The 72,089-nt window shown below is 38.7% G+C and overlaps 3 protein-coding genes and 1 pseudogene across 6 annotated transcripts; 2 read left to right on the top strand and 2 right to left on the bottom strand.

Annotated features, from left to right (window-relative positions):
• The first annotated feature begins 32,349 nt into the window (after positions 1–32,349).
• Positions 32,350–37,497, top strand: LOC143632818 (uncharacterized). Of its 2 annotated transcripts, none has more exons than XM_077101238.1 (17): positions 32,350–32,497; positions 34,117–34,326; positions 34,531–34,597; positions 34,661–34,844; positions 34,930–34,982; positions 35,056–35,144; positions 35,252–35,488; positions 35,554–35,618; positions 35,719–35,779; positions 35,862–35,979; positions 36,072–36,153; positions 36,237–36,309; positions 36,405–36,466; positions 36,553–36,648; positions 36,722–36,876; positions 36,960–37,134; positions 37,213–37,497. In XM_077101238.1, the coding sequence occupies exons 1-17, from the start codon at positions 32,491–32,493 to the stop codon at positions 37,318–37,320; spliced, it is 1,842 nt and encodes a 613-aa protein (XP_076957353.1). In that variant the 5' UTR covers positions 32,350–32,490; the 3' UTR covers positions 37,321–37,497. The 2 variants fall into 2 exon arrangements, with proteins under 2 accessions (XP_076957353.1, XP_076957354.1); XM_077101239.1 differs by having other exon boundaries at positions 32,439–32,501.
• Positions 37,498–37,780: 283 nt separating this feature from the next.
• LOC143632746 (GCN5-related N-acetyltransferase 4, chloroplastic-like) lies at positions 37,781–39,788 on the bottom strand. 2 transcript variants are annotated; one of them, XM_077101176.1, is made up of 3 exons: positions 39,484–39,788; positions 38,281–38,680; positions 37,781–38,203 (listed from the first exon to the last, which is right to left on the bottom strand). In XM_077101176.1, the coding sequence occupies exons 1-3, from the start codon at positions 39,596–39,598 to the stop codon at positions 37,912–37,914; spliced, it is 807 nt and encodes a 268-aa protein (XP_076957291.1). In that variant the 5' UTR covers positions 39,599–39,788; the 3' UTR covers positions 37,781–37,911. The 2 variants fall into 2 exon arrangements, with proteins under 2 accessions (XP_076957291.1, XP_076957290.1); XM_077101175.1 differs by having other exon boundaries at positions 38,281–38,689; positions 39,484–39,787.
• An 899-nt stretch (positions 39,789–40,687) lies between these two features.
• Positions 40,688–43,628, bottom strand: LOC143632817 (double-stranded RNA-binding protein 6-like). Its single transcript, XM_077101237.1, has 3 exons — positions 43,221–43,628; positions 41,736–41,955; positions 40,688–41,654 (listed from the first exon to the last, which is right to left on the bottom strand). Exons 1-3 carry the CDS (start codon positions 43,464–43,466, stop codon positions 40,915–40,917), a joined length of 1,206 nt encoding a protein of 401 aa, XP_076957352.1. The 5' UTR covers positions 43,467–43,628; the 3' UTR covers positions 40,688–40,914.
• A 10,921-nt stretch (positions 43,629–54,549) lies between these two features.
• On the top strand, positions 54,550–57,338 carry LOC143632745 (putative aquaporin PIP2-5; annotated as a pseudogene). Its single transcript, XR_013153569.1, has 5 exons — positions 54,550–54,856; positions 55,118–55,412; positions 55,498–55,533; positions 56,564–56,668; positions 57,154–57,338. The product of XR_013153569.1 is annotated as a putative aquaporin PIP2-5 (transcript).
• The last annotated feature ends 14,751 nt before the right edge of the window (positions 57,339–72,089 follow it).

The following is a 72,089-nucleotide window of genomic DNA, read 5'->3' as shown; positions in this document are numbered from 1 at the left end:
ATATCATATCCTTAAGCTTCTGAAGTTCCTTAGCCGTAGCCAGGTTGATACATGTATCCTGTATAGAGCCAAGGTTAGTGTCTAAGGATATATGATTATACATGTTACCTCTCGGTTGATTGAACGTTGGCATCCCAGAAGTGTAGCCAAGGTAAGAAGCATCTGCCATGGTAGCTGGTCCACCAGAGGCAATGGTTTGCATGGGGATAATGTCTCCTTCATGGACCTCCAAAGACCTCTGATGTTGAAGTCCTGAGGATCCTTGATTCTGGAAGAAGGATCCTTGAAGTTGGGAGTTGAAGGATCCTTGGTGATAAATCCCAGAGGATCCTGGCTAAAGGAACGCGGATCCTTGAGTTTGTTGACACATGGATCCTTGTTGAATGATAGATGTTCCTTGTTGAGGTAACGAGGATCCTTGATTTTTCTTACCCATGGACCCCTGTTAAAGGATAGATGATCCTTGCTGGAAGATGGAGGATCCTTGAGTCTGTTGAGCCACAAATCCTGGAGTAGTGAAATCCAGAATCTTTGGCATTAAAGGATTCTAATCCTCCAGTGGCCTCTTATTCTTCTTAAGATCTTCAATTTCACGTAGGATCTTTTGGTTGGTTTTGTTCTGCTGTTCCATGTATGCCTTAACCTGTGAAAACATAGCAGAAACATCATTGTTAGAGTTAACCACCGAAGTGGCAGCAGTGGTCTTTGAGCTCTGGAAGACTGGAATTTGTGTCTTGTTTCCAGCAGCGGCAGCCCGTGGTGCTCCCGTGATTGGAGGAGGCATCGTCGGCAAAGTCCTTGATGAGAGAGGAACCGAAGTTGGCATGGTTGATGAAGCAGAGGTTGATTGAAAGGCCATTGACGGTGATATGGGTATGAAATGTGACAACTGCCCTATCCGACCCGATCCAGGTACCCGTTTTCGAATCCGATTCTTTTTACGATTTAAAATTTGATTATTAATCTTTGTAAATTTAACATTAAATAAATCATATATATACATATATGTATATTTTTATATTACTTACTAATAATAAAAATTTCTTTCCGCCGACCCGTCCCTTTCTTCCTCCTCTCCGCCGTCCCGCCCCTTTTCCTCTCTTGTCGCCGTTCCGCCTCCCTTTTCTCTCTTGTCGCCGTCCCGCCCCTTTGCTTAACCCTTAAGCCTTGAAACCCCTTTTTCTCTTAACTCTTTGCTTGTCCTTTGGTTCTTCCCGCCTAAGGATGTCTGCGCAGCTCCACGCGCCAGACTCCTTACAAGGAAGCCTGCGTGAAGACCAGTTGTTCCTGCGATACGCGAGGCGAACTGTTCTCGCAGCGCGTTAAGAATTGTAGTTCTTCTCGCGGCGCGCTAAGAATGGTAGTTCTTCCCGCGGCGCGCTAAGGATTGTAATTCTTCCCGCGGCGCGCTAAGAATTATAATTCTTCCCGCGGCGCGCTAAGAATTATAATTCTTCTCGCGACGCGCTAAGGATTGTAGTTCTTCTCGCGACGCGCTAAGGATTGTTCTCTGTCTGCCTTCGACCTCGCGCGCAGCTTTCTCGCGCTAGACTTGTATCTTTTTCTGTTTTAGCCAGCCCATTTACTTTTGTGATATCTTATCTTCTGTCTGAATAGTCACTTTCGGCGCAGCATGCGCACCAACCCCATTGGTTGGCAGAAAAAGTGACTGACATAATCTTTTGAAATCTGCTTTTCCCATGCCTTGACCAGTACCTTTATCTGACTCCTCCCATGCTTTATTCTGTAACCTGTCAGCCCTTTTTCCTGTTCCCCTGCTGCCATATCTTTTGGTATCTTTTGCTTTTGAAATCTTTTGCCTTTTGATATCTTTTGCTTGATTTGATAAGATCTTTTCCTCTTTTTAAGGGATTGTGTTCCCTAGGGTTTCCCTATATATAATACTATTTTCTTGTTATTTAACACTACACACACAAACACTTAAACTCCCCTCTGCTCTCTTCTCCTTGCTCTCTGCCGTTGTTCCTCAGCCGCCTCCTCTCTCTGCCTTCGTCTTTTCCCTTGTCCTGCCCAGATTTCCGGTAATATATAATATATAATAATTTGTTAAAGATACTTATTACTATGCTAACATATATTCAAGGCATAAAACAAATCATTAAACCAATAATCTCTATTTATAGGTTAACTTGTGCTTGTTTAAAAGTTTGGTTCTTGCGTTACCTTTCAACGCACCGTTTACATGTGAGTAATCTCGTACCTAATCCCTTTTTATTTTTAATGTTTTGGGATGTTCATGTGTTCGTACAAACTTGAGTCTTAAGCTTGTTTATAAACTTTTGTCGCGCAAAACCCCATGTGTTATGGACGTAGACTTGGCTGTTTATTTGTATGTGTGGATCATTAACCGTCTTGTCGGCCTATTCCGCAATTTTCATGGATCCATTAGATGAACACGGGAGAACTATCGTTTATGATTTCTCTTTTGTTTACACTTGCACAGTTTTTTTGTTTTTGTGCTCAATTGGGAGCACGGATTGAACTATGAGCTATGATCTAAGGCTTGATCACAATCTGATTACACCCTTGTTGAACACCAGTTATACACATGATGCGCGCAGATATTGTTATCTATTTATATGTATTAAACTTGATTTCTCACCGACACGCAAGTGTTGACGTTTTATTTTAACACATGTTCAGGTTTGCTGTAGCTGTTTCTGGAAGCTTGAGGACACATAGGATGTTTTCTTTTCTTTTTGGACCTAGTTTAAAATGTAACAAGACAAGTTTATGTTATTTGAATATTTTGATTTATGTTATGATTTATGTTACTATACAAATTGTGTTGCGCGTGCGCGGTAAATGTATTTATTAAATATTGACACCCAAATAGTGTCACGAGTAATGAAACAATACGTGGCGCCCCGATGTATAATCCGCCATCGGTCGGGGTGTTACAGATTGGTATCAGAGCTCCGTGACTTTAGGATAGGTGGTTAGACGTAACGACCTAGAATACCTAAGAGTCCCTTCTCGCGCATGAGAAATATCTCATGTTTGCGCGCTAATTGTTATTTACTCGATATTTATAAAATATGCTGGCGCATACGCAGCACTTGATTTCATGTTTTATTCGCGATCTTTCGATTTTTATTAAATTTCAATTTATTTCTCTAATTACATATTCGTTTGTTGTGGGGATTTAAAATCCGAGAAGTCATGGTGGTACATGAATAGTTGATTTTCAATTACCATTAACTTTATGTTTTAAATTGAAGATTTGAAAAGTCATAGTGATACATGAATTGTCAATCTCCAATATTCGTTTACTCGATAATTTAAATTGAAGATTTGAAAAGTCATGGTGATACATGAATTGTCAAATATCCAACATTCATTTACTCGATATTTTAAATTGGGAATTTGGAAAGTCATGGTGATACATGAATTGTCGATTTTCAATTCGAATTCATTACCTGTATTAAGTTTGCATTTTACTTCAAATTTGATAGCGTTTAACTTCGCGAAACAAGCTTTACGACGATGTACTTTGCGATAAAACGATTTCCTATACCAAGATATTAACAAAAACTAAAACTTTTATAGAATGCCTCCGCTATCTCGCCGTCATCAGAGGAGAGAAGCCTCGCGCAGACGTAGGCAGCAACGTTCCCAGGAAATGGCCGCCGCAATAGCCCAAGCCTTAAATCAAACTAATACCAACCCCTCCGGATACAATATTAAATCCTTTAATGCGGGTAACCCTCCGAAATTCACCGGACTTGAAGGAGCCACCGTAATGCTCCAGTGGCTCGAGAAAATTGAAAACACTTTCCTCCATACCCAATGCCCTCCAGACAAACGAACCTTATATGCCTCTAGTGTCCTGGAATCAAGGGTGCTTACTTGGTGGAACGGAGTAGCTCATGCGCGTGGCGCAGAGGCTGCTTCTAGCATGCTCTGGGAAGAATTCAAGGAAATCTTGACGCGAGAATTCTGCCCTCCCAACGAAGTAAAGCGCCTGGAGGAAGAGTTTTGGAACCTGAAACAGTACAGTGGCGAAGCGCGCGAGTACGCGACGCGCTTCCATGAATTAAGCTTGCTTGTCCCGCACCTAGTTACCCCTTCCCGCCGAGCCATCGAGAAGTTTCTTGGGGGTCTCCCCATGGAAATTCAAGATTCTGTATGGGCTAGGAACCCAGCAAACCTCTCTGACGCCATCGAGTTGGCCGCTGTGCTCAGCGACAACCATGTCAGGGCAGGAACCCTGTTCCTGCGGGGAGCCGAAAAGACCAAACTCACCAAGCCTGTCCCAGAACCAACAGAAACCAAGTCAGAACCCTCAAACCGCAACAACCTCAAGCGTAGGCGCAGACCCAATCATCAAGCCTATGCGCTTGCCAACCCGCTCGTTGTCCAGCAACCCGCCTACCAACCTCCAGTATACGCTCCTAACCCACTGTTAACCTACCCCACACCCCCTGTAGCCCATAACTATGCCCTAACCAATCCCGCACTCCCTGCCCCGTCAACTAAGAAACCTTACACAGGAAATCAACCCCTTTGCCCAACCTGTAGACTTCACCACCCACCTCAAGTCCCGTGTCGACTTTGTCACCGATGTGGCCGCGCTGGTCACAATACGGAAAACTGTAGAGTCCTTCCCTCCAACCCAATTGCGCAAACACCACCAACCTACCTGCAGAACCCACAACCAACATACCCTAATCCACGACCCAGGTCGTGCTACAACTGCGGTGATCCCAGTCATTTCCGGAACGCGTGCCCGAGACTGCAAGTTCAGATTACGCAAGCGAACCCAGTTAACCAAATTTCGAACCAAGTGACGCGCGGACGAGCTTTTAATATAACCGCGCACCAAGCGCAAGCGAATAATGACGTGGTTAATGGTACATTTTTACTTAACGGACAATATGCATCCATACTTTTTGATACTGGCGCCGATAGAAGTTTTATTTCTCGCGCATTTGAGCAGAAACTTGCGCGACCGCGCATAAACTTAAGCGAAAACTTTTCAGTTGAATTGGCTAATGGTGAAACTATTTTAATAAACTCCGTGATCAAAGATTGCACGCTTAACCTTAACGAAAAACGATTTTCTAATCGACCTCATTCCTATGCCGCTTGGAAGCTTTGATGTTGTTATCGGTATGGACTGGCTCTCGCAAAATCGCGCCGAAGTTATTTGCGCCAAAAAGATGATTCGCATTCCTCGAGAAAATGGTGATCTGCATATCTACGGCGAGAAACCATCTAACGGTCTTAAACTTATGTCATGCTCTGAAGCCCGAAGACTTTTGCGGAAGAAATGTGTCGCATTCTTAGCTCATGTGGTCAAACCCGATGAAGGAGAGAAGAAACTTCGCGAAATCCCCATCGTGCCTGACTTCCCTGAAGTCTTTCCCGATGATCTTTCTGGTTTACCTCCTGCTCGGGAAGTCGAGTTTCGTGTTGATCTGGTCCCTGGTGCTTCCCCCGTAGCCAAATCTCCTTATCGTCTTGCACCCGCTGAGATGCAAGAATTGGCAAGTCAACTTCAAGAGTTGACCGCTAAAGGATTCATTCGCCCTAGCTCTTCGCCCTGGGGTGCTCCGGTGTTGTTCGTTAAAAAGAAAGACGGTTCGTTTCGCATGTGTATCGATTACCGCGAGCTGAACAAGCTCACCATTAAGAACCGGTATCCCTTACCGCGTATTGACGACCTCTTTGATCAACTCCAAGGTGCCTCTTGTTTCTCCAAGATCGATCTCCGTTCTGGCTATCACCAGTTGCGTATCCGCGAAGAAGATATTCCCAAGACTGCTTTTCGAACCCGCTACGGTCATTTTGAATTCTTGGTCATGCCCTTCGGTTTAACCAACGCACCCACTGTCTTCATGGATCTAATGAATCGGGTGTGTAGGCCTTTCTTGGATAAATTCGTGATCGTGTTCATCGATGATGTTCTGGTGTATTCTAAAACCAAGGCCGAGCATGAGCAACATCTTCGGTTGGTGTTGCAAAAGCTTCGAACCGAGCTACTCTTTGCCAAACTCTCCAAGTGTGAATTTTGGTCGGATGAAGTACAGTTTCTTGGTCATGTTGTAAACAAGATGGGTATTCATGTCGACCCATCCAAGATTGAAGCAATCAAGAACTGGATTACGCCATCCACTCCTACCGAAATTCGTTCCTTTTTGGGCTTAGCTGGTTACTACCGGCGATTTATTTCGAACTTCTCAAAGATCGCCTTGCCTTTAACAGCTTTAACGCACAAAGGCAAACCGTATATTTGGGGCTCGAAGCAAGAAGAAGCCTTTCAGACGCTCAAGCGACTGTTGTGCGAAGCTCATGTTCTAGCGTTACCTGAGGGTACTGATGATTTTGTCGTGTATTGTGATGCCTCCAACCAAGGTCAAGGTTGTGTACTTATGCAACGAGGCAAGGTTATCGCTTACGCGTCAAGGCAACTCAAGATTCACGAAAAGAATTATACGACTCACGATCTCGAACTTGGTGCAGTTGTATTTGCCTTGAAAATCTGGAGACACTACCTCTATGGTACTAAGTGTATCCTTTACACCGACCATAAAAGCCTTCAGTACATTTTTGATCAAAAGGAACTTAACATGAGACAACGCCGATGGAACGAACTCATCAGCGATTACGATTGTGAGATCCGATATCACCCTGGTAAGGCTAATGTGGTAGCTGATGCGCTCAGCCGAAAACCCTGTCAGCTTAACTGTATCTTGCCGCGCACGCAGCTTCACTTCGCGCCGGTTCAAAGCAATCTTGAATCATGCATTCGTGACGCGCAGCGCGCATCCATCAGCAATGGTAACCTTCGCGCCGAGTTTGCGTGTGGCGCGGAAGCGCATTTTGTCCCTAATCTGAGTGGAATTCTCTGCTACCTCAATCGCATCTGGATTCCCAATGATGAGAATCTTCGCTCTGTCATACTGAGTGAAGCGCACAAAACCCGGTATTCTGTTCATCCTGGTGCTGACAAAATGTACAAAGATTTGCGCCTTTCTTTTTGGTGGCCTGGTATGAAAAAGGATATTGCTGTGTTCGTAGCTAAATGCCTAACTTGTTCTAAGGTAAAAGCTGAACATCAACGCCCATCTGGTTTGCTCGAACAACCTGAAATTCCTACGTGGAAATGGGAAAGTATAGCAATGGACTTTATCACCAAGTTACCCTTGACCGCAAGCAAACATGATAGCATTTGGGTAATAGTGGATCGATTGACCAAGTCTGCCCACTTTCTGCCCATTCGTGAAACCTACCGTGTTGAACGACTTGCGCATCTTTATGTCAAAGAAATTGTCTGCCGTCAGGTACTCCTTTGAGCATCATATCCGATCGCGATGGCCGTTTTATATCTCGCTTTTGGAAATCTCTCCAAACTGCGTTAGGAACTCGTTTGGACATGAGTACTGCATATCATCCTCAGACTGACGGACAGTCTGAGCGAACCATCCAAACCCTTGAGGATATGCTTCGATCTTGTGTTCTTGATTTTGGAGATAATTGGGATTCACACCTACCTCTGATCGAGTTCTCTTATAATAACAGCTATCATTCCAGCATCGGTATGGCCCCTTTTGAAGCACTTTACGGTCGAAAGTGCCGCTCGCCGATTTGTTGGAGCGAAGTGGGTGAAGTTCAAATCACAGGACCCGAACTAGTTCAAGAGACAACCGATAAAATCGCCAAGATCCGTGATCATCTGCTGACTGCCAGAAGCCGACAGAAGAGTTACGCAGATCGCAGGCGAAAGCCTATCGAATTTCTAGTTGGTGATCTTGTTCTCCTCAAAGTGTCGCCCTGGAAGGGTGTTGTCCGCTTTGGGAAGAAAGGTAAGCTTGCGCCTCGTTATGTTGTTCCATTCAAGATTCTCGAGCGTGTGGGAAAAGTTGCCTACAAACTGGACCTGCCGCCCGCGCTCAGCAATGTGCATCCAACGTTCCATGTATCCAATCTCAAGAAATGTTTAGCTGACGAGAACCTTCACATACCACTTGATGAAGTTCAAGTTGATGAATCCATGCATTTCGTTGAGAAGCCTGTTGAGATTATGGATCGCGAGGTAAAGCAAACCAAGCGCAGTCGCATCCCTATTGTCAAAGTTCGTTGGCAGTCCAAGCGCGGAGTCGAGTTCACTTGGGAAAGGGAAGATCAGATGAAGATCAAGTACCCGCACCTTTTCTCTGCGCAACCTACTTCGAGATAAATTTCGGGACGAAATTTCTTAAAGTAGGGGAGACTGTGACAACTGCCCTATCCGACCCGATCCAGGTACCCGTTTTCGAATCCGATTCTTTTTATGATTTAAAATTTGATTATTAATCTTTGTAAATTTAACATTAAATAAATCATATATATACATATATGTATATTTTTATATTACTTACTAATAATAAAAATTTCTTTCCGCCGACCCGTCCCTTTCTTCCTCCTCTCCGCCGTCCCGCCCCTTTTCCTCTCTTGTCGCCGTTCCGCCTCCCTTTTCTCTCTTGTCGCCGTCCCGCCCCTTTGCTTAACCCTTAAGCCTTGAAACCCCTTTTTCTCTTAACTCTTTGCTTGTCCTTTGGTTCTTCCCGCCTAAGGATGTCTGCGCAGCTCCACGCGCCAGACTCCTTACAAGGAAGCCTGCGTGAAGACCAGTTGTTCCTGCGATACGCGAGGCGAACTGTTCTCGCAGCGCGCTAAGAATTGTAGTTCTTCTCGCAGCGCGCTAAGAATGGTAGTTCTTCCCGCGGCGCGCTAAGGATTGTAATTCTTCCCGCGGCGCGCTAAGAATTATAATTCTTCCCGCGACGCGCTAAGGATTGTAGTTCTTCTCGCGACGCGCTAAGGATTGTTCTCTGTCTGCCTTCGCCCTCGCGCGCAGCTTTCTCGCGCTAGACTTGTATCTTTTTCTGTTTTAGCCAGCCCATTTACTTTTGTGATATCTTATCTTCTGTCTGAATAGTCACTTTCGGCGCAGCATGCGCACCAACCCCATTGGTTGGCAGAAAAAGTGACTGACATAATCTTTTGAAATCTGCTTTTCCCATGCCTTGACCAGTACCTTTATCTGACTCCTCCCATGCTTTATTCTGTAACCTGTCAGCCCTTTTTCCTGTTCCCCTGCTGCCATATCTTTGGTATCTTTTGCTTTTGAAATCTTTTGCCTTTTGATATCTTTTGCTTGATTTGATAAGATCTTTTCCTCTTTTTAAGGGATTGTGTTCCCTAGGGTTTCCCTATATATAATACTATTTTCTTGTTATTTAACACTACACACACAAACACTTAAACTCCCCTCTGCTCTCTTCTCCTTGCTCTCTGCCGTTGTTCCTCAGCCGCCTCCTCTCTCTGCCTTCGTCTTTTCCCTTGTCCTGCCCAAATTTCCGGTAATATATAATATATAATAATTTGTTAAAGATACTTATTACTATGCTAACATATATTCAAGGCATAAAACAAATCATTAAACCAATAATCTCTATTTATAGGTTAACTTGTGCTTGTTTAAAAGTTTGGTTCTTGCGTTACCTTTCAACGCACCGTTTACATGTGAGTAATCTCGTACCTAATCCCTTTTTATTTTTAATGTTTTGGGATGTTCATGTGTTCGTACAAACTTGAGTCTTAAGCTTGTTTATAAACTTTTGTCGCGCAAAACCCCATGTGTTATGGACGTAGACTTGGCTGTTTATTTGTATGTGTGGATCATTAACCGTCTTGTCGGCCTATTCCGCAATTTTCATGGATCCATTAGATGAACACGGGAGAACTATCGTTTATGATTTCTCTTTTGTTTACACTTGCACAGTTTTCTTGTTTTTGTGCTCAATTGGGAGCACGGATTGAACTATGAGCTATGATCTAAGGCTTGATCACAATCTGATTACACCCTTGTTGAACACCAGTTATACACATGATGCGCGCAGATATTGTTATCTATTTATATGTATTAAACTTGATTTCTCACCGACACGCAAGTGTTGACGTTTTATTTTAACACATGTTCAGGTTTGCTGTAGCTGTTTCTGGAAGCTTGAGGACACATAGGATGTTTTCTTTTCTTTTTGGACCTAGTTTAAAATGTAACAAGACAAGTTTATGTTATTTGAATATTTTGATTTATGTTATGATTTATGTTACTTTACAAATTGTGTTGCGCGTGCGCGGTAAATGTATTTATTAAATATTGACACCCAAATAGTGTCACGAGTAATGAAACAATACGTGGCGCCCCGATGTATAATCCGCCATCGGTCGGGGTGTTACATGAAAGGTTGAATGTTGATAAGGTATTTTCTGGATTATAGCACCAATTGCCCCACGGTGGGCGCCAAATTGTTTTGGACAAAAATCACTCAAGGATAATGTATCCAAATTCGTAATTGTGTGGTCTAGTGCTATGATGATAATATTGAATGTGTAATCGAAATCTTGGTGAACACAATGATTTGATCACGAGGGAAAAAACCTTTAACCAAAATAGTCTTACTTCGGTCAAAACTTATCAAGGTAATCTTTAGTAAAATAACTTCGATCAAGGATTAATAAGATAATCTTTGGTCGAATTACTTTAGTCAATGATCAACAAGGTAACCTTTGGTCGATAAGTATATGATTATCGTGGTCTCCGGCACAAAAAACCCCCGGATGGTGAAAACTATCACCGTCGATTATATTGATAAAAAAAGGTGGTTACAAGTGTTGTGGAGTATATGATCGAGATTACAAAGTAAGCTAGTGTGTAGAGAGAATGTTTGCTTCTGCTCTAGTGTGTGTGTTCGTACATGTGTTTAACCTAGCTGATCATATCTTCATTATATACAAGAAAAGAATAACAAATATCCCTAATTTAAGCCGCCAATCAAGCCATCCCTTAATTGTGATTGTTTTCTTCATTATCCACGCGGTATATTAATTAGATTGCGAGATTATAGCTTTGACTTGGTCATTAGCCGTTATACATGCCAAAAATATCAACATAACAAAGAAAAATCGTTAATAAGCAATAAGTACTGAGGATCACTGACCCTGACGTAGCTCTGGAACTCTTCAGAAGGATAATTGATCCAGACACGTCAATATCTTCATGACTGCAAGTTAGTGGATAGACTGAGTCTTCTAACCGTTATACCTGCTAAATATAAGACTTCACATGAGAACAACCGTTAATAAATAATAAGTACTGTGGATCCTTGATCCTGACGGGATCTGGAACACACGCTAAGGATAACTGATCCAAAACATATGCCAGGATAACATATCCACAGTGTCAAATTTCTGTACACTAACAATAACAAGATTAAGAAATTAGTTATTCGCTGGAAGAAATAAAACCTTAGTAATTATAGAGAGTATAATTGTAACAAATAATATGCACTCTTGTAAACTATAATAAGATGAATAAAAGATATGTTTTGAATTCTTCGAATATTGGACTTATCTTTTAAAATTTTATTGCAGTATGTCAAGAGAAGAAAGTGCAAACTCTCACAACAGTCCTCCCAAGAAAACTGAAAATGAAAAAAACATTAATAATAAAGATAAAGATAATGAAATTCCTATCCAATATAAAGAAGAAATTCAAAAGATGATTAAGGAAGCTATCAAGGACATATCTACGAGTCAAAGTCAACCAAAATCTAACAAGAAAAATCAAAGTAAATCTGTTCCTTCGAGAAAGGAAGAAGCTTATGATATCTCTACGGCTGATAATCATTCAAAGAATAAGAAACGAAAGAAACGAAAAATCAGTGGATGTTCGTTCAAAGACTTCAAGTATTATGGACCAAAGGAGTTTCACGGAAATAAAGGAGCCATCACAACCGTGAGGTGGCTTGAGGAGATGGAAACAATAGTGATAACAAGTAAGTGTACTTATGAAGAGAAGATTCAGTATTCCGCCTTAATGTTTAAAGGAGAGGCGCATGAGTGGTGGAATGCTCTGTTGGTGAGCAAAGAGAGAGAAGTGATGTATAACTTAAATTGGGAAACATTTAAAGGTCTAATATTGAAGAAATTTTGCCCAACTCATGAAATTGATAGAATTCAAACTGAGTTATGGAATCACAAGGTTGTTGGCACAAATCTTAGGGAATATAACATTAAATTCCTAGAATACTGCCGACTGGTTCCACATTTAGTAATTCCGGAATATAATAAAGTAACTCGTTACATATATGGACTACCAAGAGAAATAAGAGACATGGTACGATCCAATATGCCAGAAACAGTTGATTCGGCTATGGAATTGGCCGGATACTTAATCAACAGTATGATAAGAAATTAAGAAGAAGAAAAGATGAAAGATAAAGAGATTAAGAAACCAAAAGATTCCGAGAAGTTAGGAAAGGAAGAAAGTACTTCCAAGTCAGCATGTAAGTCTTGTGGAAGAAAACATACTGGAAAGTGTTGACTAGAAAATATAAACAATTGTGCATACTGCAAGAGAGTAGGACACACAATAGAAGAATTTCGTAAGAGCTATGAGTATGTTTTGCATGTGGAGAAACGGGTCACTTTAAGACTGAATGCCCAAAAAGAAAAGCTAGTCAAGATTAATGACAAGATCACATCAAGGAAATTGTTTCGGATAAAAATCACTCAAGGATAATGTATACAAATTCGTTTAGTGAGGATTAGTGATATGGTGATGAAAACAAGTATGTATCGATTTCAAACACAAACACACGGATTTGTTACGGGGAAAAGCCCTTGATCTGGTTCGGATTGCCGACACAAAAACCCCGGGTGATGACAAATCGTCTATCACCACTTTATTAATCAAAAAAGGGTGTTACAATTGTGGAGATTATGATTAGTGGTACAATAATTCGAAGTGTGTGAGTTGTGATAGAGAGAATACTCAGGTGTGTGTGTATACAATGTGTCCTATAACTGATCATAATCTCAATTATATATAATAGATAATAACTCAATGGAGTTATTAATAATAAATGTTATTAACTAATTTTCCTAAAAATCCGCCTTTATCTTCAATGTAAACGTAACAGCCACTTTGACCACGTGCTCCATCACTCAGGCTGCGAAATAGGGGGTAGACCAGGTCTTGGAGCCGTTTACACTTGATAAATATCAGCCTTCATATAAGAAATAACCGTTAATAGCACCAAATACCGAGGATCCATGATCCTGACATAGCTCTGGAACTCTTCAGAAGGATAATTGATCCAGATACGTAAATATCTTCTTGACTACAAGTTAGTAGATAGACTGAGTCTTCTAATCGTTATACCTGTTAAATATTAGATTACACATGAGAACAACCGTTAGTAAATAATAAGTACTGTGGATCCTTAATCCTGACGGGATCTGGAACATACGCTAAGGATAACTGATCCAAAACATATGCCAGGATAACATATCCATAGTGTCAAATTTCTGTGCACTAACAGAAATGTTAAAGATAGATTAGCTAACTTTTGTATATTAATTGTAACTCGTTCTTAAACGAGAAGTTTTGTAATTAAATATGGGTATTTAAATCCCTAAGTGATAAATGAAATTAGCATATAGATCGTGTTAATACACAAGAATGCTTATAAATAATTACCTCTAAAGAACAAACAAGAGGTTCAAATGTTGAAAATTCACCAAATAAAACGTTAGAAAATATTATCATTAAGGAGGATGATATACCAAACGTTAGAAAATATTATCAAAAGGAATTCATTCAAGAAATACAAGGACAGGATATCATCGAAAAGAATTCGTTCAACCACCGATGGAATAATACCTAGTAAGGTTGATCAAAAAGTCAAAGAAAAAGAACTCGAAGATATTCAAGAAAATACAATCGCTAAGTATAGCAAATATGATTAAAGTCAAAGTACAGGAGTACTGTGAGAATATTAAGAACATCATTAAGATTAAGGATAGAATAGATTCAATAGATTGAATATAAACACGGTGGGCGCCAAATTTTTTTGGACAAAAATCACTCAAGGATAATGTATCCAAATTCGTAATTGTGAGGTCTAGTGCTATGATGATAATATTGAATGTGTAATCGAAATCTTGGTGAACACAATGATTTGATCACGAGGGAAAAAGCCCTTAACCAAAATAGTCTTACTTCGGTCAAAACTTATCAAGGTAATCTTTGGTAAAATAACTTCGGTCAAGGATTAATAAGATAATATTTGGTCGAATTACTTTAGTCAATGATCAACAAGGTAACCTTTGGTCGATAAGTATATGATTATCGTGGTCTCCGGCACAAAAAACCCCCGGACGGTAAAAACTATCATCGTCGATTATATTGATAATAAAAGGTGGTTACAAGTGTTGTGGAGTATATGATCGAGATTATAAAGTAAGCTATGTGTAGAGAGAATGCTTGCTTCTGCTTTAGTGTGTGTGTTCGTACATGTGTTTAACCTAGCTGATCATATCTTCATTATATACAAGAAAAGAATAACAAATATCCCTAATTTAAGCCGCCAATCAAGCCATCCCTTATTTGTGATTGTTTCCTTCATTATCCACGCGGTATATTAATTAGATTGCGAGATTATAGCTTTGACTTGGTCATTAGCCGTTATACCTGCCAAAAATATCAACATAACAAAGGAAAATCGTTAATAAGTAATAAGTACTGAGGATCACTGACCCTGACGTAGATCTGGAACTCTTCAGAAGGATAATTGATCCAGACACGTCAATATCTTCTTGACTGCAAGTTAGTGGATAGACTGAGTCTTTTAACCGTTATACCTGTTAAATATAAGACTTCATATGAGAACAACCGTTAATAAATAATAAGTACTATGGATCCTTGATCCTGACGGGATCTGGAACACACGCTAAGGATAACTGATCCAAACATATGCCAGGATAACATATCCACAGTGTCAAATTTTTGTGCACTAACAATTGCCCCCAAAATGACAGTTGTGATAAGATCACAGCTGTCATTTTGCCTTTGAATTCAAACTTCCTGCAAAAATATATGAGATTTGACAAGTTGGATATAATTGTCATATATCAATGGAGTTTCCATGGGAACTTCCCTTCCGGCTGTATATCCTTCTCCGTGCAAATCATGAACAACTAGTAACACCTGTTTAACCCGGATGGAGGTCCATCTTTAAATGGTGAAATCTGGGTTAAAGATTTTTGGTAATTGCAAGTAAATAGTATGTTTTAACTATTTGTTGATTGTCTGTTATTTTGAAAGTATGTCTGATATAGCTTAAGTCTCATTGAAAGTTTTAAGAAATAATATTCTTTAGTAAAAAGTTTTTAGGATAAAATATCATTGCAAAAATAAACCAGGATCTTAAATCCTTATAAAAATAGATTGAGAATAATGAATCCTTATATCTATGAAGATATAAACTGAAAATAAGTGTAAACCGAAAACAGAAATCATACCGTAAGGTCTGGCTAGACCTAAGTTACCATAAGTATTGATCCTTTTGCAATCCTTATAAAACTGAATTTTAGGATTTTGAATCCATAAGTATTGATCTTTCGGTGATCCTCAGAATCTAATTTATGATACCTGATGCAAATAACTTATGATATTATCTGGGATTAGACCCAATAAACTGGGGACAAGCCCAAAAAATAAACTGGGGACAAGCCCGTGTAATCTGGGGACAAGACCAAAAACTGGGGACAAGCCCAAATACGGATGTTAACTGGGGACTCGCCCAAACCGGGATTTAGCCCAAACGTAAGATAACGTGAAAACGTTATAAACCTTAGCTAACATGAAAATGTTAGAAACCTTTGTCTTGAGATAACGTGAAAACGTTATAAACCGGTGGTATGGTACGTCTACCATAAATCGTAGGATCCTGCATATAGCCGAAAGCAACAAAATTGTCAGCCACTAAGCGTATACTGGTCCCGCTGCCCCGGACTATACGTTGGATAGCGTGCGCTCTAGGCGAGAGTGTAGAAACTCTAATTTATAAGAAAGGTGAAAACCTTTAAACCTTGGAGGATATGACCATCGGGGGTCATATCCAATCGTGGGATAGGCCAAGGAAAATAGCAATGTACCTTAAGCGTGAGGGAGAGGTGGCCAACCTCTTAGACATTGAACCTCTTATTGAAATCTGCATTGTTACTTAAAAACTTGGAAAAGATACATGTTAAGAATACATTATTCTTAAATTATTAACAAGAATATGAAATAAATAAGTGATCAGATAGATATTACCAATTTTAGGATCCTTGATCCTAGATGGATGCTTGATTTTTGAAGGATACTAGATCCTGACTAGAAAAAATACTTCTTAAGATGGATAGCATTCCTTGCTCTCGGTAATCTGTTGCCTTCCATGGTGAGCAAATGATATGCCTCATTCCCTGCTTCTGACTCGATCAGATAAGGACCTTCCCACTTGGGTGCTAGTTTCCCATCTGCCGGATTGGTTGTGTTTTGGAAGGCTTTCCTCAAGACTAGATCTCCTTCCTGAAATCTTCTTATCCTTATATTTTTGTTGTATGCCCCAGCTACCCTTTGTTGATATGCTGTCATTCTGATCTTGGCTAGGTCTCTGAGTTCTTCAACGGTATCTAGGTCTTGGAGAAGGATTTCGTTATTGGCCTCAGGATCACGGATGCTTGTTCTAGCAGTAGGAACCACCATTTCTATAGGGATTACAGCTTCTGATTCAAACACCAATGAGAAGGGTGTTTGACCTGTTTCATTCTTAGGTGTTGTTCTATCAGCCCAAAGAACATAAGGAAGTTCTTCAGCCCATTTTCCCTTCTTGGATCCTAGTTTCTTCTTTAAATTGTTGATGATGATTTTGTTTTTAGACTCCGCTTGATCATTGGCTTGAGGATGAACTGGTGTAGAAGTGATCATCTTGATGCCCCAACTGTCACAAAAGTTAGTGGTTCTTTTCCCGATAAACTGGGAACCATTGTCACAAACGATTTCATAAGGGATACCAAATCTAGTTATAATATTTCGTTTAATAAAGGATATAACTTCCCTTTCTCGGACTTGCACGACTGCTTCGGCTTCAATCCATTTAGAGAATTAGTCTGTCATAGCAAGCATAAAGACCTTTCCACCTGGTGCCTTTGGTAGCTTGCCTACAATATCCATTCCCCATTTCATGAAAGGCCATGAAGAAGATATAGGATACATAGGTTCTGCTAGCTGGTGAAGAATGTTTCCATGCCTTTGGCAAGCATCACACTTCTTTGAGTATTCCATAGCATCCTTCTTCATTGTTGGCCAGAAGTATCCAGTCCTAAGTATCCTGGAGAATAATTCTCTTCCCCTTGTGTGGTTGCCGCAATTGCCTTCGTGGAAGTGTTGAAGTACCTCTTGTATTTCAGGATACTCAATGCATCTCAGATAGGGACCTGCAAGAGATTTTCTATACACAATATCTTGTAAAATAATGAATTGTGATACCTTTAATCTGAAAGCTTTAGAATTTTCCCCTGCAGGGATCTCTCCATCTTGAAGGAATTTTTTGATTGGAAGGATCCAAGATCCTAATTTTGAAGAGGATGGAGGATCCGTATGTTCTCCTGTGCAATCCATTGTTATCTTCACGGATTCTTGTTCTCCAATTGCCGGAGATAATATATGAATGATGGGTATCTTTACATCATCCGGGATCTTCAACGATGATGTTAAGTTTGCTAAGGCATTTGCCCCAGCATTCTTCCCTTGGTACCTATATTATACTAAACAATTCGAAGGATTTCGCCAATTCCTTCACAATTTCTAAATATTTGACCATATTCTCACCTTTCATAGTATAAGAACCGTTAAAGTGGTTAGTTATAAGTAAAGAGTCTATAGAAACTTGAAGATACCTGGTCCTCATCTGTTTAGCTAAGAGTAAACCTGCGATAAGTGCTTCGTATTCTGCCTCATTGTTGGTGGCTTGGAATGCACATGCAATGGACTGGGGTATTATGTCCCCCTGTGGTGATTTTAGTAGTATGCCCAAACCTGTTCCTCTTACATTGGATGCTCCAACTGTGAAGAAGATCCAAGGATCCTTGATTTCTTCAAGTTGAGGATCAGGTTTGGGATCCAAAATGGCTATAACAGGGAGGGCCACGGGCTCATTTCCCCCACACACCTCTCACTCTCTCTCTCTAGAAAATTACTCTCTCTATACCTCGGTTTGCGTGTCGAACATCGTTTTGCGTCCCACCGACCCGAAAAATATTACCTCGTAATCCGTGCCAAATACCCGGCGTTTTCCTAGAAGTGCGTGCCACCCAAATAACTCGAAATTCTGTCTTGAGATACGTGCACGACCCGATGACCAAACGTTGCCTCGATTTGCATGCCAAGGAAGGTTTATCAAGAACGCCTCGATAAACGTGCATATAGAGTAGAAGTGCTGCCGTATAAGCTTAGGAATATCTAACTCCGAATAACCGTGCAAGGTAGGGGTTCTTCATAAGTTATTATTTTATTATTATAAAATGGCTCAGACCATAGTCGAGGGTATAGCCCGACCTTGATTACAATTAAGAAATTATATAACTTTTTTTGAGTGAAGGTTATAGTTAAAATAGTATTTCTTTATGATTAAGAAATATAATATTCATATAGAAGTAATATAAAAGTTAATGTTTCTTCTTGAAGAAGAAACATAGTATGAAAATGGATAAACAAACAAATGGACTAAAGGTCCAACAGTTTTGAATAAACAAATGTTTTTATCAAGGTTAAAGCTATACAAAACGGACTAAAGGTCTGAAGCTAGATCACTGATCTAGTTATTTATACAAAGGTTATTCTCGTACTATAGGTATGAGGTAACAAAACAAGAAGAGGAAATCAGAAAACAGGAATCAGTATCTGAAATTGATTATAAACAGAAAAGGTGAATACGCCCCAAACCTTTTATAATGAGTCTGAATGTTTGCATAGGATTTACGAATCCTTAAAACTTTGTGTACAATAATAAGAAACGGACACTCTAATTAAGAGTATACATGTGTCTGGATCCAAACATACATGGTGACTCGGCATTTCCCCGAGGCTATGCATATCATCAACATGCCTCTGAAGGTCTACGGGACAGTTCAGAGAAATGATATTGTGTATATAATTAATTGTACAAGGTACTTAGGGTAATTTGATCCCAATTTAGTTGGGTGCCTAATGAGTAGTCACAAAGGTATTATTGTTGGTTTCACAAAGGTATTGAAAAGATACATGGTGACTCGGCATTTCCCCGAGGCCATGCGTATCATCAACAGGCCTCTTAAGGTCTACGGGACTGTTCAGAGAAATGATATTATGTATATAATTAATTGTACAAGGTACTTAGGGTAATTTGATCCCAATTTAGTTGGGTGCCTAATGAGTAGTCACAAAGGTATTATTGTTGGTTTCACAAAGGTATTGAAAAGATATTTTTAGAGTCAGCGTTATTCACCAGCTTTGTGCTGACGTATTTTCCCACCCATGTTACAGGGAAACAAGAAAGGTTAGAACATACAAGCAAGAAGGAATAGAATATTGGAGTTATAGTCATTAGATGCTATCTGATGGCTCAGATATTTATTTCAAAATATTATAAAGAGTTATGTTTTATAAAGAAATGTATTTGAAATATCAAACGGGTATTTAAACCCGAGATTTTAATAAGTTTTCAATATAAATATTTTAAAGACTTCTGCTATAAACCGCAACTCTGATGTATTTACAAACAGGTACCAACTTGTGGTCACACGCCTAGGCCCTAAAGTGGGGTGTGACAATACCAGTGGAAATATAGCCTGGTTTTGCTGTGTTGTGCATATCTTTTGTGTGTTTGTGTTCATCTGATCTTGTGTGTGGTTGTTATAATGGGTGATCAGGTGAATAATACTTTGGTTAGTAAACTTGAGGCTAGTGATCCTCTATATCTGCATGCTAGTGATTCTAGCAATCTTACCATTGTTAGTATAAAATTGAAAGAGACTGAAAACTATAATGTTTGGTCTAATGCTATGTTTTTGGATTTGCAAGTTAAAAAACAAAATAGGGTTTATTGATGGTACTTGTGCTAGGTCAACTACAGATGAGGTTCTTACTAGACAATGGGATAGATGTAATTCTATTATGCTTACTTGGCTATTAAACTCTGTGTCTGAAGATTTGTATCTAGGACAAGTGTATTCTAAATTGGCCACAGAAGTGTGGAAGGAATTAAAAGAAACATATGATAAGGTTGATGGGTCTGTTGTGTTTAATTTGTATATGAAAATTAACATGTTCAGTCAAAATGGTCAATCTGTGTCTGATTATTATCACAAACTAAATATGATGTGGAAACAATTAGATCAAATATTACAATTGCCTGCTTGTTCATGTAATGCACCAAAACAGTTTAATGATTTTAATCATTTAATAAAATTGATGCAGTTTCTTATGGGTCTAGATAATGGATATGAATCTGTTAAGACTAGTTTGTTAATGAAGGAAGAGTTACCTTCTGTTGAAGATGCTTTTGCTATTATTTCTAGAGAAGAGTCTCATAGGAGTTTTGCAAACAATTCTGTGAAGGGACAGACTCAAGGATTTGGGTTTGTTTCTAAGTCTAATCAGTCTTTTGAAAATAGAAAGGTTTCTAATAGAAACCCTAATGTGAATGTTAAGTGTACTCATTGTAATAAACTTGGTCATAGTGTTGATAGGTGTTTTGAAATAGTAAGATATCCTGCTTGGATGAAACCTAGGAATAATCAAGGGAAAAAGGCTGTTACTAGTAACAATGTTATTAATGAAAATTCAGGTACATCCAGTGGTTCCCTTCCTACTCGGTTAACTCCTGATCAAATCACTAGACTGTTGAGTTTGTTGGATAACAAAAATAGTGTTAGGCCCTGGTTCTTTACTAGTGGTAATTGTAAAAAACCTTTGTTTTGTTTTACTAGTACTGGGCAACTTGAGTCCAAACCTGGGTGGGTTGTGGATTCAGGGGCAAATCAGCATATGGTTATGTATGATTTTGGTCTAATAAATCAACTTGATATCTCTGATCTTAACATTAGGGAAAATCATCCTAATGGAACAAGTGCTGTAGTAACAAAAATTGGTAATATCAAGTTGAATGATAAAGTGACTTTGTGTGATGTCTTTGTTGTTCCTGGTTATTGTGTAAACTTAATGTCTGTTCATAAACTTGCTAAAGATAGCAAGCTGATTGTGTCATTCAATGAAAATAATTGTTTTATACATGATTCTTTAACAAAGAATGTTCTGGTGACTGGTAATCAACTAGATGGATTGTATATGTGTGGTAATTCTTCTGTGTCTGATAAGGTGTGTTATGATAGTTTTAGTAGTATAAATTTGTGGCATGCTAGGCTAAGACATCCTTCAGATGGTGTTTTAAATGTGTTAAAGGACACTTTAAAACTTGGAAGAATTGAGAATGATACTCCTTGTGAAGTGTGCACAAGGCTAAACAACATAGAGAGCCCTTTCCTTTAAGTGATCATATAACTAAGTGTTTAGGAGAACTAATTCACTTAGATGTTTGGGGTCCTTATAAGATTCCAAGCAGAGAAGGGTTTAGATTCTTCCTTACAATAGTTGATGATCATTCAAAGGATGTCTGGGTTTTTTTAATGAAACATAAAACTGAGGTGTTTTCTCATGTGAAAATTTTGTGAATATTGTTAAAACTCGGTTTGATAAAAGGATAAAAATCCTTAGGTCTGACAATGGTACAAAATTTGTTAACAACAACATGAATCAGTTTTGTAATGATAAAGGTATTATTCATCAAACAACGTGTGTCTATACTCCTCAACAAAATGGAATTGTTGAAAGGAAGCATAGACACTTGTTAAATGTTGCTAGGGCTTTGCTGTTCCAAGGAGGAATTCCTTTAAGGTTTTGGTCTGATTGTGTTTTAACTGTTGTTTATTTGGTTAACAGGACTCCATCTTTTGTGTTGGGTGGTAAGTCACCTTATGAATGTGTGTTTGGTTTTAAACCTGTGTTAGACCATCTTAGGTTGTTTGGGTGCTTATGTTTTAGTACTATTTTGAATAAAACAAATAAATTTGTTAGTAATGCTGAAAAATGTGTTTTCATAGGTTATTCTATTCAAAAAAAGGGTTATAAGTTGTGGAGTTTAGAAAGAAAACAAGTTTTGTTTTCAAGAGATGTCAAGTTTTATGAAAATATATTTCCCTTTAAGGATAACACCAGTGTTGGAAATAGTGATTTCAATAATGCTGAAATAACAAATTTAAAATTTTGACTTGTATGATGACATGGTTCCCAAACAGTCTGTGGATGGTTCAATTCCCTGTGATGAGAATCATAGTGTTGAGTCTTTTGCCCATCGGTCTGAGCAATCTAGTTCAGTTTTTGATTCTACTAATAGTGTATCTAATAATCAGCAAACCAACAGAACTCTTACTGATGTTGAAAGAGTTCAGGGTATGGCTAATGATTAATTACCTAGTAGCTCATCTCCTGAACTAAGAAGGGTTCAGGATGTAGGTAGAGGTAGTGAAATTACTGATAATTCTGAGGGAGACAATATTGAACAAATTATCCCAACTGTTCCTAGAAGGTCTACCAGGAATATTACATTTCCTAGGACCTTTGAGGATTATGTTGTAGAAGGAAAAGTTAAGTATGGTCTTGAAAAAGTTATAAACTCTTCAGATTTGTCTGGTCCTAATATGTGTTTTGCTTCTGTGTTAACTAAAAGTAGTGAACCAAAGAATATTTTTGAGGCTTTTAGTGACCTTAATTGGATTATTGCTATGAATAATGAGATTGAAGCTCTTCAAAGAAATAATACTTGGGAGCTTGTTGATTACCTTCAAATAGGAAAACTATAGGTTGTAAATGGATTTATAAAATAAAGTATAAAGCAACAGATGAAATTGAGAGGTATAATGTAAGGTTAGTGGCTAAAGGGTATAGTCAAAAGGAAGGTGTTGACTTTTTTGAAACATTTTCACCTGTTGTGAAGTTAGTAACTGTTAGGTGTGTTTTATCTTTAGCTGTTCAGAATGATTGGTCATTATATCAACTAGATATTAATAATTCCTTTTTATATGGTGACTTTAATGAAGATGTATTGTCACACCCTCAAAATCCACTAACGGAGTTTTACCGTCAGAGGGTGTGAACTAACAGGATCGGATTCATTAGTTATAATCAAACCATAAAAACTTTTACGAGTAATTAAATGCGGAAGCGTAAAAACCATAAAATAAATGTTGCGTCACGCAGGACGACTTAAACCCAATGATAACAGTTTTAAAATAGTTTGCATAACAAAAGCGTTTTCAAGCAATGCATGATACTATACCGCGCGCCCGCCTCGGCTACCTGAGAATAACATACTAAAAGTGTCAACACGAGGTTCGTGAGTTCACAAGTTTATATAAAATAAAGCGTTTAGCGTTTTGCGTTCAGCTTTTGCGTTCAGCGTTTTGCATTACCAGATAGTGTTAAATCAATTATATATCGATAGGTAGCTAGCCTATACAACAAGTATTACTAAGTGTTCGACACCGAAGCTGACTGTTTATCAAGTGCCTTGTCACCAGGTCATCCAGACCATGGTACGTGTTAGCCAAAATTACACCCGCTCGACCTCCAGTCGAGTTTAGCGTTGGGTGGGGTTTGTCAAACCCAGTAGTACTACTCAACAGTGACTCGCTATTCCAAATATTAACCGGTTCGATGTGTAGGACTTCAATTGTTTCGTTTGCCACTTAGCCTTTACAAGTGATATATAATTTACTAACAAAATCTTAAATGCGTTTATCGGAGTATGTTATCTCCCCCAAGCGAAAAGCGTTTAAAATAGTTTAAAAGGGGTAAGTGAAACTCACTGTTTGCGAAGAATTCCCAAAATAAATCACCAAGTGATGCGCGTCACAGAAAACTCTCTCTAGCGTTCTAAAACAACAAGGAGATTTTCTAAGTATCGGAACTAATATCGAGTCTCTAGACCCGGCACATAATTCCTAAGCACAAGTTACATTTCGTGTTTGTTTGTGAATCATGTGTGACTTAACAAGCACATTTGTGATGCGCTACGTGTGTGAACAATTATTTACGTGTCATGTATTAATAATGTACATCACTAGCAACTATTCCCCGCAGGGGAAATTTGGTCAAAACACCACAACTATTTGGTAAGTATTCCCCGCAGGGGCAATTTGGTCAAAACATAACAATTAATTAGCAATTATCATGTTTCATGCATTTTCACAAAATTCAGCAGCTAGTTTCACTGAGACAGAAATTCTACTTGAAATATTGTACTATTCCACAGATCATAGCATCTCAATTAATTTACCAAAAATCATCAAAAAAGCATGCATGTGTTAGGTTTCCAGAACATATTTTATTTTATTCTTATTCCACATAGATTTCTCATAATGATCAAAACATTACAGCAAGCTCATAACAGTCAAATTCATGCGCAACAGAATGTTATTTGAAATTCACGTTAAAGGAAAAATACAACAAATGCAAGACCACTTGGGTTAGGTTCCTAACTCAACAAGTCAACTTCCAGAAGTTGAACCAACCCAATTGGTCTCGTAGTTCATGAGATATAATATTTACAAAACAACCTAACAGCAGGTCTAACAACTCAGCTTTGCACAACGTTTTTGTAAAATCATAAAGGTTAACTTTCACACGTCCAAAAATTGAAAATTTATATTCTTTAGAAACTAGACTCAACCTAGTTTACTGTAGTATCAATAATCTCAACCAATTTTTACATTTACACCCCGATATAGTCAATTGAACATCAACAACACAATCTGTCCAGAAACTGTTTGCATCCAAACTCAACATATTAACTATATATGGACCATAATCCGTTCATATAATATTCTAGACACCATAACCATCATCCATGCATATCAATTACACCATACATACATGGTTAGGGTTTTATTTGATCTCAAAATTAAAGACACAACAATTAACATGTAATAATATCAATTCTAGTTATCAAATCATCATCAATACATCATCACATCAAACAAAGATCATATGAACACAATATATGAAATTTCCAGATTTTAGGGTTTATAATTATACCTTCAAAAGAACAAATATAAGCAAGAGGAAGGTAGAAGATGACTAGAATCGGGTGTAGGAGGCTTCAATTGTGAAAAACAAGATCAAAAACCAAGAGATATGTGTGTGTGTGTGAGCCGATCGTGAGGAGGGGGAAGGGGGGGCTGGCCGTCGGTTTTGGGAAGAGGGAGAGGGAGGAGAGGTTAGGGTTTATATTTATTAATAATAATAACATGTTACACTTTAGTCCCTCAACTTCTAGTTTGTACTTTTCTAGCTTAATTAACTAGTTCTAGCACATTGAGTTAACGTTTATAACAATGTTATCACATAACACATAAGTCTAACACATAATTATCACATAATTATTGTTTTGACGTTTTTCGTTTATTCACCAATTGTTTGCGTCAACTCGTTTGCGTTTCGATGCAATTCCCGAAAGACTACACATGTAGTAAGTGTCAAGCGTCATTTAAACCCTAGTTTAAATGTAATGAGGTGTGCGTTATAGATTCAGTGATCTTTAAGTATGAATTGACGGAGTTGAGTTAACGGAGTTAACCTGAAATTGACGATTGTCACATGTATATATGGATTTACCTGAGGGATATTTTTCTAAAAATGAAACAAGGGTATGTAAGCTAAATAAGTCTTTATATGGGCTTAAACAAGCACCTAGAATGTGGAATGAAAAACTTGTAAATGTGTTGATTGAACTTGGGTTTGTTCAAAGTATGTGTGATTATTCTATGTTTGTTAAGTTCAGTAATTCTGTGTTTTTAGTTTTACTTGTTTATGTGGATGATATAGTTTTGACTGGAAATTCTGAATCTGAAATAATTAAGGTTAAAACTTTTCTTAAAACCAAGTTTATGTTTAAAGATCTTGGTGAGTTGAAATATTTTTTAGGAATAGAAGTTATTAAATCTGAGGCTGGTGTGTGTGTGTCACAAAGAAAGTATTGCTTGGATTTACTTGCTGAGTATGGCATGATTGGATGCAAACCAGTAGGTAATCCTATTGAGCAACACTTTATTATTACAACTATGTGCAAGAAGGATGAAAGTTTGCTGCAAAATGTAGTTGAATATCAGAAATTAGTTGGAAAATTGATTTACTTATCACACACCAGACCAGATATTGCATATATTGTTCACTATTTAAGCCAATATATGCATAAACCTTCAAACTCACATTTAAAAATTGCTATAAGACTTCTTAGGTATCTTAAAGGATCACCTGTAAAGGGTATCCTGTTTAGTAAAAGCAACATGTTTGAGTTAAAGGCTTATGCTGATTCAGATTGGGCAAAATGTTTGGAGACTAGAAGGTCTGTCACTGGTTTTTGTGTGTTCTTGGGAAATTCCTTGGTTTCTTGGAAAAGTAAAAAACAAGAAACTGTGTCTAGATCATCTGCAGAGGCAGAATATAGAGCCATGTGTGCGGCTGCTTGTGAAGTGATGTGGATTGTGAACTTGTTAAGTGAATTACAAGTAAAAACAAGTCTTCCAGTTAACTTGTTTTGTGATAATACTGCTGCAATTTCTATTGCAGTAAATCCTGTGTTCCATAACAGGACAAAACATTTTGAATTAGATCTTTATTTTCTAAGAGAAAGGATTACAAAAGGTTGGATACAGTCTAAGAGTCAAGTGGCTGATGTGTTCACAAAGGGACTGCTGATAAGTCAGCATGCTGAAATGTGTAGATGCTGCAAATGTTTTGATATGTTTGGCTATTGAATTAAGGAAGGGGTGCTGAAAGATATCAAAGGAATCATTTATGGTAATTTCTTTGATGTTCCAATTCAATATTTTGTTCTTTATTTTATACTAGAACTTTGACCCCCACGTTGCGGCGGGGTGTCAAACTGTAACCTAAGACTCCAACAACGTCCAAACATTACCAAAAAGTCAGTTGTTGATTAACAATCGTTTATACCATTGGAGACATACAATTATGAAACCATCCTACATGCTTTATCACCACTAAGCATAACTACAAAGGAAAAGAAACCCAAATTTCATAACTGCAAATCAAAGCAAAGTAATAACTTTATTTTCATCAAAGCCTTCACACCTGAACTGGTGTTAGTAAAACCTCTTCAATTATCTTCAGCATGCTTTTATCTTAAAAATATTTTGGCCCATCTAAACAATATATTTTTTTCCCTTCAAATACTTCTCTAAAGCACCTATGCTCATCATCATCCACCAAACCAAAGAAACACTCACAAAAAGCGATGAACAACTGCCAATTAAAAACAAATCAACACAGAAACCAAGCAATTAACAATTACAAAACACCTAAAAAAACAATATAAGCAACCTACATTACTAACACATAACCACACTCCAAACTAAGTTGTACTCAAAACTAATTCTTATGCAAATTTAAATGCAATGCAAACCAAATTGTCACACATATTAAAAAATAACCTATTTAAAATTAAAAAAAATAAACGACAAAATAATGATGTTTAGTAAGTGTAGATTTTGTATTTCTCATGAAGAAGTAACACACCAAATGACACAAAAAATAAAAAGACCACCTATTTCCGATGTCAAAATAAGCTATAAGCATTTCATCGAAGTTCTTTGTGAGCACACCTAAAAGGCTAAAAATATATGCACTAATGTCAACATATTATGAAATAAATTTAATTTAAGAAAACTCCAAATTTGTCCTCATCATCTTTATTATTGTTGAAATTTGAATCACTTTCTTCTGTCATTCGTCTTCCCGGCCGCTCCTATCTCTCCTTCTATACCCCAACCACACCCGAACAACAGCACCGCACACTGCTACAAATAACCGCAAATGCAAACCCTAACTGGCGCATTCGGTTTCTCCACCATTGTGCAAATCAACATAACAATCGAACCCACTACAAAGGCAAGGATGTTGCGCTGCTTACAATAATAACTGCATATAAAACATAATGAATATACCATATCCTAAAAAACAAATTGAGCTATAAATATCACTAACAAATTGGCTAATTTGCAGATTAAACTATAAACATCTTTGAAATTAAATTTTGAACACCACTAACAGATAGATGTTTCTGATGGTTACAAACATCACTGATAGATCAAAAAGAAATTAAGCTCTAAACAACAAAATAAATATGAAACTGGGTATTTTTCATAATTTGTTTCTCATTCATTGTAACTTTATTTGAAAGGGTTCAATGGCATATGATGGTGACGTGGGATTTAGGAATTAGGGTTTAGTGAACAAAATGAAGACGACAAAAGGTCAATGCAAGCAAAATAATTCAGATAACATATAAAAAATAGATTAAACAACATTACCAAAGACGATACTGGAAACCCTAGGTATGTTATATTACTCACCAGAAGTTTGATTATGACTCAGATAGCTTTCTGATCTTGAGAGTGCCATTTGATTACCACGCCGCCGCCGCCGCCTCCTGGTCAGGGTAGTTCCGACGAAGCGAGGGGATCGAGCTCTTGACTCATGTTCCCGTGGAAAAGGACGTGGACGTTGACCGGTGGTGAGAGGCGATGAAGAAGAGATGAAAGGAAGCAACAAAAGGCAGAGAGGGGGTACAACTTTAAGTCCACAATGTACAACTCTTAATGCAACACAAAGTTGCAAATTGTATATATATATAATTGGTTCTTATAAATGTTTCTTGTTTTTATGAGTGCTGGACCGGCTTTACTTTGGATGGGCTTTCTAAAGAGTTTGGACTTTTGCTGCTTAAGGAGTGTGGGCTTGAAGTTTGCTTGTTGGACCAGTCGCTCATGTGACTTATCATCCTTTACTGGGCCTCACGTGTAAATGGGCCTCAGTGAGATGGTGTCACTATATAAAGAAGGTGTATGTGTCTTGTTGAACATACACACAATATTTTCATCTGATAAACTCTTGAGTTCTCTCGCTTTCGTATTGTTCTCTGGTTATTTTCAATCTAGGGTTAGTTTCATTGTATAGGTGAATAGCTAGTCTGATAGATTGTAAAAGAGGTGTAAGTCAATCACTGTGTTGGTGATTGATAGATTGTTGTATAGAGATCTTGATTGTTGTTAAATCAAGATCTAGGGTTTGCAAGTAATAAAAGAGGAATTGTACGCCTGTTTTGACAAATTAATATAATTACAAGGGAAAGAGAGAAAACAATAAGCTACATCTTTTTGATAATTCAAGTGATGAAATATTCGTTTGGTTTTTAATCTATAAAAATGATGTTGTTTTGTTTTCTTTTACTATTCCTAAAATCAAAACCGCTTTGTTATTAAATATTAATTTATATTTCTTTCACACACCTATCACAAGCACCACAATTACTACTTGTGATGTTTACCTCCCTCTTTTATCAAGATTTATGTTAGCTCCGAGTCTCCTACAGGTAACAACTTGACATCTAAGAATGCCCGTCATGGTGTATTTGGAAGATGAATAATGAAGTAATTTTTGCAACCAAGTTCGTTTGTCTTTCAAAACTTTGGAGGGCACCAAGTCTTTATCATACCTATGGATAAAAAATCGATCAACCTTCAAAAATCTTGTATGGAAATATGTAATTTTGTTTCCCGTTGTAGTTTGTTCGATTTCTAGCTTGTTGCTAGTTTCTGTTTAATGAAATTTGTTATTAAAAAAAAAAAAGAATGCGCGCCATGCTAAGGGCGTTACTCGAGTCAACTTTAGTACCATACAATTTTCTTTTGAAGATGTTAACTCTCAAAGCAATAGGTAAGTAGAAACATCTAAGAATCCTTTGAAGGTTAAAAAAATTGGATTTTGACGCACTCGCCCATAGTTATAACACCGTCACGTGTTATAAGTGCGAGATAGTCGCCCTTTATGGGGGTACTTTGATGCCACGTAAAGAAATCGAGCGAGCAAGCTTTGCATACAAGGAAAGGAGAAAGTGGGTCTTCTTGCCTAACCCCTCTTTGGATATCGAATTCCAAAGTTGGTGAACCATTAACTAGTACCAACGAACGAGCCGAAGATAAAATTCCCCAGATCCACAATCTCCACCGAATGGGGAAATCGATTTGTTGTCAAACGAAGTCCAAAAAATCTACGTTTATGGAATTATGGTATCAAACGCATTTCAAAGTCTACTTTAAACATCATATCATCCAAAAAAAAATTTTCATCCAAGAGACCACCTCCAAATATTGAACACAGAGTAAAAAAAACAAGTTCTAATGCTCCTGGCTTCATGCAAAAGTGAAAATCATGCCATCGGTTAGCGTAAACGTGGAAACTGAGAAACATGGTGTCTTTTGATGGGCTTGGGCCTTAGTTGGTGGACTGGGTCAAATTGTTGACTGTTGATTGGCCCATCACCAAACATCACAAAGAGGCACCAATCACCATTATATCAATGCCTGTTCTCCAATTCCAACCAGATCAGTTTCCCTCATCCGTACTCACTCATTTTGTCACTTATACTAAACCCATTTACGATAAAATAAAGTTATTATTATATGTGCCATGTTTGAATCTTTAGAGAATTAGAGTCTAGAGTCAAATCAAGTGTAACAATAACATACTATACCACATTAAATGGTAACTTTACTAAAGGGGGACCAACAATGTGACCAAAAAAAAAAAAAAAACTGGTCTCGATGTTCTAATTTAAAGATCTCATGAATGTAGTTTCAATGTTAGGCTATGTGTAGTGGAGGGACTACAAAATGAGGCGTTTTGCGTCATGTGGCGTTCAGTCAGCAAATGATGAGGTTTTGTTTTAAGGGTGTAATGGTGTTGTAGCCCATTATATATACATATACATACATATATATATCATCATCATCATCATCGTACTCAGTATATCCCACCAATAGCAAAGCTATGGTAGGGTCTGAGGAGGGTAAGATGTAGACAGTCTTACCTCTACCCCATAGGGATAGAGAGGCTGCTTCCGGTGGGACCCCCGGCTCGATAGTAGTTTTGCATCAAGCCTTGGACATAAGACACATAACACTCAACCATCGGGACACCGGCCGATTGGTGCATGCACCCTTGTCTTTCGGCTATCAACGCCACCACATGATGCCTGATTAACCTTCCGCCACTTTTAACGTTATTTTCACAAGATTAGTAAAATAACGTCAAAATTAGTGCAATTTCACTTTTGCCCCACCCGAGGGTTCACACATATATACATTATATGTGTGCACCGCAAGCATGGCGTATATACATACATACATATATATATATATATACATACATACATATATATATATATATATATATATATATATATGGATCAGGATCATGAGAGAACCTTTTTGAAATTGAGAACTATGAGAACCATTTTGGACCACAAAAAACCCAAAAATAAAATAAAAATCAAAAAATAACAAAAAACACAAAAATCAAAAAAGTAAAAAAATCAAAATTCTTATTTTATCATCCCGGTTTCATAGAAAAAAAACTCGGTTTAGCTAAATTATATACACATATGTATAATATATACATATATGTACATTTACATGTTTCTTTTGTACACATGTGTATAATTTAAGATAAATGATACTGTACATATGTGTATATTACGTAACTAAAGATTATATAAAATTATACATATGTGTATAATACAACGTTTTTTTTATTTTTTTAATGAAACCGAAATGAAATATAAGAATTTTGGTTTTTTTACTTTTTTTAAAATTTTTATTATTTTTTGTTTTATGATTTTTTTAAATATTTTTTTAAATGTGTCTTTAGTGGTCCAAAATGGTTCTCAAAGTTCTCAATTTGTAAAGGGTTCTCTTAGTATTCTTACTCATATATATATCTCTCACACATATCATATTATAATAATAAAATTAAGAGTGAAGTTGGCGATGAAAAGTGCCCCCCCCCCCTACCGCCTCACAAATCGCCGGAGGGGGGGGGGGGTTGGCGGCCAACTTCGCCCAAAATCGCCAGTTCCCGTCGCCCACTACGTTCAACCTTAGTAATCTAACTCACACGTTTATTTCAAATGTTGGCCCTTTTGTTGCCATGTTAGCATTGACTTATCAATTACTATTTTTGAGAGATAAGACAACTAAAAACACGATTACAAGATAATCTAGACACCAAACACCCATAAATCAAAAGGAATGTACCTCTTTAAAGTTGTCATACGTTGATGCAATGCATCAGTGGGGTCTGCGCTACCACCAGCGTACATCTTCCACTCGGTAAAATCATTATTCACTCCATGAAAATACGCATGTAACACCTTGACATTCTTCGTATGAAGCATCTCTCGAAATGATTAAATGCAAATGTAACATCTAACATTCTAACATGTATCCATTGTCATGACCCATAAAGCACAACTTTCTAGCTTCTTCGGGTCGGGTCAGAAGAAACTGGTAGGTGAGATTCCGCACGTGCACGGCACGCTCTGTGTCATCATCATTAGCTTCTCCGCCATTTTTTCCGTCTCTTACGAACGAACGAACGAACGAACACACAACACAAAGCGATTATTAATTAATTAATTGATGGCAGGTTAGTAAGCTATCTCTATATCTATATCTCTATATGTATATTTTTTTTGTAGATCGGTCACTGGAATCATTAACGACTTCACTTCACTTGTAAGTTAGTTAGTTAGTTAATTGAATTACATAACATCAAGCTAGGTTTTATTGATTGATTGATAACTAGTTGTTTAGTACACAATTACAATTTTATGAAAAGGTGATTATGTATAGATAGAAACTATTCGTATTCAGGAATAATAAGTTAGTTTTTAACTCAATTGGATTTATTCAAATATACTACAAACGATACGGTTAGATATACACTCTAATCTACCATCCACACTATATTTTGGATTAATCTGGACTTGCTTTTCGTTTTCGCCCCCTCGATTCAGCCCTAAAACAAGTGTTGGCAGATCATATCTTCATTTCATTGCTGCTGCGCAATGGATTGTTGTGTTATGAAGTCGAACGAATCGTCGTCGTCTTTGTTGGTGGAGGCAGACAGAGTTTGGCTTGTAATCTGCTGGCTCTACTGTTTCTTAAGCATTCTTGATTCTTCTGGTCATTACATTGTGGTGGTGGAACTAAGATCGATTGTGTGACCGGCAATATGGTGTTCGTGCTGACGTGATGGTTGGTTGAAAGATTTTTCTGAATTTGTACAGTAGATTGTGAACATCTTTCAACCGATCACACTATCAACACGTACACCAAACCGCCAATCACGCGCTTGATCTCAGTTCCACCACCAGGATGTGATCACTGGAACGTACAAGAGACATAGAGATGAGTGGTACTAGGGATGAGCTAGCAGATTACAAGCCAAACTCTGTCCCCTCCAACAAAGACGGTGATAAGTTTGACTTCGTAACATAGCAATTCCAGGCACAGCAGGTCCGGCACCGGTTGACTGGCAGCAGCAAGTCAAGATATGCTCTGCGAACGCTGCTTCTTTTAGGGCTGAATCGAGCTTGTCTGAGTTCATTGTTATGTGTATCACTATTAATCAGTAAAAACTCACACCATGAATCTTAATCTCACATCATTCAATCGGATTGCGTTATCATTGGAGTTTTAATATATGATGAATTAGGGAAGGACGAAGAATACAGAGCTGATGCAAGATAATATTTATCTTGATTTTGATTGTCTTTAAGGTTGCATTTGTGTAAACCCTTGTTATAAGTGTCATTATGCGAACAGTTGTTTCTGTTGGTCTGTATAGTTATTTTCCGTTATGTTCTTCCTTTGTTTTCACTTATCTCCTAAAAGATTCTCTTTTAACAAGTCTTTCTCGATCTTACTATAAGTTTGTAGTTATCAACTATAGTAAGCTGTTTGAGAAAGCACACAAAGTTAATGTACTTATTGCATTCTAAACGTAAGACTTGCATTAGTTCTTGAACTCAGCTTCATGGCACAACAGTTCCAAGTTTTGAATTTTAACTTTCTTTTAAAATTAGACTTTGGCCCAAAGTCAAGAGAACAATGGACATTGTACCATCTTAAAAGTTCAACTTGATAAAGCAATGCAATTTGTGAAAAAATAACGCACAAACATAACCACTTAACGGAATTTGGCTCTTACTTTATAATATGAATTATGAAAACTGATAAAACTCCAAATCTTCTATTATGCAGAAATGATGGGGAAAATTGTTCAAAATTTACCAAGTGCACAATACTGCCAACAAAATAGGCAGTTTGGATCCCTATATCGAAGGGACCAATGTGCTCAATTTAAAAACAATTTGCTTCTCTTTCAAGGAAGGAAGCTGACATGGAAGGGGATGTCGACCATGCAATTGCATAATGTGTCAAACATTAGACAAAGAGTTGTTTACTGCAATGGTCTGTTCATATAATGGTTATACTTTCTTGGTAGGAAAATATGAGTAAAATAGGATAGAAAGATTTAAACACCAATTAGTGTAAGATGGCATTTCTTTTAAATGGATGCACATTATTTCGTGACGAGTTGTTAATGTTTTCATCTGTGTTTCACCTTTTATCTTTTTAACCAAAATTTTGGTTTCTAATATACTTCTCTTGCAGCTTCCTCATCTGCCACTGTTGTACCATCACTTGGAAAAGTTGATTTTCTCAAACTTCAAAATGGCAGGTAAATTGTACACAGAAGTTTAATTTTATATTTAAGCAATTTAATTTGATACTTTTAATGCAGTGATATTCGTGGTGTTGCTGTTGATGGTGTTGCTGGAGAACCTGTTAATCTCACAGAGCCAGTGACACAAGCCATTGCAGCTGCCTTTACTGCGTGGCTTTTAGATAAGAAAAAAGCTGATTCATCTAGACGTCTCAAAATTTCTATTGGTCATGATTCTCGGATTTCTGCCCAAAAGTTACAGGTATCAATCCTAATTTATATGCATGTGTAATGCTATATATATGTGTGTGTGCTGTTTTTCTAAAAGCTTGACCTGCTGTTTTCAGGATGCAACTTCTCGGGGGATTGCTGGTGCAAATTTTGATGTTGTGCAATACGGGTAATTTAGCTGTTAAATTAATGATAATGATTATATAATATGTTCTCTTAAATACATATGTTTTTGTGTATAGATTGGCATCTACACCAGCAATGTTTAATAGTACATTGACAAAGAATGAAGAAATTTTATGTCCAGTTGATGGAGCTATTATGATAACAGGTAAAGTATATGGAACTGAGGATTATATAATCTAGAATTTAGAAAGAATATTGTTATGCACCTTTTTCATGTGTATATTTATTTATTATTATTTATTTTTTTGATAGCAAGCCATCTTCCTTATAATAGAAACGGATTTAAGTTCTTTACTAATACGGGAGGGCTCGGGAAAGCTGACATTAAAGACATTTTGGAGCGTGCTGCAAACATATACAATAGTTTTACACCTGAATCTTTAAAAGAGGCAGAAAAGAAAGCTTCTTTATCTATCAGTAAAGTTGACTACATGAGTGTGTATGCATATGACCTTGTAACGGCCGTTCGCAAAGCTTCCGGAAACATAGGTACCGCATTTTAGTTAATTATTTTATTTTCAAGGGCAGTCTCGCCATTTTAAGTTTGTTACCAGAAAAGCCACTGGAAGGATTTCATATAGTTGTGGATGCTGGCAATGGAGCTGGTGGTTTTTTTGCTGTAAGTTTTTTTTATTATTTTTTTAATATTTTAAAAGTTCGAAACACGACTTATGTGTCAATTAGGGAACTTTATTTGTTTAAAATTATATGTATTGCAGGGAAAGGTGTTGGAGCCTTTAGGTGCTATTACTTCTGGCAGCCAATTTCTAGAACCAGATGGTAGTTAACTAACCAACTGACAGGTTTTTGAGTTTTGACTTTTCGTATTGGATTAACTCATGTTATCTTGACCATTGTTTAGGTTTATTTCCCAATCATATTCCTAACCCTGAGGACAAGGCAGCAATGAAGGCGATTACGAAGGCAGTGCTTGATAACAAGGCTGATTTAGGGATTATCTTTGACACAGACGTTGACAGGTGATCAGTCTTCTTCAAATTCAAGTCATTATTTTTTATGCAGAAATTCTTGGGCATTTTTTGTAATTTGTCAATGATGGTGTCTGAATCAGATCTGCTGCTGTGGATTCCACTGGTCGTGAGTTTAATCGGAATCGTCTAATTGCTTTAATGTCTGCTATTGTTTTAGAAGAAGTAAGTTTCTTTTAACTGTTTCATAATATAGTTGCTTTTCCTGAATTTAAGTTTAGTTAAAAGGTTTTCTTTGCTTTCAATAGCACCCCGGAACAACTATTGTCACAGACAGTGTTACTTCTGATGGGCTTACAACATTCATTGAGAAAAAACTAGGTAAGAGAATTGATTCTTCAAGTGTTATATCTGATTGTTCATGATATTGTTTATTGATCAAATTAGATTTGATGATATTTTCCAAATTCTTGCAGGTGGGAAACACCATCGGTTCAAACGAGGGTATAAAAATGTCATTGATGAAGCCATTCGTCTGGTATGACTCGACATACAACAGTCAATGATATGATTAAAACATGTTGACATCAGTATACTGTCTTGCTGACCTGGCTTGTTTTATAGAACTCTGTCGGTGAGGAGTCACATTTGGCTATTGAGACCAGTGGCCATGGAGCACTCAAGGAGAATCACTGGCTTGATGATGGTGCATATCTCATGGTATATTCTTAGTTCTAGATCAAAAAATGTGTACCTTTTGTAAATGTTGGCTGATAGTGGAATTTGTTTGTAGGTCAAACTATTAAACAAACTTGCATCCGCTAGAGCTTCGGGTCAAACTGGCGGTAGCAAAGTTTTGACTGATTTGGTAGATGAACTGCAAGAACCAGGTGTTGCAGTTGAGCTTAGGTTAAAAATAGATCAAAATCATTCAGATCTCAAAGGAGGGTATGCATGTTTAATAATTTACATTTGCATAATTACCACATACATTTTTAGATATTTGAAAATATTAAATGGTGTTTTAATAGATCTTTCCGAGAATATGGAGAAGCAGTGTTAAAACATTTGGAAAGTAAAAGTGAATCAGATCCTAAGCTTCAAAAAGCTCCTGTTAATTATGAAGGGGTTCGGGTTTCCGGTTATGGCGGTTGGTTCCTTTTGAGACTTTCACTTCATGACCCTGTTTTGCCCCTCAACATTGAGGTAATTACAAGCCATGCCATGAATATTTCCAAGCTATCCGCGTATGTAAAAATACTAAATAAATGTTTGAATTTCCAGGCTTCGAGTAACAAGGATGCAGTAAAACTTGGAATAGCAGTGCTTTCAGCTGTGAGTGAGTTCTCAGCTCTGGATGTTTCTGCATTGGCGAAATTTGTACAACAGTAATCAAGCTCCACTTCTTTCTTTCTTATGTTCTTTCTTTCTTTCTTTCTTTCTTTCTTTCTTTCTTTATAGAAGCTCTATGTTGGCAATTTTGTAATAAGGGGCATTTGTAATTGTGTTTTGAAAGTTATTACCTGATTATGTGATATGAGATGATCAAAATAAGATGTCACAAAATGCAATATTACTGTTGCACGCATTTGTTACTCTAATTGTCACTTATGTTGTTTTACTTCTCATCATATTAGTAAGCTTTGCAAAACGTTGTGTTGGGTAATATATTGAAATGGGTCCGAGTCGAAGTGGGTTCAACTTTCATTTGTTTTTACTCAAAGTTGTCTAAGGGCAGAAAACCGAATTAACTGTACCAAAAAAACCAAACAAAACCCAAGCTTACAAAAACTTGACCTGCACTATTATCTAGTTTGTAGCATACATTCTTTGAACATATCAGAAAAGAAGAAAAACAAATTTCCATTTATCTTACATGAACAAGCAAGTACTAGATTATAAAGATATACAACAGTTGCTATACCTTACTCGCTCAATTAATTCGCACCTTTTTCTAAAATATTAGCGGCACACCAAATAATTCTAACAACCGGTTTGTTTTTTATGGAGGAGTTTCATCATGAAGTTGAACTGCATATCAGGCGCAGTTCTGGGCTGGGGCCATTTAGCTCCTTCAGGAACTTTAATACTCTTAAAACCCTGGCTCCGGTACAGGTTGGTGGCACCCGGGTTGTTTAAATCACAATGCAAAGCAATGGACCGACACCCCCAACTGATGGCTTGAGCCTCGGCTTTTGCTATCAGCTTTTTAGCTATCCCCTTTCGTCTAAAGCTTTCTCTAACCGCAACATTTGACACGTACGCAATACCAGTCCTGAAAACACAAAACCACATATTATTAGTTTGACTTCTGAAGTCAACCTTTTGACTTTCAGTTTCAAGATTTCTCACCGTCTCTGACGAAGAGGTCCTTTTCGAGGAAGAAAGTCAGCCACGGTGTCTAAAGTCAAAATCCCGGCAACATATCCTTTATTCAGACTAATCTTTGCACCAAAACCAGCAATTTTAAGATCTTCGTCACCGATAAAGAAAGTGTCATCATGTTCTGAAGCACCCGTGACAGCAACCAAACATGTTCTTCTGCAACCATTTGGTACTGATAAACCGAAAACGAGTGCAAGTAGTCTATCAAGCCTTAAAACAAAGTCTAGTGGGAATGCATATTCAGGGAAGAAGGAGCTACAATGTGTTTCCGCAACTTCCCAACAATCCTCGATTCTTGCCTCACGAACGACAATTTCAGGCGAGATTACTGGAAATATGTCAACCACTTGACTCGCTTTGCAAATCCCTGTGGAATCTACACAAAATAAGAGTTTTGCAAGAATGTTATTGTGGGTTAAGCGCGTAACGGAGCTGGATTACGCGCGTTACGTGGCTTCAGTATGCGTAACCGGCATATATACACGTGTAACCGACACTGGCGCATGTAAACAACGCCTAAACACGGTTACACAATGAGTCCTGGAAATGCGTACTGGGGCAGGGTCACAGAGAGACGGACGCGGGCTTCATGGCCCCGGAACGTGTAACCGGCAATGGAATGTGTGTAAGCGGCATTTAAACACACGTAAACCGGGGATGAAAACCAGAAAGTCAGAACTAATAAGCAAAAACGGAAATGTACAGAAATTTCAAGAAAACCAGTTTCTAAACCAATCTGTTCTGAAACTAAACCATTTCGATCCAACCCCGTTCGGACCCAAACCCGTCCCGTCCTGAACCAAAATAACCCTTTTTGAATAGACCCGTTTTGTCCCGCAACCCGAACCCACCTGACTCGCTTGCAAGACCTACTCAATTTTGAGTGGATTGAGGGATAAATGATAATATCATCAAAATCAAAGTTTGGAATAAAAATCTTGTTTTTTTATCCTCAAGATCAAACACAAACATGATTTAGACACCCAAACATGAACCAACTTAATTACAAATCATTAAGCATCTAGCAAAATTCAACAACACCCATAATTATTAATCCACTAGTTAAAAATACAAATATAACACATAAAATCAGGATAAAAAAATACCCAATTATATTACACACATATACATACACATACATCTATATGTATAGAGAGAGAGAGAGAGTACCTGATCTGGATATATGATGAGAGAGAGGAGATTGAGGATGAAGCCTAGAAGGATAAAAAGAGGGTAATTTGTTAAATTTGGGTGAGATTGAGATTCCCAAAGGTATGGTCCACATTTCTTGGATGATTAGATAATAAAGATTCTTGAAACCCAGCGACCAGTTTTAGTTCGATCGATCGAATAATATTAATAAGAACAAGGAGTTTGGATTGATTGAGAGAGAGGTTACAGTTTCTAGGTATCAGACAACATTTGTTATTCTCCTTCTTCACTCTACTGATGATTTTTTTGTTTGTTGTACCAATCTCGTCTGTGTTTTTGTTTTCTTGTGTCTGGGTGTTTAGATTCAAGCCGACTTTCTGTCCGGGTCGGGTCTTATGTTTCCAGAAAGGATATTATTATTATTCACAAACCAAAACATCCGTAAATATGTACCATACATGGACCGATGGAGGACAATATGTATCTTGATAAAATAAGGGTGTGATACCTAGCCGTTTTTTATCCTCGAGAAAGACTTATAAGGTGTATCTTGACATTAAGTCAATGAAATAACACTTTAATCCATCCTTTAACTTAGACCACCAAACATATATTATGATAATATTCACACATAGACTAGACTCACTGACCACTAATGATCACATGATGGTTTGGACCAGCCATGTCTTCACAATTTACTTTCTCATATTTAAGATGATGACCAGTTCCATAATGAATGTGCAACGCCATGAATAAACTCTCGTTCATATGACTATGTGATCCAAATTCTAAATCATGTCACTAAGCTAACTAAAAAATAACTAGATTCGTGTTTGTGTTAATTAATAACTTAATGTAACTTGGACACGAATCCCCTCTCATTGTTTCACTTTGTGTTGGACCGTTGGCTTCCATGGTGAATGGATCATGATAAATTTTGTTTGCATAAGCCTCGTATTAACTTGACATGAATTGAATTTGTTGGCGAGTTGTTGATCAACTTAAACCATTTCTTGACAGATAGGATATGATAATGATTTTGATTGTGATTGTTTCACTTTTTTATGCCCTTTCCATTTCTAAATATTTCAAGTATCTTTACTTAATCTATACCCCGAGTTCATTTATATTTTATACTTAAAACTTGCGTTGGTTTCTATTTTTGAGTGAATAATAACGTATCTTAAATGCATGAAGTAAAATATAACGGGTGATAATGATATGTACACTCACAAACTACATATATATTCTAATAATAATTCAACAAGTCTCTACATACCATAAACAGAGAGATGGAAACCAAAAGATTGATGGATACAAAATCATTATCATTAAAACAATTTCACCACTGCACTTGTTCATCTTCCCTCATCCTCTTTCCCCGCCATCAACATCGGTCAATACCTACATTAATAGCTTTCTTGATTTTTAATCGTTTCTCGCCTCACATCAAACTTGTAACTCCAACTTATCTTCCAATTTGACTCCCTCTTCCAATGGTGTTGGTGTTGACAAACCGCTGACTGTGCTTGCGCCAGTTACTGGTGGCGGCTTCATAATAGGCTTTGACTCGTGGACGTTATGTCCTTTTTCTTCTATTGGTTGATTAGCAGAGGGCACGAGCTTCACAGGCGGTTTATGGATGGTGGGGGCAGAATAAACTGGCAAGGTTTTTCTTATAGTAACTGGCGGTGCTACACCGCACATGTTTGGCAGCATCCCTGTAAACTGTGGCTGTGGCATACCCATATGTGGAAGAGGAAGCGGTGGAGCAGCATAAACAGGAATGGCATTGCGTATGGTGACTGGCGGTGCCATTCCATGATGAGCCCTGTAATGGCTAAAGGGTATGTACGGTGCAGCACCGACTGCAGGGAACTTGTGGGGTCGGGTGATTGTAACGTTTTCATTTATTGTAGTGGTGGTTTTGAATTGGTTTGAAGGTGTGCTGTTTGGAGGTGTTTTATTGGTTGTTTTAGGGCATATTAATGGAAGTATTTTTGATGTCGTGGATGATGGTGACTGTGCAGTATTCGGCTTTGGATTTGGTGGTGAAAACTGGATTGGAAAGGGTCTATTGGACATTTTAGCCTTTAATCTAAACTTCTGTAACGCGCGAGCCACAATCACATGCTCCTGTTCCTCAAGTATCCCTTTTTGTAACGAAGAACTTTCTGTTTGTTGAGTTACTAAACAGAACAAAAGCCGGTTATTCGTTTTGAATAAATTTCAAGAATCTATAAGCTTTAACGCAATATAATGTAGCTTACAAAGTTTCAAAGACGACCAAGCTGACATGGCTGCATTCTTTTCAGCTTGCTTCTTATTCTTGGCTGGTTCACCTGTAAATGTACAACCAGCTAGTTCCACAGTGCACGTGAAGACAGGCAAATGCCCAAGCCCTGACCGAACAGTTGTATACGTTGGCAAAGACGCCCCTGCTCTTTGAGAAACCTCTTGCAATAAGTTCTTGTACACACCCGTTTCATCCTAAATAAACAAAAATTTACCATATTACTTTCAGGTCACATTATTAAATTAATAGTGATCTATAGTGTATAACAAAGAAAAATCAAAATTTTACGCAAATATTATCATTCAAGTAAAGCAGCATCGACAAGACGACAACTGCAGATATTATCATTCAAGCACGAAATTCGAAAACAGAAGCAATATCTTGCATTCCAATTAACTCCCCATAAGATATGTGAAATCAAAATTACCTTACTTGTTTCTTGATTAAGTTCTCTTTCCTAATTTAATCCTAAAATAAAAGGAAATTCCTTTACTGCACCACTCAGGATCTTATCTTCAATAACCAGATATAGTATTTAGTTGCCTAATAATATCACAATACCCTCATGATAATCCCACAGTTCCCAAATATTGTCCACCTGATGAAACCCTAACTCATTGTTTTTACATCTAAATTCCTAAATCAACAATTATATAACAAGATCTATGCATTAATTAAACTGCAACAGAAACTTAATAAGCAAGAATAAAACCACCTTTTTCTACATATTAAACTTTAGAAACCCTCGAAAACACGAACTGTTTTTATATCTAAATCCCTAAATTAGGTTTACCAATAAAAAAAATACTAAAAATTAAAAAAAACAGCAATTATATAACAAGTTCTCTATATTAATAAAACTGCAACAGAAACTAAATAATCAAGAATTAACACAACTATTTCTATATGTTAAACTTTACAAACCCTAGAAAACACGAACTGTTTTAACATCTAAATCCATAAATTACAAATTAAAATTACTAAAAACTGAAAATAAAAACAACAACAACAACAACAATAATAATAATATAACAACTTCTATACATTAACTAAACTGCATTAGTAAATTAATAGCGATCTATCATGAACAACAAAGAAAAATCAAAGTTGCACATTTCATGCATATATTATCATCCAACGCAGCAACGACAACCGCAGACATTATCAACCAAGCACAAAACAGAAGCAATATCCTGCATTACAGTCTGCGAAATCAAAATTAACTCACTTGTTTCTTGATTAACTTATCTTTCCTAATTTAATCCTAAAATAAAATGAATTAAATTCAATATCCAATCTTCAACGATAACCAGATACCGTATCGCATTCGCTTGCCTATTTCTACATCCAAAATCCCTAAATTACCCTTATGAGATTAAAACAACTTCTATACATTAATTAAACTACAATAGACTTTAACTAATAATCAAACCCTAGAAACCCTATACAACAAACTCACCAATATCCTAGCTGCCAACGAATTGGACGGGCCACGGCTAGCGAGTGCATTCAACGCGACCTCAGCCGCCGAGTGCTCCGCCTGCCGGAGCGTGGTGCAGTAATTAGGACACTCATACGTCTCGCCGTTAAAATTAACGGTGGCTTTGAACCGCGGCGCGTGATCCGGACCTTCTCGGATACTCACATACGACGGCAGGTTAAAGCAACTCCTCTGCGCCAGCTCCTGCAGCTGGTTCTTATACATGATCTCTTGATTTTGATTCAATTGAAAGCAAGGGTTTGTTAATTGGGGTTGAAATGGGTCGGATCGGAGCGGTGATTGGTAATGCCGATCATGGGTTTCGGATCGGAGGTGGACTAGGGTTTTGAATTGGCGTGTAGATACATATATCTGTATGTATACGTGGCTGTTGAGAGAGAGAGAGACTGATTATTATTATTAGAGCCAATAAGAATGAAAGGGTGTTTAATAGTAGTAGTGGTGATATATGGATGGAGAAGGTAATTAATTAAACATCATTTATTTCATTGTTTGTTTTGTTTGGAAGTTTGAATATTAAGGTAGATGGTAAGTAATATAAAGTATCGGGCCATATGTAGTGGGCGTGAGTTTGGGCGATTTTTGGACGCGAAGGGGCTAGAACACCGCCCCCGGGGCGATTTTTGGGCGATAAGGGGCGGGGGCGAGGTTTTCTCGTCGCCTGGAAGAAGGGGGTGGTGGGGCCGGCATGTATGGATGTGTTATATATATATATATATATATATATTATATATTATTATTATTATATTACTAGTTGTAGCCCCTACACCATTACACCCCGAAAACAAATTCTCACCACTTGTTGATTGGGCGCTACACGGCGCAAAACGCCCCAATTTGTAGCCCCTCCACTACGCATAGCCTTAAGGGTTTTTAGACTTTGGAGGTTTAGGTTTTGGAATCTGATTTCGAAAATTCGTTAGTCTGTTGAGATTCGTCTAGACATCGTCTTTCTGGGGTTACCATTACAAGTATCTGTTACTAAGCAAGTCTATGCTTCGTATTTGGTCTTTGCCTCTTTGATCTTTATATACAGCATAACCAGAGTTACAAACATATCGATGTTTTAGACATGCTTTAGACTTCAGATGCCTTGTGCTAATTAGTTTAAACTAGCCCATTTATTTACACCTTGTAAGTTTGTTAATCATTTTGAAGAATTGTAAGCTTATGATGCAAGATTCCATCCATTTACGCTTTTACGGTACGGAATCTCCTAGAACCGCACAAACAGCTTCACCAAGTCACCAAGTGTAAAGAATAAGAACGCTCTACATGGTACCGTATTGACTGTTTGTTAGTCTGTGGAATGTAAGAAATGAGGCGATGTTCGGAGATAAAAGGGCAATAGAGACGAAATTTTGGAAGATATCAAGTCGTTGGGTTTCCTTTGGATCAAAAGTAGATCTTTTAAAGCATTGAATTGGGTTGACTAATGTAAGTTTTTCTTTTAAACTGGTTTGTGTTTGTTTTTGGCCCTGCCATCTTGCTAGGTTTGCATTTAAAGTAATTTGCAATTAAAAAATCAAAACAAAACCTCATACTCTTGTGTTCTCGTTCCTTAATATTCTTTTCCGTTTAGAGGTTTTAGATATTTTGTTAATTTTTACAATGGCTAAAGAAAGTTCAAACAAAACTGGATAAATATTCTTCCTTTTTGGCTAATAAGTCGATCTTTTGAGTTATTAGTTGAGGCCGGAGCAATGTTGAAAGTTTCTTTCATAAGTTATAACCGATTATTTGTTTTAAGGATTATTTGAGAATGTCACGTAGCTTAAAAGCTTTTTCTTGCGATTCAAGTGGTGTTCTTCGAATAAATTTAGCATTCCTATGTGATATCATCTATTGTTATTCCCTTTAATGTATGTGTTAAATCATATATCGCATTTGTGCTTTCGTTTTATTTCAACTTGTATTTGAACATTGTGATTTCTTCTTTAGGGTTTAGATATACACGAAGGAATTAAGATTACCTTGTTGATTGAACTGTTTTGGCACCTTGGTGAAGATCATTAAGCTTTTTATAAAAGTGTAATGACTTGATGTTTTAAATTCGAAAAAAAACATGTAAAATTAAAGGTAAAGTAAAACCTAGTTTGTGCTCTAGTATATAAAAAAATGAATTATGATTTGGATGCAAATTTATGGGTTACTCAAAGAAAATAAAAAGTAAAGTAAAACCTTAACTTTTTAAAAGATAATCATCTAATTTTATAAAGAAAGGTTCTCTGACAGAAAATAGGTAATTTTGAAGTCAAAGTTTTTTAAAACTCCTATTTATAAACATCATCAATACATTTATTTTTGCCGATTGTAAAACATAAAGAATATTAATATGATATTTAACTATTGTATTATTTTCTACTATAAATGGAGGTGTATAAAGTATGGCAGACCCATGAAATTCAATGTTCTAAGTTAAAATAGATAATTATCAAACCACATAGTCAAGATCTAACAAGATTTGTAGTCTCTTATGTATGATTGAGATACACTCATAGATTTAGAGTAGAATTATCTAAATTTAATAAATTATTATACGTTAACTGTTCATAACTATATAAACATAGAGTATTTCTATTTTATTTATCTTTAAACTTTTTAAATTAATATTAAAGAAAAGGATCAAATTACAATAGAGAGGTAGATAAGCGGGCAACAAGCTGCACCGTCATCCCTTTTTGAATGACAAACTCGATCCTACTGAAAACAAAGTTATAGTTTTTTGGCGTCGATAAGTTACTGTGCACGACCCGTTGAACTCTTTTAAGAAAACGTAATAGCTTCGGGGGCAAGGGACCCAAATGTATCAAAAGCAAAAGGGATGAATACGTGTTGATTCTCGACGCATTCTTTCTCATGCTTAGCAATTTTTTCCTGATTCCGCCTTCAACACAGCCCGCCTAATAACAAACCCGGTATCCCTAAGCCCAACAAGAGGGATACTCTCGTAAGGTCAATACAAGTGTGCTCCCCCCCCTTGCCCATACAAATACAAGAACATCTGCTGGCCGAAGAGTATGCCATCTTCTTGTCTTCTTGTATAAAGAACTAGTAAATGATGTTTGCGTTGCGTAACAGGTTTCACGTTATGATAAGACTGTTTTATAGTCTAGACGTATAAGATCGGTAACACAATAAAGTTTAGTTGATCTTTCACTGGCTTTGGACAAACCATGGACATTGATTATCTCAGTAATTCCAAACAATAACAGCTACACAAAGCATAAGCATTTTAACATCATTTGTTACATCATGTTTTGTTACAAAGCAGATAAAAGTTTTAAAAATGCTTACGAAACACCCAAAAGCAAAATCATGTATTCCATCAACTAATCTTTATCCTTCGCCCTTGCTTTAACCACCATTTACCTCAGTCCCAGTCCAACTAGAGGTGGGATGAGTATACCCATCAGTCTTGAGTCTTGACCAATGGGGTCTTAAAACTTCAATAAAATCCCTGTTAAAGGTAAAATATACATACATAACTTCACATTTTCATAGTAACAAAAGAAATAACACTAAATGTCTTTAATCAAAGCCAACTACTGTGATGTATTGATGTCTTCTTATTAATTTGATTTAATACGTATTTAATATACAGTCTAAAAGGCAAAATCAAACTCTTCCCAATGAAATGTCTTTTTCTATGACTATTAAAATGAAAACATTTTTACAAATTTCGATTAAATCTAGGAAGTCAATCTTAAGTAGTTCACGACCTAATGATTCCGTTTACATTCTAAATGTGACGTTCAAATACTTGATTGCGGGTAATTTTCTCTTACTCACTAACCCTGTATTTGTGTTACCACATCACTCTTGTTTTTTTAAGAATTGTGTTGGGTTTTATAAGTGTATAAATTATACTAAAAAATATATTGAAAAATAATTTAAGATGTAACTTTAAACTGTTAAATTTAAACATAAGACAGACATGTAACAAGTCACGCCGTTATTAAGTTTTGAACTACAAAACATAATCTTTTAAAAAATAAAAAGTAGTGATTATTTAAGATATTTAAATATGTATAGAAAATGACAATGAAAGTAAAATCGTAATAAATTCCGGTCTTTGTTAAAGAATTAAATATGTCAATATAGGTGATCCGCATTACTAAGAATTAATGGAGTTTTTGACTTTGTAAAGAAGCGTGGAAGTTTCAAGCTCTTGTTTTGAAGACAAATTAAATATAATAAAACCTATAGATCAATAGAGTTGGTACCAGGTAGTAGGCTAATAGGCCAATACGTTAGATGCAGGCCCAAGCTTAAGCTCATTTAATCATGTTCTAATTTCTAAGGCCCGTTAAGGATTTGTACTATTGAAATTAATTTCATCGACTTTCTTAAATTACTGTTGACAGTTTGACACAATAACACCTAAATTATCGACCTAAAATAAGTGCAAGTTAGAGTCAATACCATGAAGTATTATTTTGAAACTAGCTAAATGCCCGCACGATGCGGCGAGGTGTGCACTCAACTCGACATCGAATGCATATTCATTGTCAATGCACAAGCCACCTAATGATAGTGCGCACGTAGACCGAAATTTGGCGCGTAGCTCGTGCAAGGCATGTTGCGTGTAACTAAAGAATTAACATGCGTAACCGGACCGGAAAGCACATTACCGAAATTAAAAATGCTTAACCAACACCAGGTGTGTAATTCATGCCAATTACCGGTGCGGGGCGCTGGGTTGAGCGCTTACCAAAATTGGACTATGTGCTTTACGTGGTGCTGGACACACGTTTATCGGTCTCGGTACATGTAAACAACATCTGCGTAACCATACAATAATTTCAAATAAATCATTTTTAAACAACTTGTTTTGGCCCGAAACCGTTCTGACTCGACAGCATTCTGACCTGGCCCCTTACTACTCGAACTTTTACCGACCCAAACCTTATTAACCCTTTCTGCATCGACTCGTTCCGACTCATATCCAGTTTTATAAATAGCACGGGCTCGCCGACTCGATATGTTGTCGGTTCTAAATGTTAATCACGTAACATGTTGATTTTTAAAAAATGAAAAAACTATAGCAATATCATACTCAAATTAAAGAGAACAAAATGCTCATTTTTATGGTTTAAGTATTTTGAAAAAATAATAACGTGTGAAAAAATTATGACCGTTAAAAAGTCGTGAGGTAGTTGGTTTTGAATTAAGGGGTATTTGTGTAACTATTTTTAAAATTTACAAAAAAGGAGTGAAGCTAAGGACCAAAGTTGTAAATGTATTTGGAAATATGAGTTTACGTAATATTTCTCTTCTCAGATACTTGTGTGAGTAAAGACTTAATTGCCCATAGTAACCATATTTTAGATGCAATATATGTTGTACATAAGGCAATGAGTTTGATACCTCTTAAAATTTAAGAGGTTCCTAACTCATGCTTTATATATAGTATAGATAGTGCAATATCTCCACGATTGAGCAAGCTATATTTAATCGAATTATAATCAAATTTGAAGCGGAATAATAATCAAATTTGAAGCGGATATTGCAGGCAAGATGACAACATGGATGATAGAGGGTACTCCTATACTAGCCATGGTTGGTTGTGCTTCAATCTCGAGATGATGAGCAGGCCCGACTTTAAGAAAGCAAAAAAAAATGGGCCGAAGACGAATTTTTTTTTTGGGCCTAAAGTAAAAAAAGTTTTTGTTAGGTTTAAACAAATTAATTTTTATACGGGTTACTTGGTTATAATTTGGGTTGTGTAAAAAACTTTTGTTTAAAAATAGTATTAAACATGTGTCAAATGAGATTAGAACTCACAACCTTTTGGTTGGGAGTAATACCATTTGCCACTAGACCAAATTATTGGTTATGTAATTGAGTTTAAACATTAAATACACATATAGTATTTAATAAAAAAACAATAATTAAAAAAAATAAAAAAAATTCGGGCCTATCGGGTGTTGGGCCTATGGCGGTCGACCATCTTGCCATGGCCCAAGGCCGGCCCTGATGATGAGGAATGGCTCAACTTGATCACCAGATCATCTTATTTATTTATTTAGTTTTTGTTTTCGTTCATAAAAGTAAGAAGTATGAATTTATCATCTTCTATGTTCGACTGTTCGTAGTTAAATATTGTGTACCAAATATAGTATTCTCATTGTAGGTTCCTAGCCGGATCTATACGGAAATATCTCGTTCTACGTAGGTGCGGAATCCCTACGTAAGACGATACGAGCGTAGAAGCGATATACGTTAAACACAAGTAAACACACGTTACAATACGCAAAAGACACGTTATATTGCAACTAATAACACGTGATATCTCAATCACCAATTACACGTCCTTAATCGTTATCCAAATACAAGTCGTAGCCTAACTTAAATACACTTCGACAACTTCGCCTAACAGACCAGGCGAAGTTGTCAATAACTTCGCTTAAACCACAAGTTCGCTTATAATGGGCGAACTTGTGAAACAACTTAACTAACACATAACAAAACCAACTAACACGATTACAGACACTAGATACTGAACTACTGACATCATGCACCAACAGACTCCCCCTTGGCAGTAGCTTCATATCTCTATCTTCAATCATGTGCCTTGTAATCCCAAAACTCTCGTATCTCCCGTCTTCAAGCATGAACGCCTTCTCGTACACAAACTGAAACTACTCTTTGACATTTCTTGGCTTCTTCTTTCCAAGCAAGAATGTAAAATATCTTTCTCTCGTTCAGCACCTGCAAGTCTGCTTGAGACAAATTCACTAAGTGCATAGGATCATACACTCTCAGCAACTCTTGTTCATCTTCATCCTCCATCACTGCTTCAGCTGTTTCACTATCAACATACCACCATTTCAGATCCTTTAGCACATCCTTGGGCATTTGTTTCATCGGCACTTCTTTTATGCACCGGATCGGCTTATACTTCATTATCATCCAAGGCTTGCCATCAGCTCTCATTCCTCTATCTTTATCTTCAACGAGCTTTCCTTTCTGCGGTTTCAACAGCTCGAACTTTTTCTCCTTTATGCTTTCTTTCCAGACTATCTTTCCAATAATCCTAGCCATATTATCATCACTTCTGTTTATCAACCCCAACTTGGCTAAGTCCTTCACCTCACACTCCGGCAAAGTATTCAACGACCTCAACAATCTCTTGAAATACTGAACCCCGTCATAACGCTTAATCACAAAGAGCCTCAACTGCTCATCATATAACCAGCAAATAATCCCCCTTTTCGATTCAGTATACCCTTTGATGTTGTAACTTTTCTTGAACATAGTAGGGACCTCCGGTTTCTTAGTCTTTACGAACCACTGAGCGTAGCCTTCTTTCCATCTTGGCTGCTCTTCCCATTCAGTCTCATTACATTCCGTATCTTGACCCAAATCTGACTTTTCAACTGCCGGAATTTCATGCTCAATATTATCCTCTACAATCTCTCCCTCTTCGACTTCATTGTCAATCACAATCTCAGCCCCTATCTTCTCGATCTCTTCCAACGGTAACACATCATCATCACCTACAACATCATCATCCAACACCTCCTCAGCATCCACTACCACCACGTCATCACCCCCTGATCTGCCAGTTGCACCAGTTGACTCCCCCTGAGTTGTGGAAGTCCCAAGAGCTTGTTCAGTTCTTGGCAACTCTCCACCTGCATCTTTCGATGCATTGGGATCATCGTCTCGATCGTTTCTCTTCTTCGTCCTCAGTTCGTCACCCTTACAGCTCGTTTCCCCCTGAGATGCCAAGAACTGTTTCAAGGCATCAAAAATTTTACCATGCTCAATCAGGAGGGACGACTGAATCTGATTTTCTGCAACGAGGCGCTGAATAGCGTGAGTCTGGATCAGATTTACTCTTGACTGTTCTGCCACGACCCTTTCAAGAGCTGCTATTCTTTCCGAGTCGGATAATGTTGCATCAAAATCAAACCTCATATGTGAAATGTCTTGAGCGTAGAGGAGGGATTCCCAAGGTAACCGGAATAACAGAGATAGGCGAAAACGTAACCGCAGGTGGTATCGTAATAGATAATCCCGCGGTGGCAACAACCGTTGACTCAACAAATCTTGCAACGACCTCCGATGGAGTAAGAGTTGGAGGTGGCAAGGACACAATCTCTGGAGCCGAGAGTTGGAACGTAGTGGGTGGTATGCCGAAGGAAGATGAGGTAGTCAACACGGGAACACCCAAGGTGATCGGCCCTGTAACTGTCAATGATGTAGGGACCATAGTCATACCAGACAGTGCGGGTGGAGAAAAATGAACCACCCTCGAGCTCTCACCAGCTCCCGATCCTTCACCCGTTCTCGCCCGACGAACCAACCGATGCAAATCCTCCTCAAAATCTGATTCACTATCATCTGTGTCTCTCTTTCTCTTCCCATGAATTCTTTCTTGAGTAATCAGAATCTGTCTTGCTTCAGCCACATCATCGTTTGAGGAGTCAGAATCAGTTCTTTCAGACACAACCACAGTCGTATCTACCATCGACACATCCACACTCGTAATCTGTGTAGACGAGACATGTACCTCTTCCTCTGGATCAACACGTTCCATATCGAAAAATCCTTGGCCGCCAAAAGCAGCTTCAAGGTCGACATGTTCCTCCGGTGCCACAACAGGAGCAGCAGGAAGAGATTGCTGTACCACAGGTGGTGGTTGAGGCGCTCCAGCCTGTTGCGGTGCCGGATCCCGAAACTCGTCCCCACGAGCTGCAACATACTCTGGGTTGATCAAGTACCCAAATAACGGAGTATGTCGAGGACGGAGCTCTGGTTTACTTCTGGCACTTGACGATCTACATTGGGCGAAGATCCTGTTTCTGACACTCTCCACATATCGAATCGGACGGCGCTGAGGTAACGTGGGAGCCACGTGATTCAAGATCATTTGTAGGAATCTTCGATACATCAAGAATCTCTCACGCGCCACCGCTCGTCTTTGACGATCTATCTCATAGAACACCATCTGACTGAAGATATAACGCTTGTTGTAAGTCAGTGCTGTCATCGCCGACTGCATCGTCGCACCCATTCCATCCGTACCGGCCTTTCTACCCGACATGCACACGATCATCACGTGCATGAGAAAGCGCCATTGATCTAACAAAAACCCCTTGCGTCTCTGAGTATCCCCCAATGGACCAGAATAGCCCATTCTTAAAAAGGCACCATCTCTGAATGGAGCCACGAAGTCTGTAGGATCATCTCTAGTTTCATCCCCAAACTGCAAAGCAACCCTTATCTGCTCAGAAGAGAACTGCACTTCCTGATTGTTAACCGTTGCACGCATAACTGGGGGCTCAACTCTGCAATCATATTCAACTGTCTGCCAGAAATCTTCTATGTTTGGTAAAGAGATGGGCAGTGTTGTAGTAATAGCATGGAATATACGCGAGCGAATAAGAAACGTGATGATCTCGCGAAAATCATCAACACCGCTCGCATCCGGGTCCAACGTAATGTACATATTATGCCCCGGGAAAAACTGACGATTGTTATCACCTCCATCGTCACCACCAGCACCACCGGCTCCTGCAACAGCTGCCATATCTGCACCACAAACGGTCTAAGTTAGAGAATCGTCAAAGCGGATCACAACTTCGCCTGTTACCATGAGCGAAGTTATGATTGATTCTGTGTAGGCGAAGTTAGGGAAAGGGCGAAGTTGTGAATAACTTCGCCTTTACTTACAACTTCGCCTTATCACAGTTAATATAATTTTAAATGAAATAATTAAACAGGCGAAGTTAGGTATAAGGCGAAGTTAAGAACAACTTCGCCTAAACATAACTTCGCCATTGAAAAACTTCGCACCAGATTAATTAAAAGTTAAAGTAACAGGCGAAGTTATGGTTTAGGCGAAGTTGTGCCTTAGGCGAAGTTGAGAACAACTTCGCCTAAACCATAACTTCGCCTGAACTGAAACGGCAAAGGTTTAGACGGCAAACAATGGTGAATTTGGTGAATTTGTTGATTGTGGACGATACAGACATGACATTAAAGCGATCTAGACGATCACATTAGTTACGAACACGTTAAAATAAGTATGAAAATTGGGTGTTCAAAAGTTTGTAAGAACAAGATCTCGTATCGGACCGAAACGGCATCTTATTAACTTGATTGACAATGGTTATACATTAACCCGACCCAACACACCTTTAATACGGATCGAAATTGAGAAAAGATAACAAGGTTTGAATCGAGTATAACAAGTTCGCCGATGGTTAATACACAACTTCGCTGGATTTTGAAAATAATAAAGAGTTTGACTAGAAAAATTCTTTATATAGGGTCAAAGTTACACAGGCGAAGTTGGGGCTAACTTCGCTTACCCCTTAACTTCGCCTGTTAACAAATTCGCCTAAGTATAACAACTTCGCTTGATATAAATCCATAAAAATAGGACGCTACACAACAAACCCTTATAATTAGGACGTTATGCCATTAACTTTTAAAGCTTCCTTTAAAGAGTAAAATGTTACGATCAAATAACAAGTAACCAGGTATAAAACCATAAAACGACATAAGTAAAATAAAATTTAGAAATAAAAACACGTGATCAAATTTCAGTCTTGACAGGGACTTACATGTTTTAGAAAAGATCCGAACAGGAATCATACTAATTAAATGACTGTCACATAGATCCATGTTCAACTGTATTATGACCTAAAGAAACAGGTTGTAAGCAGGTAAACAACTTAGTATGGTTTTCATCGCTTCTGTGATACGGGCTAGGTTCAATTAAGCTCAAAATATAAATGGACACCACATCAGAGATTGTGATGCCTCCTATCTATTCTCAAAGCGTATTTGGCTTTCCCCAAGTCACCCCGAGTTGACCTCGACCCGTAGTGTCTGATTAAGCTGTAAATACATCTTGATCTTTTAGAGTCTTCGTCTCATTCTCGTTCTTGCCTCTTGATTGATAAGTATTACATAATAGACTTCAAAAGGATTAATAATAATTTTTTTTTAATGATTTACATAGCCTCAAACAGTAGACTACTGCAAGTCCCGAATCTGGATCACTGCAGTTTCTTGTGACACTATCTTCTCGCGAATCAGAACACTCACGGGCTCGTGTATGACTGGGTAATCACTTTTCTGCCTATCATTCGGAAAGATATATATGGAGACATACACAACTCTTAATGAGTTGTCCCTTTAAATCGAGAAGATTTAGTTAGTATCACTTCTACTTTTACGCACCATAAAAAGCTACCATAACATACAATGACTGTTCTAGAGTCTTTTAGGCCTAATCTACTCTGGGTCACCTAGTGTTTCTTCAATAGCAAATATGACTAAAGATGTGGCTGAACAAGGTTCATTCTCCGCTAAGGACTACCACGACCCGCCTCCGGCTCCGTTTATCGACCCGGAGGAGTTGACCAAGTGGTCTTTCTATAGGGCCTTGATCGCGGAGTTCATTGCCACACTTCTTTTTCTTTATATTACGGTATTGACGGTTATCGGCTACAAGAGCTCGACTGACCCCAACTTGAAGTTGGACCAGTGTGGTGGCGTTGGTATTCTTGGGATTGCGTGGGCCTTCGGTGGCATGATCTTTGTTCTCGTTTATTGCACCGCGGGTATCTCTGGTAAGTTTTATAAAATTACCTAAATATACAATTATTTGATGACAGTAAAAAGACCTTTTAACCTAGTGACAACACTATTTCTTATTATTTTTTTTAATGGTCAAAAGGTCTTTTGACATACTAGGTAATTATTTACCTAAAGTACGCATTTGGTGAAATTTAGGAGTGTGTGGTCATCTACAAATATAATGTTGTACTTTTTTTTTTTACTTTTTTACCGTTGTTAAATACTAAATACTAAAAATTTGTGTGAATGTCTAGGTGGTCACATTAACCCCGCGGTGACATTCGGTTTATTCCTGGCTCGTAAAGCGTCGTTGATCCGAGCTGTCATGTACATGGTGGCTCAATGTCTCGGCGCCATCAGTGGCGTGGGCTTGGTCAAGGCTTTCAACAAAAGCCTCTACAATAGGTACGGCGGGGGGCCAACGAGCTCGCGGACGGCTACAACAAAGGCACGGGTCTTAGTGCTGAAATCATCGGCACATTTGTTCTCGTTTACACCGTGTTCTCGGCCACCGACCCGAAAAGAAGTGCCCGAGACTCCCATGTTCCCGTACGAACATTAACCACTTATAACTATTATTAGTTTTTATTATTATTAAATTCTGAAAGTTTCAAATAATATTATTTGTGTGTAGGTTTTGGCACCTCTTCCAATTGGGTTTGCCGTGTTCATGGTTGAAGAAACACTAAGTGACCCGGTGCAGATTACAGATAATCCGGGGGTTAAGTAATGTTTCCCACGAGAATGAGGTCCAACAGAGACGGTTGTTCTTCAGGGGACCTGCAAAACAAACACCGTAAGCTCGTCACTGAGAAGGGGGGGGTTCCTCCTTGTGACCACCCTCCGTCGTGAGAATCAGACTAGATTGCTCTGAATATAAGTGTATATTAAGAGATTGCTAGATAACAGGATAGCAGATGATCTTACCATTCCAAGATGTTGGAGTATTTATAGCCGAAGGTAGGTTTCCTAGAAGGTACAGCCGGCTGAATAGTATTCCTGTTCTACCAACAGTGGACTATGCACAGGCCATACTGGTTGGTGGGTAGGTTACGGCCAACAGTAACAAAGTCGGCTGCACTATTCCACCAACTGTAGATTATGCACGTCCCACCTACTGTGGATTGTAAGCAGGCCATACTGGTTGGTGAATAGGTTACGGCCAACAGTAACACTATTCCACCAACTGTAGGCTGCGCATGCCCCACAGTAAGGGTTGGTGAGTAGGCAGCGGCTAATAGTGACAAACAGTACTAGAGGGTGCTCCTCCTCGTACTGTTGTCGGTGAGCTGTCACCCTGTGATTGGCTCATGGGCTGTTCTGGTCAGATTGTCTGTCCTATCCATACCTTGGTAGGTATAGTACAAAAGATCTTTCAGAATCATACGGACTGGCTCATTTTGGCGGGATTGTTCCCGCCTTGCTCATTCCTTCATGTGACTACTGAAGTAGCTATTGTCTTGTGCGTGTAGCCCTGCTGTCTGCGGGTAGCCTTCCCTGATGGCTTGTATCCGCAACTGCGGGAACAGGCGGGGTACTTCACCATTGGGAGGCTTTCCCTGCGTGTACAGCTTGCGTACTGCGCGTAAGGTTCTCTGAGCATGGTGGGTCCTGCGGGAGCAGATGGCCTTTGCGCAGACGTCCCTGTTCAAGGTGAGTCTTGCGGGACCAACTGGGCTCTGCTGGGACCTACCTCTTCAATGGTGCACCTTGCCACTATTCCGATCACTGGAACCGGTATTAACCCGGCTAGGAGTCTTGGAGCCGCGGTTATTTATAACAAGGATAAGGCGTGGGATGATCAGGTATATTATTATATATATACTTCATTTAATTATTTATGTACTGTTTTCTAAACATATAGAGAATCGTTTAGTTTATATTACACTATTTTGTACGGTGCGAGCTAATAAAGATTGGTTTATTAAGCCGGACTTAAACAACCTTATACCCGAGCTTCACATATTGAGTTTGAGCTGGGTTACCAACCTAAACAAGCTTTTTATTAATATAATTTATATTTAATATATTTATATAATAACTATTTTTTATATATAAACATATGAAATCTATGTAATATTTTTTGTATAAATTATAGTTATAAAAATATGTATAAATATATAAATGATTAATAAATAATAAACGAGTAACTCAAGCTTAACGCTTTTAAAATTAAAATAAACCGAGCTTGAACTAGACTAGTTGAAAAGTGTGTTGATATAGAGTTACTATTCAGTAATAATAAGTTGTGTATTATTATTAAACAGTGTTTTATTTTGGTTTTTGGCAGTGGATCTTTTGGGTGGGACCATTCGTCGGAGCTGCCATTGCAGCCTTTTACCACCAATTCATATTGAGGGCAGGTGCAGTCAAAGCTCTTGGATCATTCAGAAGCAGCTCCCACGTTTGAGATTTATCAATTATTATTAATTGTTGTATTTTGTTTCAACCCCAAATATCTGAAAAATGAAATAATATTATTAATATTTATGTTTATTTAAGTTTATTCATGAGAAGAAACAAATTTGCCTTTCATATATTGCATCACATTACAGTGTAAGTGTATAACACGACTAACAAATGTTCAAAAGTAACAATGGAATGGAATCTTATGAAATAATCATTTTATGACACAAAAATCTTGAAAAGCAACTTTAACTACAACTCACTCATGACTTCTTGATTTTGAAGGCAAGTAAAGCTAAACCCCACCCACGAGGACACTACCATTACCACAATTCAACTCCACTCATAATTGTACTTCTTTCATACGTTTGGAACTAGCTGAAATAATATATCAACCGTTAATACTGATTTTGATATTAGAGGCCTAACAAACCCGTCATTATGAAAAAAACCTCTTGAGTCTAGTATGGAAAAAACCTAAGATTTCAAACATTAACCATCACCTCAATGTCATTAGACTAAGATGTTAATGAAAACTCATAATATTACTAATATAGTTTTAATAATTATTTTCTAATTAAACTTACTAGAAATTGAAAGACTACAAACACCGGTAGCTAATGTGGTGGAGAAGACCTAGACAACGTCTTTCTTTTGGATCAAAAACGAGCTAAACTCCTTAACCCTTTATTGAAAGAAATGTAGTTTGGGCTTGTTAATTTTTCATATGTAATGGTTTAATTAATTCCGTTTTGTCTATTTGTTTGTACGCTTCGTTTTCCTAGCTTAGTTTTTGTATATCTCCACCGTCAAAAAAATATTTAGGGAAATGATTATGTTATTTTTCTAAATCATTTTCTTTTAAATATTTTAAATTGGAAATTACTTGAAGTTGTTTTGAGTAACTATCAAACTATTGCTACAATTGGCATATGGATGAGTTGGGACATTATAGAGTATACCTTAAGACATTTCCATTTGTGTTACTAGTTACAGTTTTATGTTTCCATCCATCATTTTCACAAATGTTTTCACTTTTGATGTGAGCCACATATTAGGCTGAGGGGTGTGGAGCGCGAGAGGGGGCGCGTGAGCCACACCACCGAGGCGCGAGAGGGGCGCGAGAGGGGCGCGAGCACGCAGACCAAGGCAGGCGTAAGGCCAGTCACGGCTGAAAATGGGCGTAAAGTGGCTTGGGAATGCGTGCAGAGCCGTTGGGTGTGGATAAATAGAGCCGTTGGCTCTTTAAGTTTATTAAAAAAAAAAAATTTCTCTATATAAACCAATATCAACCCAATATCACATACCACACCCAAAATCACATAAAATACTTTACCACAACCTCAAAAAAACCCAAAATCACCCCATCTTCCAAACCTTTTTTTAAAAACATGGCTGGAAATTGGTACCCAAACCTAGATTCAGATTACAGTTACGACGATTTATGGTCGGCACCGGACCAACCGATGTTTTATTCGGGGTCGCAACAATCATCCGGCTTTCAACCATCCAACATACAACCGTCTCCTAACTTTGTTGTTCCGGAGACACAAGAACCAGAAGGTGAAGCTGCGGGACAAAGAAGACGCGTCCACCGGAAAAAACAAGTTGCAACGGACGGGTCGGGTTCGGCTTCGACTGGAAGGACGAAACGGAAAACCACTCCGTGGTCATCGGATGAGAAGGAAGCCCTGTGTCGGGCTTGGATAGTCATTTCTGAGGATCGGCGTTGCGGTAATTGTTTTAACGTTTTTAAAAATGATTTTTAATAAAAAAGTTAAATAAAAAAGTTAAATGACTTACAAATTTATTTATGCATTTTGCAGCGGACTACCAAAAGAGCAAGGTCTTTTGGACAAAGGTTAGGGAGACGTTCTATTCGCTCGTTGGGAGTACAGAGCGGAACGCCGATATGATTTCGGGTCGGTGGACCGAAATCAGAAAATTTGTCGGCTTGTTTACTAATATGTTCAACAGGAACGCCGGTCGTATGAGACCAAGTGGCAGTGACGATTTGGCGGTTTATAATTTCACTGTCGAAGAGTGGAAGCAGGAGTGCATGCGGAGGTATGGGACGGTGAAGACATGGGACGATGTAAAGGTGTGGGAGAGGTTGAGAAGGTGTTCTAAGTGGGTTGAGCTGGTGGCGCCGGACCTTGATGCGGAAGTAGGGCCGAAACGGACTAAAACTAGTTCGTCTGGAGCGTATAGCACTTCCGCCGGGTCGGATTGCCGGGTTGGATTCGACCTAAACGTTGCGGGGGAGGAAACGTCTTCACCGCCGATGAGGCGGCCATTGGGAAGGGACGCCAGGGGGAAAAAACCGGCTGAGGGGGAAGCCGTAAACATCACCGATCTTGTTGAATCCCTCAATAAATTCAACAAAACCATGGAGGTGGTCTCTAATGACAAAAAGGAAAAAAAAAAGAATGAGAGATTTGGACTTCCTTACAAGAGACTTCAGTAACCTAAATCCGGTCGACCGAATGCTGATGGAAAAACAAAAGGAACGTATCCGGAAGAGGTTGATCGAAGAAGACCTAGCCGAAGAATAAGAATAATGTTTTTTTTAGTACTTTAATTTTTTTTTTTAGATATTAATGTGTTTTTTTAATTAATGTGTGTTTTTTTAAATAATTTATGAGTTTTTTTAATAATACGTTTTTTTAATACATTTATAAAAAAATAAAAAAAAAACCGCTCGCGCCCCCTCTCGCGCCCCTCCACACCAGGGCCCGGGGCGCGAGCACCACAACCAACACCCATCTTATCAAGTTTCTCTCTCTGCCACACGTCACAATATTATTGGCTGGCGCCCCCACTCGCGCCCCCTCTCGCGCCCCCCACACCCCTCAGCCTTAGTCTTTAAACGTATTCGTTACATCATGGTCAAAATGACCCTTTTACCCTTGTCAGATACCCATTTCGAGTCATAGAGCATGTGGATGATACTGTCACAATGTTTGTCTTGTTTCATCATTTATGTTGTGGTGATGTGTATACCATTTTTTTTATTGTGACATTGAGCGTACAATTTGTTTGAAATAAAGTGACCTTTATTTTAGGTCCAAGTTTTAGCAATATTCTAACTTTTGAGTACTAAAAGTTGAGGTGTCTGTTAACTGATGGACCTAATACAACTCAGACCACTTCGAATGGTGTTTTTGGAACATGTGATGCTCTTGGCCATTATCTTGGACGTTTTTGGGTGTCGCATTTGTTTACACACGGATTTATAGGCGACGAAGGAGATAGAAAGGAGAAAAGAGGGTATTTTTAGTTATGAGACGGACAATCATGATATGCATAGATGTTGATGACGGGGGTAGCCCAAGGAAATAATAAAATGACTGAAACACGTTAACGCTAAATGGGTTAAAAGGTTAAAAGCTTCGTTTCCCGCCAAAACTTATGTAAACACCCACGTGCTAAAGTACAATGTCAAATCACTGTTCTCCTCTGACCAAAGTACATACTCAGATAAAGTATTATTATTTTAAGCTATAGACCAACGGTCCAAGCCTTCCCGCCCATAAAGGTCAACTCTCAATGCAAACAAGAGGCTAACTAGTTTAGTTAACTGAACTAAAAGGTTTATATCTTCTCCATATAAATAGATAACTTAGCCTTAAACATAGACACAACAGATTTGGGCAGATAACACCATCTCTCTAATCTTCTCTCCTTCCTTGAGAAATATGCTCTTAGCTTATTTCTTTCTTACTTCAATAACTTCATAGCTTCACCAAGAACATCATTCTAAAACCGATTCCAAACATCACGGTTCTTGATCTTCGGTGAGCTATAACAACAAACAACTAACTAGTGAACCTCCTTCTACGTTTTGCAAACGTAGAGGGACACCACGACCTGCGTTAGGCTAACCTGAACCCTTGAAGCCTCTTAGCCTAACCAGTCCATTCACTATCATTGGTCTTATCTTTGTTGTAGCAACAAGTTGGCGCCCACCGTGGGGCTACACCGCTTACTTTATCATAAAGACCAGTAGTGTAGCTCCATCACCATGTCGGAAGGTGGATCTCCCGGCGAAGTCAACCAAATGTCAAGAACACCGACACTAAGTGCCGGACAAGAAACTCCGGCGACAACTTCGATTTTTTCCACTCCGGGAGGAACTTCGACGGGACCCTTGTTTCTCGATTTTTCACCTTTTCGAACTCCAACCCCTTCACGATCCGGAGTTCCTTCTCCTTATGCAGGAGTCACGAACACCCCGAAACGTGTTGACTTGACAATGGAAGGGGTATCAGGCATTTCTTGACCCTAAGACATCTTCTTAACCAACACGTGAGCCAAGAAAGAGAAAAGGGGATAAGAATAAGGCTAGATTATGACGAGTCGGAGCCCTCATTGTCGCTCGGACATCCACCTTCCCCTCCAACCAGCTCACGACCGGCTGTTTCTCTTTTTGAAGCTGGTCCAAGTGTAACATGTCAACCCTTTAACCCATCTCCCTACACCTATGTGTTGGTGCATGATGTCAGTAGTTAAGTATCTAGTGTCTGTAATCGTGTTATTTGGTTTTTGTATTAATGTTTAAGCGAACTTGTCTCACAAGTTCGCCTGATATAGGCGAACTTGTGGAACAAGCGAAGTTAGTGACAACTTCGCCTAGCATGTTAGGCGAAGTTGTCGAAGTATATTTAAGGTTGGGATACGGCTTGTATGTAATCAGTTTTTCATTACGTGTAATTGTGATCGGTGAATCACGTGTTATTAGTTGCAATACAACGTGTCTTGTGAGTATTGTAACGTGTGTTTGCTTGTGTTTAACGTGTATCGTTTTCTACACTCGTATCGTCTTACGTAGGGATTCCGCACCTACGTAGAACGAGATATTCCGTGTAGATCAGGCTGGGAACCTACAATTGGTATCAAAGCATTTGCTCGTGATTGTGTGGTTCGGGATTATCACACGAGTGTAGAAATCGTTCCGTTCGACTATTCGCGGGACGAGTTTACGTTGGAATACCGAGTTTTTGTGTCCTACTCACCTCACTTCACCAAAAACAACCCATTACACCTTCGCATACCTCGCAAAACGTCAAAATCAAACCTGCAAAACGTTGTGTTAATCAGGCGAAGTTGCCGCCACTGTTTGTAGGGTTTAGGCGAAGATATAAGTTTAAGCGAAGTTATTAACAACTTCGCCTACCTCACAAGTTCGCTTAACTTAAGCGAAGTTATCTGCAACTTCGCCTAATCAGGCGAAGTTGAGAAGAAGCGAAGTTAAGAATTCAAGCGAAGTTAAGTTTAACTTCGCCTATTTGTACTGTTCTGAATAATTGAACATTTTTTGTTTGTTTCTTTGAGTGTTCGTTCGTATTTCCTCCAAAGATGACTTCTATAAATATTACGGAACTGGTGAAAATGGAGGTGGAAGCAGGTTCAGCTACTAAGGCACCGAAAATGCTTAAGGGTACCGATTTCGTGGCTTGGAAAGATCGGTTTGAGCAGTATGTTAAATATCAAGATGCTAAGATGTGGGTGTGCATTCAAGATGGATACATTCCACCAACGGCTTTGTATGAGGGTCGTGAACAAATTAAGAAATACAATAAGATGGAAGAGGAAGAAAAGAAGATGTATGAGGCTGAAAGCAAAGCTCATGCTGTGATAACAATGGCTCTTCCACAAGAGATTCTTCACACCTTCAGGAAATATAAAACCGCCAGAGAGCTATGGGAAGCGCTTGAAAACCAATATGAAGGTAATGTGGGGATACGTGCATCCAAAATTAAGCTACTCAAAACCCAATTCTTGGTGTTCAAGCATTTGAAGAATGAGTCACTTGATGATATCATCACAAGGTATTACCACTTAATGACCGAACTCAGGAACTATTCAATTGACTATAAAGAAGAAGAGATCGTGGAAAAACTTCTTGATGCTCTCCCACCGAAATGGGAGATGTACACTGTCTTGATGAGAGAAGATAAAGAGTTTGCCAACATTGACTTGGAAACAGCAGTCAATAAACTACGAATTTTTGAACTTAACATGGTTCGAAAAGAGACATCAACTGATCAGGTTCAGGATCCGGGAATGTATGGTGCGAAAGTTAATTCAAGTTCAAGTTCGAAGTCAGAATCATCTACTTACTACTCAAAGGGAGACTCGAGTTCTAACTCAACTCATGATGGTCATGTAACTCTCAACATGGATGGTGATGCGTGTTTCGTAGCTGGTGGAACAAATGATTCTAAACCTCAAGCAACAAAGGGTAGTTTTTCCTCAAGTGTTCCGAACAACAACTACTCTCAGATGCCCATGAGTATTAAATCTGCTGAACAACAGTTTGCTCTCTATGCATCTTTCATTGCTTCTTACGAAAATTACATTAAAGGTAAAATCGTTGACCCTGCAACTTTAGACGAAGACTATGATCAGATCGATGCTGATGATCTGGAGGAGATGGATCTGCACTGGCAGATGGCGATGATAGTAAGAAGAGTCAAAAGGTTTATGAAGAAAACTGGTAGAAAGTTTGTTGGCGAAAGACCAGGGTTTGATAAGTCAAAGGTTCGGTGTTATAACTGTCAACAGAATGGACACTTTGCTAAAGAATGCACAAATGAACGAGTAGAACGTAGTCAGAACAGGCCAACACAACCGAATGGGGGAAGTAACGAGAATAGGGCGATGATATCCAGACAGAACGGGGAATGCAATTGGAATCTGCAAGTTGAGGAAGTGTTCAAACATGCCAACTTGGTTAACATCGAAACTGAAGGAAAAAACAGAGAGACAAGAGAAGATCAAGCTTATATGGCAGAGGTGAATGATCAGCTCTCTGAGGTAAGTTCTAAACTCCCTTTGTACGAAATGTGAAAATCTGTCTGAACAATTGAAAACAATAACTGATCAGTTTGTTAGTTTGGATGCTCAATTTAAAACAGTAAAAGAAGATCATTATTACACTAAAACTAGAGAAAACAGTTACACGGTAAAAATAAAAGCTAGTGAGAAAGATATCAGAAGTCTTAAAGCCAGTCTAGCTGAAAAAATACAAGTAATTGATCTTAGCTATGAAGTGTTAGAAGAGAAAATCAAACTAATTGCTGAAAGGGATAAACAGATAGCTGATTACCAGGTGAAAGTGGTGGAACTAAACAGAAAGCTTGAGCAATTTAGAAATTCCTCCGCAATACTTGATCACCTCGTAAGTGATCAACGTTCCCCAGTTAAAAGGGGAAGAATTGGATATTCTGAAGTTCCACCACCTTATAATCATAACTATACTTATGATCCTAGTAATCAGAAATCTGTTGATGTTGAAATTGGTCAGACAGTTCCTGTTAAAGTTACAATTAAAGATCCGGACTAAGAAACCGGCGGTCCCTACTATGTTCAAGAAAAGTTACAACATCAAGGGTTATGCTGAATCGAAAAAGGGGATTATTTGCTGGTTATATGATGAGCAGTTGAGGCTCTTTGTGATTAAACGGTATGATGGGGTTCAGTATTTCAAAAGATTGTTGAGGTCGTTGAATACGTTGCCTGAGTGTGAAGTGAAGGACTTAGCCAGGTTGGGGTTGATAAACAGGAGTGATGATAACATGGCTAGGATCATTGGAAAGACTGCCTGGAAAGAAGAAGCAAAGAAATATCAAAGAGTAGTTTCAGTTTGTGTACAAGAAGGCGTTCATGCTTGAAGATGGAAGATACAAGATTTTTGGGATTTCGAGACACGTGTTTGAAGATAGAGATATGAAGCTACTGCCAAGGGGGAGTCTGTTGGTGCATGATGTCAGTAGTTAAGTATCTACTGTCTGTAATCGTGTTATTTGGTTTTTGTATTAATGTTTAAGCGAACTTGTCTCACAAGTTCGCCTGATATAGGCGAACTTGTGGAACAAGCGAAGTTAGTGACAACTTCGCCTAGCATGTTAGGCGAAGTTGTCGAAGTATATTTAAGGTTGGGATACGGCTTGTATGTAATCAGTTGTTCAGTACGTGTAATTGTGATCGGTGAATCACGTGTTATTAGTTGCAATACGTGTCTTGTGAGTATTGTAACGTGTGTTTGCTTGTGTTTAACGTGTATCGTCTTCTACACTCGTATCGTCTTACGTAGGGATTCCGCACCTACGTAGAACGAGATATTCCGTGTAGATCCGGTTGGGAACCTACACTATGGGAGATCAAGCCCAACGGCTTTCCCTTTGTTCACTTCACAACCCCTTGGACACGAGACCACTCTCGACCAAATATGGCAGTCACCAGCTTCAAGTGCTCCTCCCACAGCCACCACATGGGAGCAGGCCATGTCGGTCTTGCTCTTGGCTCGAAGTGTTGCGATGAGCATTCCCATGGGAACGAATCAAGCAGCAGCAACCCCTGAAAGCCTTCAAGGCTTTAACCTGATGTCTCAGATGATGGCTCAAATGATAGCACACTTTCCTTGGACCCAAATCATCAACCAAGCGCTGGGTACTCACCAAGGAACAACAAGTCATAATCCTGCTGTAAGGCTAGATGAAAATTTGGCAAAACCTTACAAGCCTGGTAACCTATCTTGTTTCTATCAACAAATCCCCGATTATGATTTTCAAACAAAAATCAAGATGTCACCTCATATAAGAACGTATGATGGGACTGAAGATCCCGAAGACCACCTCCAAGTCTTCACTGGGGCAGCCAGAGTCGAAAAATGGTCACATGCTGAATGTTGTTTGATGTTCATGCAAACGTTAGTTGGGTCAGCCATGATATGGTTCAATGACCTTCCTGCTCAAAGCGTTCGAAGCTTCGACGATCTAAGCAAAGGCTTCTTGGCCCACTTCTCACAACAAAGAAGGTACGTCAAGGACGCCACGGTCATTTTTCAGATAAAACAAAAAGATGATGAGAACCTTCGAGACTTCATCGAAAGGTACAAGAAAGAAGGGTTACAATATGTGGGGGCTGACGAAAAAATGAGGGTGGCAGGCTTCATGAACGCCATCACCTCCAAACACCTCACGAGGGACTTTAACAAGTGCCTGCCTAAAACCCTTGAAGAAGCTCTTGAACGAGCTGAGGCTCATATTCGAGGCGAGGAGGCCGTGGATTTCAAAGAGCAGCGAAAAAGGGCTCCTAGTTGGCGAAGCAACAACCCCAACCGAAAGAGGGGGAATTACATCCCTATGATAAATATCCAAGGAGCTCAGATCAACGAAGGCCTGAAGGCCGGAACCATCCAAGCAGGGAGAAGACTGTGAACTTCACATCCTTAACCAAAACCCCTCAGGAGATCCTTGCCACCGAAGAAGTGAAACATAACTTCCGACCTCCTCGACCCTTTCCCAAAAGCAGGAAGAACGAAAGCTCCACCCAGTTCTGTGAGTTTCACGAAGAAAAAGGTCACCACACAAACGATTGCTTTCAACTCAAGAGAAGAATTGAGGAAGCCGTCAAGTCTGGAGAATTGGCTCATTTGGTGAAAGGGGTCAAAGACAAGATGTCTGAAAGAAAAAGCAAAGAAGTGAATATGGTGAATATGGACCAAGGTGTTCCCCACAAACGACAACGCTTGGAAGCTTGGGAGCTTTAATGCATCTGCTTCCCACCGCCTCAAGGTAACTTACTCTCAAACCCTCTAACGGTGGAAGCGAATGTGGGAACACTCCAAACAAACAAAGCCTACATCGACACAGGGGCGGCCACAGAAATCATGTATGAAAGATTCTTCAACAGGCTGAGCAAAGAAGAACGTTCAAGGCTTCAATCCTCTGAGTCATCTATAAAAGGTATCGCCGATGTACCCTTGAAGCCTTTAGGCCAACTAACCATTGATGTCTGTTTTAGTGAAGGCAAGATGAAGAAAACCAAACCACTCACTTTCGTGGTTATCAACACACCTTCCAGCTATGATGTAATCATAGGAAGGCCTGGACAATGTGTATTCAACATGGCTGTCTCGGTTGGTCAAGGTGTTGTGAAGTTTCCCACCGACATGGGAATTGCAACCCTTCAACCTACCCAAGAGGTTTACACGGTTGAAGGGGAAAGCTCAAAAAGCAAAGGCGAAGAGCAAGGCTTAATCATAAACCCCAAGTACCCTGAACAAAAGGTACGGGTAAACACAAGCCTCTCCAAAGAAACACTTTCATACCTTGAAAAGCTGTTGATGAACTATATTGATGTTTTTTCTTGGTGCCCGGAAGACATGACAGGCATCCCTCGAAGCATTGCAGAACATGAACTCAAGATACCTCCCGATGTCAAGCCTGTCGTCCAAAAGAAACGGAGCCTAGCTCCTGAAAGAAGCTTGGCAGCATGCCAAGAGGTCGAAAAGCTTGTACAAGCTGGGATCCTACGTGAGGTCAAGTATCAATCTTGGGTGGCTAATCTAGTCATGGTTCGAAAGCCTGACAAGTCTTGGAGAATGTGCATCGACTTCAAAGACTTAAACAAAGCATGTCCAAAGGATTGCTATCCCTTACCCGAGATGGACCTCAAGGTTGACTCCCTAACCGGCCATCCCTTTAAGTGTTTTCTCGACGCTTACAAGGGTTACCATCAGATTCTCATGAAAGTGGAAGACGAAGAAAAAACCGCTTTCCACACGGACAAGGGTATTTTCTGTTACCAAAAGATGCCCTTTGGCCTACGAAACGCCGGTGCAACCTACCAACGTTTGATCGACAAAGCATTTGCTAGCCAAATTATCAGAAACTTGGAAGCTTATGTCGATGATCTGGTAATCAAGATCAAAACCGAGCATCAAATGCTTAAAGACATACAAGAAACATTCCAAAGCCTGAGAAAGATCAACATGAAGCTTAAACCGGGAAAATGCTCATTTGGGTTCGAAGAAGGCAAGTTTTTGGGGCACATTGTGGGAAAACAAAGCATAAAAGCTAATCCCAACAAAGTCAGGGCTGTTTTCGAAACCAAAATCCCCACAAAGCAAAAAAGAAGTGGAGAGCCTGAATGGAAGGCTTGCAGCTTTGAAGCGTTTTACCTCCAAGCTTGCTGAGAAGTCCCTACCCTTTTTCAAAACACTAAAAGGTTGCACCAACAAGAAAGATTTCAGATGGACGGAAGAAGCCTTTAACCAAATGAAGCAACACTTGGCTTCGCTTCCAACTATTGCAGCCCCAGAAACGGGAGAATTGATCTCTGTCTATCTCTCAGTTGCTGAAGAAGCATTAAGCGCGGTTCTAACCATCGAGAATTGAGACAAAGTTCAGGTACCCGTTTATTTCTTTAGCAAAACATTAAAACTGGCAGAGGTCAAATATCCTCCTTTGGAAAAACTTTCCCTGGCCTTAATTCAAACGGCCAGAAGGCTTCGAAGGTGCTTCGAAGGTACTTTCAAGCACACCCTATACGAGTGGTCACTGACCAACCCATCAAAAGTGTGCTTGAAAAACCAGAAAATTCAGGTCGATTGCCCAAATGGGCTGTGGAACTAGGTGAACATAACATCACCTATGTCCCAAGAAAAGCTATCAAAGCCTAAGTCTTGGTGGACTTCATTGTAGAAATCCCAAAACAAGTCATTCCTGAAATACACACAACTGTCACTGAACCTTCTGACCCTGAAGCCTGGAAGCTTTTTACTGATGGAGCTTCCAGCATCAAAGGGTCAGGAGCTGGGCTCGTTTTAATCAACCCTGAAGGGTTAGAATTCACATATGCTCTTCGACTTGAATTTCAGACCACCAACAACGAAGCTAAATACGAAGCATTAATCGCTGGTCTGAAGATTGCCAAAGAGATGAAGATCCAAAAGCTACAAGTCTTCACAGACTCGTTGCTTGTTTCAAGTCAAGTCAATGACAGCTATGTAGCCAAAGAGCCCAACATGAAGAAGTACCGTGAAAAAGCAAAAGGGTTGATGACCACGTTTCAAGAATGCACCATCAAACAAGTCCCAAGATCACAAAACAAGAGAGCCGATGCCCTGAGCAAACTAGCATCCCTCACTTTTGCACACCTCACCAAGAAAGTACTGGTGGAAGTGCTGAAAACTCCTTCAATTCAAGAATTGGAGGTTCAAGATGTAATCAATGAAGAAGGTCCCAATTGGATGACTCCCATAGAAAGGTTCCTCAAAAATGATGAGTTACCTTTGGACCAGACAGAGGCTGAAAGGGTTCGAATCAAATCCAGACAGTATGTGTTGCAGGGAGAAATCCTTTATAAAAAGGCCTACCTTGCACCACTACTGAGATGTGTAGGCCCTGAACAAAGTCAATATCTGATCAAAGACGTTCACGGGGGGATATGTGGAGCTCGTTTTGGGCCAAGAACGGTGGTTGCAAAATTGATGAACCTTGGATACTTCTGGCCCACCATGCACCGAGATACAACGGAACAACTCAAAAAATGTGAAGCTTGTCAAATTCATGCGCCGGTTCCCAAAAGCCCTAAACACGATCTAGTTCCCATCTCCTTGGCTTGGCCATTTCACAAATGGGGAATGGATATTGTTGGTCCATTCCCACCGGCCAAGGGTGGGGTAAAGTTTTTGTTAGTAGCTGTTGACTACTTTACCAAGTGGCCTGAAGTCAAACCACTTGCAAAAATAACGGGCAAACAAGTCATCGACTTCGTATGGGAAACCATCATTTGCCGTTATGGGCTGCCAGGAGTGTTGGTCACGGATAATGGGAAACAATTTGCTGAGAAGCCTTTTAGCACATGGTGCAAAGAGTTCAGAATAACTCAAATGTTCAGCTCAGTCGCATACCCACAATCCAACGGCCAAGTTGAAAGAACAAACAGAACCATTGTTGAAGGAATCAAAACAAGGCTGGGAAGGCACAACAACAATTGGCTTGAAGAACTCCCAAACGTTCTATGGGCAATAAGAACAATCGAAAAGACAAGCCACAAACGAACGCCTTACAGCCTAGTGTTCGGATCGGAAGCTGTAATCCCAGCCGAAGTCGGAGTTGTGACTCAAAGAACACTCAACATGGACCTCGAATCAAACAACAATGAGACCATGTTGAATTTGCAACTCCTTGAAGAAATTCGTGATCAAGCCGCAATTCAAGAGGCTAAATATAAGCAAAAAATGGAAGCTTATTACAATGCAAGAGTGAAGCATGAACGCTTCAAGCATGGAGACCTTGTACTCTGAAACAACGAGGCCAGCAAGAAAGAAAATCAAGGAAAACTTGGCCCAAAGTGGGAAGGACTATATACAATCCTCGAAGCCCACAAGGGTGGATCCTACAAACTGGCCGACACAGAAGGCAAAAAGCTTCCAAGACACTGGAACGGAAAAACCCTCAAAAGGTTCCATGCCTAGTCAAAATGTAAAAACGTATTTCAAGAGATGTACAATTCTCCTTTTTGTGAAACAACAACCTCTTGAATGAATGATAAACTTTTTGTCATAACTTGTCTTTACTATCCTATAGTCAGGTTGAGAACCTAGCAAGACACTCCATGGCAAGGGCCATGTAAGGGGATGAGCTCCCAGGCCACATCGCTCAATAGGTTCAAGGGTTAAATGGACCTATATAAAGGGTGAGTACCTATATCAATCCGACTCCATGAGACTTAGAAAATTTTTTCAACTAAAACTTGTCTCATAGACAGGTCTGAACATCCTACACCAATTCGTTCCTTAAACTTCAAAAAAGTTTACGAAAACAAAAACATACACTAAGTAGTGATATAAAGGATAGCCAACATGTGCTTTTTACCTAATGAAGCCTTGAACCTAAAAGTGACTGCAGCACTAAAACTTCTTAAGGAAAGTTAGCTAAAAACACATCAAACTAACAAGACAAGCAACCAAAACACAATACTTAGAACATTGTGAGTCATAAACAAAGCCTTAAAAGGGCAACATCATCCATGACATGCCATTCAGACTAAAACAAAGGAAATCACAGGGATTCCCATGAAAATGTTCTATGGGCAATAAAAACAACCAAAACTGAACAAAGCCTCGAAGCCTACAAGCCTTGAAGCATTTAAGCAATAAACAAAATGTGTGTAAAAGTCAGAAGCCCTTGAGCATACTCCTCAAAAACCTCTGACTTGGGGGGCTGATGAAGGGGGTAGCCCAAGGAAATAATAAAATGGCTGAAACACGTTAACGCTAAAAGGGTTAAAAGGTTAAAAGCTTCGTTTCCCGCCAAAACTTATGTAAACAAGTACCCACGTGCTACAGTACAATGTCAAATCACTGTTCTCCTCTGACCAAAGTATATACTCAGATAAAGTATTATTATTTTAAGCTATGGACCAACGGTCCAAGCCTTCCCGCCCATAAAGGTCAACTCTCTATGCAAACAAGAGGCTAACTAGTTTAGTTAACTGAACTAAAAGGCTTATATCTTCTCCATATAAATAGATAACTTAGCCTTAAACATAGACACAACAGATTTGGGCAGATAACACCATCTCTCTAATCTTCTCTTCTTTCTTGAGAAATATGCTTTTAGCTTATTTCTTTCTTACTTCAATAACTTCATAGCTTCACCAAGAACATCATTCTAAAACCGATTCCAAACATCACGGTTCTTGATCTTCGGTGAGCTATAACAACAAACAACTAACTAGTGAACCTCCTTCTACGTTTTGCAAACGTAGAGGGACACCACGACCTGCGTTAGGCTAACCTGAACCCTTGAAGCCTCTTAGCCTAACCAGTCCATTCACTATCATTGGTCTTATCTTTGTTCTAGCAACAGATGTATTTTAAAAGACATGCATATGTTAAAGACATTCTCTTATTCCTATTTATGTTAAATACAACAAACCTAGCACGGGCATTTTAATAGTCATGTAACCCTAACAGGACATTTAACCCATTTATCTATATGGATCAGGTGTGACATTTCGAAA

This window comes from Bidens hawaiensis, unplaced genomic scaffold (assembly GCF_021521415.1).
Source record: "Bidens hawaiensis isolate Kalapana, Puna unplaced genomic scaffold, B.hawaiensis_p1.1 tig00006534_1, whole genome shotgun sequence".
NCBI lineage: Eukaryota > Viridiplantae > Streptophyta > Magnoliopsida > Asterales > Asteraceae > Bidens > Bidens hawaiensis.
The sequence above is the reverse complement of the archived record's forward strand: the minus strand, read 5'-3'. Positions and strand labels throughout refer to the sequence as shown.

What these genes read in the sequence shown, in the direction of transcription:
- LOC143632818 (XM_077101238.1), top strand. An exon ending in CTCAAACTTCAAAATGGCAG is followed by an intron (nt 34,598 to 34,660) that starts GTAAATTGTACA and finishes CTTTTAATGCAG; the next exon opens with TGATATTCGTGGTGTTGCTG. An exon ending in ATTCATTGAGAAAAAACTAG is followed by an intron (nt 36,310 to 36,404) that starts GTAAGAGAATTG and finishes AAATTCTTGCAG; the next exon opens with GTGGGAAACACCATCGGTTC.
- LOC143632746 (XM_077101175.1), bottom strand. Translation starts at nt 39,598, where the DNA reads ATGTGGACCATACCTTTGGGAATCTCAATCTCACCCAAATTTAACAAA. An exon ending in TCATCATATATCCAGATCAG is followed by an intron (nt 38,690 to 39,483) that starts GTACTCTCTCTC and finishes TATTTTGTGTAG; the next exon opens with ATTCCACAGGGATTTGCAAA. An exon ending in GGACCTCTTCGTCAGAGACG is followed by an intron (nt 38,204 to 38,280) that starts GTGAGAAATCTT and finishes TTGTGTTTTCAG; the next exon opens with GACTGGTATTGCGTACGTGT.
- LOC143632817 (XM_077101237.1), bottom strand. Translation starts at nt 43,466, where the DNA reads ATGTATAAGAACCAGCTGCAGGAGCTGGCGCAGAGGAGTTGCTTTAAC. An exon ending in CGTTGGCAGCTAGGATATTG is followed by an intron (nt 41,956 to 43,220) that starts GTGAGTTTGTTG and finishes TTGTTTATTTAG; the next exon opens with GATGAAACGGGTGTGTACAA. An exon ending in TTGGTCGTCTTTGAAACTTT is followed by an intron (nt 41,655 to 41,735) that starts GTAAGCTACATT and finishes TGTTCTGTTTAG; the next exon opens with TAACTCAACAAACAGAAAGT.